At 38.6% G+C, this 72,089-nt stretch overlaps 1 protein-coding gene across 1 annotated transcript; it reads left to right on the plus strand.

Moving 5' to 3' along the window:
• Positions 1–14,938: 14,938 nt before the first annotated feature.
• MEI4 (meiotic double-stranded break formation protein 4) lies at positions 14,939–59,022 on the plus strand. Its single transcript, XM_074150949.1, has 5 exons — positions 14,939–14,981; positions 23,028–23,276; positions 31,018–31,577; positions 37,619–37,750; positions 57,967–59,022. Exons 1-5 carry the CDS (start codon positions 14,939–14,941, stop codon positions 58,216–58,218), a joined length of 1,236 nt encoding a protein of 411 aa, XP_074007050.1. The 3' UTR covers positions 58,219–59,022.
• The last annotated feature ends 13,067 nt before the right edge of the window (positions 59,023–72,089 follow it).

Consider the following 72,089-nt stretch of genomic DNA (forward strand, 5'->3'; position numbering starts at 1 on the left):
GGTTTAGTGATGGTTTTTGTCAGTGTTGGGTTGATGGTTGGACTCGATGATCTGAAAGGTCCCTTCCAACCTGGGCAACTCTGTGATTCTTTGACCTGGTCACTCTTGTCACATGAAATCTCTGAGTATGTGACCGGTGTGGTGTGACTTGTCCTGCTTGTTTAGAGAGGTAGGACAGGAACAGCATGTTCTGCCCGGGGCTGGTGCAAGCAGAGTTTGTCTCTTTTATATCATGATTCCCTTGCATCATCCACTGATTCAAAGAATGCAATTAGACTTGCCCTAAATGAGAAAATACTTTATATTATATCCGTGAGAAATATCATTGTAGTGTAAATTGCAGTCAGGGAACAGAGGATGGATAAACAGAGGCATTTTTCTGGTGTGCATTCCTCTTTTATTAATAATATCAATAAGCAAAATCACTTGTCTTCTCAGGCAGGCTGGGGAATACGAGCAACTGCGACTGTTCATTAGCTTGTTTACACAAGTACCTTTTGCTAAATAGGCACATATTCTCGTATCCTTTCCACACCAACAAGGCAGGATTGCTGGAGCACAAAAGAAACAAAGACAATCCCAGGGGAACTGCAGGGATTTATTTAATCACAGGAGCATTTACCTGACTTTCTTAAGCTATTTGCTCACTTGAATTCAAACCTATCTGTAAGAACGAATAAGCAATTCGCCAAACTTGGAGGTTTAGGCATCTAAACAAACCTGTTTAATCTGATTAAGTAAATTGAAAGGAAAACGTTGCAGTCTCTGGCACATTAAAAGATAATAATCCTCCCCTGCCTTGCCCTCCCCCATGTTACACCTCGTCTCCAGGAACACGTCGCATGAGAAAGAAACTTGTCAATTATCAAAACTTTTCTCACGAAGACTGGGATTAGACAGAACATAGAAACATGTTTTTAAATTAATGCAGTAAAGAAATATGGCAGTAATAAAGGCAGCCTTATGCTTCATTCTAATATTTCCTCATTTGGGTTATTGGTTTGCAGTATCGGCATCTCATTAGAGCCTAAGCTACAAAGAAGGCTTCAGGATAATGGATCTTGCTTTAGGCACCAGCGTTTGAAAGGAAAGGCAGAATTTAATGTTTTCAAGTCAGTGGAGCTGTGTGTGGGCAGTAAGGAAAAGGGACTTATCTGTAGATTTACTGTGAAACAATTACGCTCCTGCAAGCTCTAAATCCCTCTCCTCCTCACAATTAAAGGCATAGATAACTTCTTAATGTACAGCAGCTGACAGTTCAGATGATGGAAAGCCAATATCTATCAGTCTCTGTTTCCTTCTTATTCTGTATGGGGAAAATCAGCCATATGCAGAATTCATTTGGGACAAAAGAAGAGCTTGACTAGCAGCGTAGAGATCATTTCCAGTACGAAACAGTTTCATCCATCAACTCTCTCCAGCAAGACACGACTGGACGTTTGATTTGCAGGGCAGAGGAGGAGATACCGAAGGAGGAAGCAATCAGTTCAATGAGAAAGGGAAAACTCCTTCCAGGCAGAATTTCAAGCTCCGAAATGATTTCCTGAAAACCTCTGCACGGCTCGTTGATGGTTCTTGTGTTTGATCGTTTGTCCTCAGGAAGGTGATTGCCAGAAAACTTGAACTTGCAAGTTTTCGTTCATAGGGAGAGCAGTACAAAAGGAAAGGGTGTGAGATACTGATGGTACAATGAATCAAATCTTGAAGTCTTTCTCCAGTTTGTGTTTTAGAGTTTATACAAAACTCTAACTAAACCTGGCAGAAAATTTAGCACTTCAGGAATCCCAGAACTTGGCCCACTGCGTTTAGCTGTGAGGCTCTTATTTCCACCTATTAAACAGAGGTGCAGTATTTGTACCTCTAAATTCAGTTTATTTCACTAGTAAAATTTATCCAATCCACCAAGAAAGGTTGCTTCAGCACAGATTAATGCTCTCTTCCAGCAGGCAAAGCTATGAAACAGATCCTTCTGGATCCAAAGCATCCTGTGGCTCTGGCTGAGCTCTTTGGAGGCAGAGGGGATGCCCACACTGGAGGACTGGAGGAGGAGGGAGGATTGCAGAATCAGGGAGTTTCTGCCTGGGGGAGCTGACCTACTCGACAGCAGGATTGTCAGCTTAAGCATTCCCGTAACTCTGCGCTGTGTCCTTGTTTTCCCCTTTAATCTCTTACCTTAAAGGACGCCAAAGGAAGATCGACAAATTAAACTGTGCAATAGGAATCCAAATGAGAAGGTTGGGCTGTTTCCAAAATATCAGTAAAACCACCCCCATCTTCATATTACTTTTCAGAATTCTGTATCCTCCCTCCTCCCCTTCTCTGTCACTTCCACAGAAGATTCCCAGCTGATCTGATGAAGATTTTGCAAGTAATTTGTTTAAGGGGAGTTTAAGGAAGATGGCTAGCACCTGGGTCACAGCAATTCCAGGTACAAAATACAGGTTGGGCAGAAAACGGCTGGAGACCAGCCCTGAGGAGAAGGACTTGGGGGTGTTGGTGGATGAGAAACTCAACATGAGCCAGCAACGTGTACTGGCAGCCCAGAAAGCCAGCTGCATCTTGGGCTGCATCAAATAACTTGTGGCCAGCAGGGCGAGGGGGGGGAATTCTGCCCCTCTACTCTGCTCTGGTGAGACCCCAGCTGGAGCACGGTGTCCAGCTCTGAGGTTGTCAGCACAGGAAGGACATGGACCTGTTGGAGTGGGTCCAGAGCAGAGGAGGCCACAAAGATGATCCGAGGGCTGGAGCCCTTCTCCTATGAGGACAGGCTGAGAGAGTTGGGGCTGTTCAGCCTGGAGAAGAGAAGGCTCTGGGGAGACCTTAGAGCCCCTTCCAGTCCCTAAAGGGGCTACGGAAGAGATCGGGGGGTACTCTTTATCAAGGAGTGGAGCAATGGGACAAGGGGTAATGGTTTTAAATTGAAAGAGGGGAGATTTAGATGAGATCTCAGGAAGAAATTATTTTCCTGTGAGGTTGGTGAGACCCTGGCCCAGGTTGCCCAGAGAAGCTGTGGCTGCCCCATCCCTGGAGGGGTTCAAGGCCAGGTTGGATGGGGCTTGGAGCAACCTGGTCTGGTGGGAGGTGTCCCTGCCCAGGGCAGGGGGGTTGGGACTGGGTGGTCTTCAAGGTCCCTTCCAACTCTAACCATTCTATGATCTTGCTCATACTAACTACAGAGTAACTGACAAGACCTAAGACTTGTCCTCCATCAGCCAACTCTTGTGGGCCCACACCCAGACAGAAATGAAGTCAAAACCACTCTGTGTCACTTTTACTCCTTCAGGATTACATTTCAGTCCCAGTGAGACTGGCAGCAGACTGGGGCAAACCAGTAAAGATGGCAGGTACTCATTAAGAGTGAAATTACTTCCTATTTATTCATTGACCCATGATTGAAGTGACTGAAGATCACCCTCCTAGAAAATGGTATCAAAAAAGCAGGTTCAGCTGGTTTTCACCTCGTTGGTTATTTACGTATGTCTTTGCAGCCACATTTTCATTATCAGAAAGAAAGGACTCTTGCTTTCATCTTAAAAATTTGTATCATTTTTTTTTTAATCAGTTCAATCATACCGGAGTAGCATATTTTTGTGATTAAACATACTGCATAGAGATTTGCATCAAGACTACTAACAAAATGAATTGTAATAATTCTTGGTTCTTGTTTCCAGTTCCTATGCAGAAAGTTTCTACAGTTCCTCCTACTCAGTTTCTGAGTCTTGATGCTAGTTTTAGTTGTTATTATTATTAGTGACTATTTAAACAAGAAGACACTTCATTATGAGGCTTTGAGATGACCTGTTTGAAAGGAATTAAAAATATACTTTAGAATGAGCTGCTAACAAATGTTTTTAACATCTTTCAGAATCAAAGGTGTATTTACCTCTATAACTTTTGTAACATCTTTATAGCTTTCGTAGCTTTTGTGGTATTTACAACTGGGGTATTGGAGACTTGGCTACCAGGCAGAATACTGCTTTTTTTTTTTTTCTCTGACATTTTTAGGGGATTTTTCAATGTGCTCTCACCAAAAAGCAGCATCTAATCACCATGCAAGACCCTTTAGCTTCTAAGAAGCGATGCTAGAAATTAAAAATTGACACTACCCATTAGCCTTTATCATATGGGGAAAAATAATGGAGAAGGTAAAAAAAATTTCCAATGCACTGGTTTTCTCTGTGAGTTTTGTGGAGGCTCAAAATTATTTCAAGATCTTTAAATTTCATTGTTTTAAACTGAAAATACAAATCCACACTTTTATATTTTTTTTCTTTTTAACTTGAACCGTTTTAGTCACCCAACAATCTACTGTTCGCGTTTTTCTGATATTAATAACTTAACATTTGCTTTCAAGGATCTGCTTTGAAAACTCCCTGTCTAAGCCCTTGTAAAAGTCTGATTTAAGTCGCATTTATGATTTGATAGTAAAGGGCTTGTCAGATTTTCAATTATAAAGTTTTATTTTCAAGGACATTTACATCATCTTTGAATTCCTTCAGGGACATCTGAAGGATCGGGTTTCCAATATTTGACAGGATTTCGCAAGGTTTCTGTGAGCTACTTGGATATTTCCTTGGGACTCTCTTAGCCCTGTGGTGTAAGCTCACTGCATATAACTCATGAAACTATAATTTAAGCACACAAAATCAGTATGGGATGACATTTGACACAGTGCTTATAGCATTTTTTTTTTCAGTTACAAATGGGGTAGTATCTTTATTTGGGAGTTCTCTTAGAAAACTGTAAATACTCTGTCCTGCAAACGTGCAAAGAGCTTAGGATTGCGGAACAGCAGTTTGGACACATGTTAAAAGCTACTTAATTTATAATCAATTTACCTAAGCACCTGCTTTTTGAAAACTGAATGAACATCTTTGTTGCATCAGTGTCTTTGGAAAATGTAAATAGTGATGTTGTATATGGCCACAGCCTGATTTATAGCTGTAATATCACCAAAGAAGGAGAAAACAAAAATGACTGCGGAATTTCAACCCATTGAAAGAAGCCCTCCAGGAAAAGAGCTCAGCAAGGCCCTGTAAAATTTAGACTACAGCTAATAAGCTTTGATATAAATGTAAATATAAATGGAAGGCAGCCACTTTTGAGAGAGAAAGGCAAATTAGTGGAGATCAGCTTCCCCTTTATGCCTCCACATTCTTTGTTGCTACCAGTTCTCTATCAGCTGAGCTAAATTCCTCCCTTATTCTTTACTGAAGACACTTTCTTCACGGTACTATCTAAATATAAACAGCATTGTTATCTTTTTCTATTGACCTATTTCATCTGCTAATGGAGTGTCTAATGGCAAACAGGTGGCCAATTTCCTGTGGAAGATTAGCTGAAGTCATCCTGAATATGATCACAAGCACTTGAAACAGCTCTGGTTAAAAACTATTACCTGGAAGAGTAAACACTGTCTGTGTAATTTGCATTTTTGCTTTGAACATAACAAATAAGAAAATGGGTGATCTGGGAAACAAATAAATATGCACTGAAGAAGGTAAATGAAAGAACATCTACGAAAGCAGCTAAAACAGCTTAAATGGGGTTGGCAAGACTTCCGTCTAAGTTACTTGCTAATTAATATCTTTGTTAATCACATGGGTCAAATACGATAACTGACTTTAGGGCGCTAGTAAAGAAGCTGGAGATGAAAGTTTAATTTCTTACTCTGGGGTTGATTCCCAGTGTCTGCTCAATAAAGTTTAAGCAATGTCACTTTATTACCATGAAAAGATGCTGAGGAAAAGAGGAGGATGCTCAGTCTCCAAAAAAATATTCTAACACCTGTTCCACTGCTGCTGTAGGAGAGACAAAACTGGGTTAATGAACCCTTGGTCTCACCCACTGCGGCATTTCTTATGTTTTCAACTGATGTGTGTCCCATCCCTGGTGTGACTTGCTACTGGACGCAACAGATGTTGAGACCCAGGTGGAATGGTATTGACTAACAGTCAAAGGAATGATCTGGGGGACACTGGGATCATCTCTTTGGCTTGGTATTGACTTTTAACCCAACCAAGCTTCCAGAGCGCTCAGATAGACTATCTGATCTGCTTTCCACAAACAAAATAAAAATAGTGAGGACAAACTGGGCTTCATGAATATTGGCAGAAGAATTTGCAGCCCTGAAAACAAGTGTACAGGCAATTACCTCCGAGGAAGAGAGAGGTTCGTAGTGCATGAGAAAAAACAGTGGCCGCACAGGTTTTTTTGAACTTTGACAGGACTTCAAAACTCTAAGCAGTCTGGAGCATTTAAAGTATTATTCCTTGAAGACATTTAATAGCAATGAAGAGTGTTCTAAGGGCTATCTAAATAAACATTTCAAATGAGGAAACAAAGAGAAAAACATATTTTGCTTACTTTTTATAGCATCTCACTTGCAATGGCCGTAATTACGGTTGAGAAGGTACTTCTGTTACGACATTTAGAGGTTTAAGAAGATGATCTGATGTGCTAATATTGTTCACTACCCAAAAATGAATTATTATGAAAGTGTCGTAAAAACCCAGTCTGGATGGTTCTGAGTTTTGGAATATAAGCAGACAGACTTATGCATAATTTGAAAAATGTTTAGGTTGCCCTTTTACACTCTAATTCACATAACTTTTAGCTTGACATATATCTGCCTTTGGCATGTTTGAAGAAATCTGTTTTTGAAATAATCGAGTTATGCATCTTAGAACTGCCTGCCTCAATCACAACTCTGCCACATTGCATATTTATTAAAGGCCACGTTTTCCCTTGAGAGAAATACAGGCGGATGGGCATGACTCTCAATGAAGTTACGCACACATCTGTGTGTAGAGTGGGGCGATACAGCATAAAGAAATAAAACAGTTGACTTGAAGAAGGAATGAAAATTATAAAGGGTATTGGAAAATAACGCCTCCAAATGCAAGGTGCATGGGAATACAAGAGGATTATCTCCATAAATGCATTTCTTGGTCCAATTTCACCTTAGGTTCTCACAGATTAGTGCAGAGCAAAACTTCTGATTAAACTCCAGTTTAACTTTCTTACAGACTTTAAGGAAATTGTATATTGAGCACGTATATCAAGTACCATATGTAGTTCACAGAACTCAGATTTCTTTATTTTCAGATAGAAATTATCCAAATAATCTACGTAAGAATTTCACTATGCTAACTTGCTGCTTTTTCTTTCATTGTTCCTCAAATCCTCAAGACCTCAAGTTACACATTCAATCAAGCTTGTAGTAAAGAGCAACCAAGTGTTACTGTTGAAATTAAAAACTGAGCATTGATTCTACATTTATACGGTAGTTCTCATGGATTTAAATAAGTGTCCTCCCCTTCAATGGGGGTTTTAGTGATGTCGTAAGTCATGACAACCCAGCCTAGTTTCAAAATTACATATATCATAAAATTTAAGTTCACCTTCATTGCAGCCAATTCCTCCTAATCATTTTTTTTCCTTAATAACTACATGAGAAACACAGCTGGCAATCTTGTTAATTTTTTTTTTTTTTTTGGTATTTTCCTCTGGTGTTTTTTCCTCATTCAGCAGAAACGTGATTAAAGACAGCACACACGTTTTGGCAGATGGGTCATTACCTCTTAAATCCTCCTATGGAATGGATTTCTGTGGAGACTCGTGGGAGGTGCAATTTTCTTCCCTTAAAATATGCACAGCCCAGCCTTTGTGGTTCCAACCTGCAGCCGAAGGCCCACATGTGGACTTTTAGGTTTCTGGACAGCTGCATCAGGACATCTCTTGCACGGATTTTATTTAAATTTGAAATCACATCACTTGAGTCATGCCAGGCAAGTTTTAAAAGGCATCTTCGTTTGTGTATCACCACCGTTGTATTTCAGGCATGGGAACCATGGGAATGTGACCTTCTCCTGCTGTAAGAAGATGCTCTTCTTCTCTGCAGCAACAGCTCAGCTGCAGGAAGAAAGGATTTCTGTCAGGTCCACTGCCCTTCCCTGATGGGCTCCAGGAGCCCCAGGAAGCAGAGGATAAGAGTTTCAAAGCAGATACGGTATTGATTGCAGCTCCCTTGATCTCTTAAAATGATGTACAAACCTCAGTAACCACCGAACTAGGACATGGGATGGGATTTTTCTGAGGGAAGGAAAGTTGCACACAGAGGGGACAAAGTGTTTTTTTCTTTGGAGGCCAGTTGCTAGAGTTGAAACACGTTAGTCAGATAACAAAAATTACTCACTGTGCCTCTCTACCACAGCCTGTTCCACTTTGTCACTTGTATCTATCTATGTGTCTGTCTGTCTCTATCTATTCACCTGTCTAAATGTGTATCTATATATTTATGTGTGTGTACCTCTATATAAGACCTATTCTACTTATATCAAATCTTACACTAGAAATTAGTTTTACTAGCCTAAAATATTTAAGTTTTTCTGAGGACTGTTTCTTCTTTCTCCATTTTTTTTTTCCTATATTTGCTAGATACAAGGAATTCTGGACTCCAAGAATCTACATTTTAAATAATTTATCATGAAGCCTACATTTCACATCAGGAAAAATGAATGAATTAACGGTTGAAGCTTGTTAAACTCAGCGGGACACATTTGCAATTAGATAAAACTGACAAAACTTCCTTTTAAGTGAATGAAATGGTGCCAATTTCCATAGCTGAGTAGATGGCCCTCCCTCTCCTCACCTATTAGAGCAGTAGTCCTTTTGAGGGGAGAAGTTACCCTAATTTTGAAGACTAAACTAGACTGATTAGTTATAATAATAGGTCTGTTAATCACTAGTTATGGGTCCCCCTGTGTGCAAGCTTCCACAAAAGGAGCAAATGTCTACACTGAGGGGAGACCTTCTCGCTCTCTCCAATTCCCTGAAAGGAGGGTGTAGCCAGGGGGGGCTGGTCTCTTCTCCCAAGTCACAGGTGATGGCACAAGAGGAAATGGCCTCAAGTTGCACCAGGGGAGGTTCAGATTGGATATGAGGAAAAATTTCTTCACAGAAGGGGTTATTAAGCACTAGAACGGGCTGCCCAGGGAAGTGGTGGAGTCACCATCCCTGGACGTATTTAAAAGACGGGCAGATGTGGTGCTTAGAGATGGTTTAGTGATGGTTTTTGTCAGTGTTGGGTTTATGGTTGGACTCAATGATTTGAAAGGTCCCTTCCAACCTGGGCAATTCTATGATTCTAAGTTACACAGTATAGCCCAGATATGCTGCTAGGTCCAGAAAACAACCTCCGTGTTGCTGCACAGTGCAAAGACTGTGGATATTTTTTAGTAGGAGACTTCTCAGTAGTACTACCAAGGTTCCTGGTACAATTCACGGGAAGAATGGGATGGAAAGAAAGGCAGGTGCCGAGCAAGGAGCTTCCTGAGGGAGTCAGAATTCTTACTGACGTGTAAGATAACCAGACTGTATGCAATGTCCTCCAGTGTAGATCAGAGCAGGTATGTCCACATACAGGTCACAGCCTCCAAAACCTCTTCTGATTTTAGGTCTTGAATAGTGACATTTTTTACAAAATACAGATAGTAGCTACTTCAACCAGTGTCTGCTCAGAACTCGGTGTCCAGAGGGCTCACCTGCAATGTGGCACACACGTCCTCCACCCACTTCTGAGTTGGTGTCCAAGCCCACCTCTCTCACCTTGCAGCCCCATTCACCAGATTCTGGGCTATCTTCAGGTGGTCAGGGAGAAGGTAGGGGCAGAGCTCTCTGCTTTGATTTTGGTTTGGTTTGGATTGGCTTGGCTTGGGTTGAAGTGACTTCTGGAGGTTGTCTACTCAGTTCTATGTCCCACTTCACAACCAACATTGCTATTGCAGCTCTTCCATCAAAGGAACGAATCCTTGGCACGGACAGCATGTTACATGGTACCATATATGACCCATCACATAAAGGTAATTTAGTTTCCTACCTGAAAGTAGGGCAAGTTCCAGTTCTTGCTGCAGAAAAATACACATTACCTGGAGCAGGGATTGAAACTGGAGCCCTCACATCCCTGACAGGTAATTGCTTTTTCACCACATTAAAGCTCCCTGTAGCCTGAAGAGTATTTAATTGTCCCCAAAGCAGAGCATTTTTAGCAAAAGGAATTGAGACGAACCTCTTCCAGAAAACCACTGTGATTGCTGAGTGTGATGCTTCTGTGGGAAACAGGGTGCAAATTCCCCCCCACCGAAAAAAGAATTTACTCTGTATCCTTCAAGCTTTGAACGATAAACTACTGGTTAGAGAGGTGGAGTGCTCGGAGCTCTAGCACAACTGCTGTGTCTTAAAAAGGGAGGGCATCTGGCATTTTTTGTGTGTGAAGTGTGAAAAAGTGAGGATGTTCCAGGAGGTGAAACTCATTTCATGAAAACTTATGCCGGACCCGTTTGAGTCAATAGAAAGAAATGGGCACCGTAAGCCATGATTCAGCTGACACCCAAAGTTTGTACGGAGGAATACTAATCAAAATGTCTCAGGATCAAATCAGAATAATGTGGATATTTTAATGCACTCAATTTTCTGTATTATGAGGCACTTAGGGAGGACTGCTCTGATACTCTTTGATACTAAGCCCTGTGTATAGAAGTGTAATCTGAATTTTGTATATCCTCGGATAGCTATTTGATAGCAATTACCCCTTCCTCTCTCTGATTTTTAATAAACTTCATGAAGAAAACCTTGTGGAATTAAAATAAAAAGTACTAAATTAAATGAAAACTCTTTTTATATGTCCTTAATTTTTCTTTCTTCCCAGATGTCTGTTGTTCCTATACTGGAAAAATGAAAGAAAAAAGATCTCACGAAAGTGTTTTGTTAGTCTTAGATCAATGCAAATGCAGAAAATTATCTGCTGTATTGCCACATTCATTTTTAAACATCTCTACACTAAAGCATGGCCATATTCTGATTACTTCCTAACATGCTTTTACCCTTTTTCTTGCCTGGTGGTGTGGGAATCTTTTAGTACCGATTTCCAGATGGTGAAATTCTTTGAGGGAAAGGCTTCCTCTTTCTTTAGCATATACTGTATGGAAAAGAATGGGAACCATTCTCATTATCTCATATGTATATCTAATTTTACAGAGTTACATAAGGGATAACATTTAAATAAAGCACTGAAAAGCATCTATTCATAACAGAGCATACTGTCATAATTGATGGTATGTTGCCTCTTAACGGTAGCAGGTTTTGGTTTTTTTTCCCTGTTCTCCTCGTATTATGTCTAACTTTCTATTTTGCTTTTGTAGATGGAGGTTTTCATTGCATCAGATGCTGAAGTGTTATCTTTTTTTTTTTTCTTGATGGTAGCGCTTCTTTTCTGAACAGTAACAAAGAAGTCATTGCATAAGTCCCTGAACATCCTAAATCAGATGATTTGTTTAGAATTGCAGATTACGATCAGAAGGACTACTTGAACCGTATTTCTGTCATCAGAATTACATATAAATCAGAGCCATCACAAACACACTAAAATCTATTTTGAAAAGAGCTGAGTAATGAAAAACTGCGAGGCCAAATTTTTTATTTTTCATTAAATATAGCACTGTAACACGGGAGAATGAAAGCTCAGATGAGAAGACACTGGCGTTCCTGCTTGTGATTTTCACCGATTCTTCTCCAGCGGCTCTATGCCCTGCCCCACATCAGCTGAACAAAACTGGAAACTACAAAATTGAGACAGCATATTTCATATGTGTTTTCAGACGCTTCCAGCTCTTGGGTAAATTGAGCTGCGTTAAAATATAAAGATGTCTGATGAGTTAGGACAGACTGCAGTTCTCCAAGTGAAAAGTGAACAAACTCCAAATGAAGCCTGTGTTTTTGGAGTTCGTTCTGAGTTGACCATTGAGTCACAGAATCATAGAATTGCCCAGGTTGGAAGGGACCTTTCAGATCCTCTAGTCCCACCATCAACTTAACTCTGATAAAAAACCATCACTAAATCATGTCTCTAAGCTCTATGTCTGCCTGTCTTTTAAATATCTCCAGGGATGGTGACTCCACCACTTCCCTGGGCAGCCCATTCCAAGGCTTAATAACCCTTTCAGCCTAAAATTTTTTCCTAATATCCAATCTAAACCTCCCCTGGTGCAACTTGAGGCCATTTCGTCTTGTCCCATCGCCTGTTCCATGGGAGAAGAGCCTGACCCCCCCTGGCTACACCCTCCTTTCAGGGGGTTGTAGAGAGCAAGAAGGTCTCCCCTCAGCCTCCTTTTCTCCAGGCTGAACACCCTCAGCTCCCTCAGCCGCTCCTCGTAAGACTTATTCTCACCAGCTCCGTTGCCCTAAATCTGTAATTATTCAGCATACGGATTGTTTAAATACTGACAATTCATGGCCTCCAATGTGATTAAACACCTGCACTGCTTTTATGTTTAATTATTAATAAAAGCAGCTAATTATTTTGTATGACCTTTAGCCAAGAATATATCCTTTGACTGTTCTTGAGATCAAAAGGCATCTTCAGAAACAGAGATCAAAAGAATTTATCTGCAAGTAGTAGAACCAGCCTCCTTCATGATCTACAAAATGCTTATTTCAAATCAAAGCTTGATTTTACCCCTGGTTCACTTGAGATTACACACAGTGCTAATCATCCCACATTTGGATATCAAAATGGGAATTGTATCTTATATTTTATTTATTGGCTATAACATTAATTTGTACACGTGTATGAATGCATGTGTGCACACACACATTGCTCTTTTAGGAAAAAATAAGTTAGATCATGTAATCACTGGGAATATTCAATGCATAAAGTTAATACAAGGTCTATAAATTATTTTTGAAAAGTGTTCTTCAGTAGAACAGGTTGACACATCTCGGTGAATCTGCAGTTGATTATGCCCAGATTTTGCTGCTTTCAGATGAATAAAAACGTCCTTAAAGATGCTCCGTTAAGGAGGGGGAAATCAGGGGGTTTTCTCTACCTTGAAAATATCAGGATGCTTCGATTTATTTTAAAGGCAAACCTAAAAACTGTAAAAAGGTGTACCTTGATCGGTATTCTGAAAGTTGCATACAATAAGTTTATAAATTTAAGGCACATTCCTTTTAACTACTACCAGCGCCAAATAAGAAAAAAAAGGGGAGGGGGGGTGTGCATCTAAAATGAAATTTATGCAGCTCTTGAATGTTTAAGTGCAAAATAATCAAGCGAAAAACATCCCTCGAGGCAGCCGTTTAATGGCAGAAGGTCTCAGGATTGTTCGGTGTCTCTCAGTAAGCCCGGAATTGCGGGTAGGACCGGTCTTCCCACAAAAAGCAGAGCCACTTTCATTTTTAGAACAGTAATAATGCTGCCTCTGCCTAATTCTACTTTTAAATTAAGCTCAATGTATATAACTCCCAGGTTTGCAGTTGAAAGCACTGTTGTCTCCGTATCTTTTCTTTCGGTCACAGTCGAAGAGATTATGTGTTAAAACGTGGAGGTTCCGACCTACATAATGACTGTCCACTTTGCAAGGCATCTGCATCACTTACATGCACAAAAAGATGCACAGAAAGTGATAAACAAAGAGTAGCTGCTGATACGTCACCGCAACAAAAGGCTGGAGAATGTTTTGTCATTTTTTTCCCCTGGGTTTCACTGGGAAATAAGTAGTGCTGTCAGAATGAAAATAGTCTCTAAATTATTCAGTCCAATCTATTTTTACCATTTGAAGTCTAAAACAAAAGTTCCAATGTGTTAACAGTTTTCTGTAGTTGGGATGGTAAATTTATTTTTCAAATTAAAAAAAAAAACAATAAATACATTAGAAGTCTACCACCATGTATCTTGATTAAAAAGTTAGGTTTTTGAATAAATTAATTTACCATATTAAAAAATAAAGCTGTTTAATTACCCAAGAACAAAAAATGGGGATGAGAATTTTAAAAGTACATATTGTTTGTCACATCTAAATATTTCTGTGTTTAGAAGGGCGCTTTGAGCAACCTGGCCTAGTGGGAGACGTTGGCTCTGCTCCACCCGAAACCAGGACATAAGTAAAGCAAAGCCAACAGGACAAATGGCACCATATTATAATCCTAAGTAATTTATTCTAATTAAAACTTACAGAATCATAGAATGGTTTGGGTTGGAAGGGACCTTAAAGTCCATCCAGTTCCAACCCCCTGCCCTGGGCAGGGACACCTCCCACCAGACCAGGTTGCTCAAAGCCCCATCCAGCCTGGCCTTGAACCCCTCCAGGGATGGGGCAGCCACAGCTTCTCTGGGCAACATCTGATGCCTGAGACTCTGCTGTGGGAAACCGAGGGTCCAGCCTGAAGAAGGAAGAAGCGCACCCAGGAGTGAGTGTGTGTGCCACACCATGAAGGGCATGTGAATGCCAGGGAAGCAGCTTCTCCTTTCACAGCATGGAGCCTTCATCGTTCTCTCTCAGAATCACAGAATGATATGGGGTTGGAAGGGACCTCTGGAGATCATCCAGTCCAACCCCCTGCCACAGCAGGGTCACCCAGAGCAGGTTGCACAGGAACGTGTCCAGATGGGTTTGGAATGTCTCCAGAGATGGAGACTCCACCACCTCTCTGGGCAGCCTCTTCCAGGGCTCTGCCACCCTCACAGGAAAGAAGTTCCTCCTCATGTTTAGATGGAGCTTCCTCTGTTCCAGTTTGTGCCCGTTCCCTCTTGTCCTGTCACTGGGCACCACTGAGAAAAGACTGGCCCCATCCTCCTGACACCCTCCCTTTAAGTATTTATAGGCCTTGATCAGATCCCCCCTCAGTCTTCTCTTCTCCAGACTAAACAGACCCAAGTTCCTCAGCCTTTCCTCCCTCATCAGTGGCAAGGCCCACGGCCCGCCCAGCCGGCCCCGGTAACGCCCGTGTCCAGCCCAGATAAACACTGCTGGGACCAGGAAGGCCTGTACCGAGGGGCTTTCGCCGTTGAGGGCCCAGCCGGGGCGGCGAGTTCGCGTCCCGCCCGCCAGGGGGCAGCGCTGTGAGGGCAGCCGCCGCCGGGCCCGCCCTGCCGCTCGCCATGGAGCCGGGAAGCGGCAGCCCCGCTGGGGCTGTTGTCGCAGGTGGGTCAGGGCCCGAGGCCGTCAGGGCTTCCCGGGGGCGTCGGCCTGTCGTGGTGCCGGGGAGGCTCTGGGTGGGAGGCAGCGGCCTGAGGAGGTGACCCCAGCCAGGTGTCGGTGGGCTGCCTCCTCCAGCTGTGGCTGTAGCTGTGGCTGTAGCTGCGTTTGGGGACATCTTTCGTGTTTGTAAACCCCCTTCATCTTTGGGTGGAGGGCTGGGGGTCGCCTGGGACAGCAGAGGTGGATCCGGTGAGAGGAGTGGGCTCCTCAGCTGGGGTGGCTGGGTCAGGCCACAGGGGCTGGTTCTCCTTGCGGGCAGCGCGTGGGAGACCTTGTGTGGGCAGACTCGGGTGTTTCTTGAGGAACCCACTCCTGAACAGTTCAGTTTAATGAAACCTTTAGTCTTCAATGCCAGGCTGGATGGGGCTTTGAGCAACCTGGTCTGGTGGGAGGTGTCCCTGCCCAGGGCAGGGGGTGGGAACTAGATTTTCAAGGTCCTTTCCAACTCAAACCATTCTAGGATCAATTGGCTTATCTGAATGGAAATGGCAACCTTCCCATGAAAGGTGCACCTCTTACTTTTTGTTTTTAATGAAGCTGATCAGCTATGAGTGACTTCTGTCTACGTGCTTTCAGACTCTCAGTTTTCCTTTCTAATATGCTGCAAATGTGAAGGTTTTTTTCTTACCTGTTTTTCCCAAGTGACAATTAAGAATGCTCTCTTGTTGCTAAGTTTTATTGGATAGATGCTGGAATGCAATTGATGTCGTTAGTGCTCTGCTTGCTGCAACAAAGTTCCATTAAATAGGCAGGTACAATACAAAATAATCATCAAAGAATTATCGATATTTTTACCTGAAAGAGATTATTTCTAATGTCAGTGAATTGAAGTGATTGTTTCTGATCACCCCATCTTTAGGAATTTAGAAATTGTAGTGCTCAGTCTCCTACGCTTTTCTCAGTGACTGACAGGAGAAAGTAATGGTTAATTTCTCTTATTTTCCGTTTGTTTCCTTAATTTGAATAACCTGGTCATTGAGCTGAATTAAAGTTTAAAAAGTACTTTTCAGTGAACTTGGCTGCAAATGCTTGACAAATCACTTCCATAGTCCCCTGTCTTTTACAGCTTCCAGTGCTTCATAAACTAATATTCAGGCACTATGTATTTAATTGTGGTTATAGTTAAGTTAGTTTCTATAGTATGTATAAGACTTTGTTCTTCATTGCATACTGTATGCTTTTTCGAATATGGTTTTCCTAGTGTTCCGCCTATTCTCTCTTTTCCTTGTCTTGTATTACAAACATTTGCTCTCCTTTGAACAATCCTATCTTTCATTCTGCTAGTATAAAATTTGTGTAAGAAAGCCAAACCAAAGGGTTTTGAAATACAACAGATGCTTCCTGGTAACTTACCTGAAGGAAACTTACTCACTGAAAGAAGCTGATCTTGCAGCTTTAAAAACTTGTGGAAATTGAACTATTCAGGTGAAGGCTGAAAATGTGAAATTGAAAAGGAAAAGTATAGTCATATTTTAGTTCGTTTATTTTAACAAGGGAAGAGAAGAGATACAAAATAATCTGTGTATAATTCTCCAAACTGTTCATGATTTGCCTTTTTTTTTTTTTTTTTTTTTTGAACTCTGCTTTGAAATTCTACTTTCAGGACCTAATGCAATCGTTGCAGTAGGTAAAACTTAGAAGATAAGGCTGCTTTCTTGTTGTAACTTGGCAGTACATAAAGACTGGGATTATTTTCCACAGTCCAAAATGCCAACTGTAAGCTCATACTTTATGCAATTAAATGTTATTAGCACATGTGAAACTTTGTAAATGACTAAGGGTCTGACTTTCATGGTCTGTCTTATAAAGTTGTAGTGAAAAGTGTATCCTCAGTTTCCAAACCAAATGGATTTACACCCAGCTGGTTAAGTGATTACAGTTTTGTTTTGGTAGGGGAAGAAATCTGTGCCAACATAAGAATAGGTAAATTTACACCATTCAGTTATGCTTTAATTTTTGAACAGCAGGCTTTATAGAATAAATTCCCTTTTTGTGCAAATCTTTAGTAGTGAGATAGTAAAGAAAAACATGGTAGTAGTAACAGTTCTGTGTGTCAGATTCACTGGGTAACATTGTGCTACAGGAAAAAAAAAAGCCTGTTGGAGAAGAAAAAGGAGTGCAAGGGGAAGGACTTACAGCTTGTAGGGAGAACATATACATAATTTAAAACTATCAGAAATCTCAGGCTTCCATTAGGTTTTTTTATTCAGTGTATTCTAATGGGAATAGAGAAGATGTGAATCTTTATCTCTTTAAGGCTCTTGTGGTGCTTAAGCTGTCCTTGCTGTCAATACTTTGTAATGTTTCTTAAAGAAAATTGACAAAGTTGAACTCTTGAGTGACTTGGGATTCTTGTATGTTGAATCTGATATGGTGTTTGTCTTCCAGACATGTCACTGCAACAGCATGTTAGAAAAAAGACGGTTGAAAAACACACGTCAAATGATTCTGTTCAGAAAGCAAAATGCCAGAACGGTCCAAACCTGGAAAAACTTAATCTAAACATATATTTGTGGGAATATCAATATACTTCTAGTATCTTAAGTTGTGAATTTACACATTTTCAAAAGGGAGGAAGTAATTTCCTCACTGAAGAGTGATGCACAGTAACTTTATGAGGGGTTGAGCTGATTGTTTTATGCTCATTTAATTCTGGGCATACTTGCTGCTTCCCGTGTGTTTTACTTTGCACCTGTTTGCTATTTTCCTTGTGCGTGTGCGTTTAAATGTTCGCAAGGTTATTCTCACAACATTTTTCCATAATTTTGGGGTTTTCTTCTAGAAATAATGTCTTTTTTTTTTTTTTTCCAGAGATACTCAAAAGGTCTAGGATTACAGACTTCTTTTTAAAAGGTGCTGATTTTAGTCTTGCAAAATTTCACTTGTTGGTTAGGTACTTAAATACTTTCTGAAGGTCTCAGATTCAGCAGCCTATGTTACACCAGCTCATGTCTCTGAAGTTACCTGTCCGCAATACGTGTATGTGCATCTGATCCACTCATCTTACCTCTCCTTGTAGTCCGGGGAGGGAAACAAGTGTTTCTGGGTTGTGATTTATTTTACAAGGTGGGTGTACAAATCACTTAGCTTATTTTTGATGTTAGAAATGTCCCGTTGATGATAAGGGACAGTTGGCTCGGCTGTAGCCTTCTAACCTGCAGAATTCTGTAGTTAAGAGGAGATAAATCCTACCTCTAAAGCATTACTGAAATCCCGAGGGAATTACTCTTGTTTATGTTCTTGACTGCTATGAAATGGTTATAATAGGGGAGTGTTAAAAAGCTCTGTTTCTCAAATCATTCATGTTATTTGGTTTTGGAGAATTTGCATGATTAGATTTTAGAAGCTAAAATGATTTAAAACTTTGTTTGAAGAAATAATTCATGTTAGATTTTAATCAAGTTTCCTTGTGCTTTTGTCATAAGGTATTGTAAATATTTACTATTTTCAGTGTCATTTAAGCATTTTGAGCCCATTTTAAAAAAGAGAAAAAAAGAATATACTGGAGGTATTGTTTAGACTTGCGGTAGTAAAACGGAGTTTTTCCCTCAGTAAGTATGTCAACGTTACATATCTTTGTATGTTATGAGTATAGATTGTTTAAAAATGACACTTTGAAGTAGCCTTGGTTTAATATACATTTTTACAATAAAAGCTGCTTAATTGGAACACAAGGCATACTTTAGTTCATCTTGATTATGCAGCTGTCCCATTATCATTATTTATTATATACATGAAAGACAGTATTATATTAGGCATACCAATTAAATCAAGTTTATTTTATTGTTGCTTAATGTTATGGCCTAATGTGTCTGCAGCTCAGCCCAGTTCCGTTGAGCACTCGCATCATTTCATGGCCCTTTTTGTGTTCCATTAAAACGGGTCAATATCTTGCTTGCTGTTGTATAATGGTTATTGTATAATGCAGAATGAGGTTACAAAGATGGGGGTAATTTTTTCACCTTTATCTGCAGTGTGTAATTGGCAGATAATAGGAAAAACTGTTTTGTTGCCATGATTTTTACCTTAATGTTTGTGCCATTACAGACAGACCATACACTTAAATATAAAAGGAAAACCCTTTTTTTTTTTTTTAATATTTGTTCCATACTCATATTTAGGACTGTCTGAAGATTTTTAGCTGTAGTAGTGGTGAATGGGAATTTGTTTCTGTCCTCACAAATCCTTTTACATGTCCCATCTATTTCAAATGTGAAGGAAACTGAGCTGTTGAGTGGCCTGGAGGTTAAATGAGTTACAGTCTATTCTGTGTGTTCCTCTATTATTTTTGAAAATGTTCAATCTCAGATGATAATGATCTGAATAACAAATAAATGTCCTGTTGTAAGCAGTAGGGTTTTGTCTGTAACATTGGAAGAAGTTTCTTCCATTATTAGCCATGAATTTCAGGGAAAAACTTAGAGATCATGCCTAAGGTGTGCAATTCTGTGACATAAATGAGTATTACTCAAATCTTGAATTATTTCAGACAACTTAAAGTTTTGGGTTTATTTTGAGGTGCCTTATTTCAAATTGCCATAGAACTTAGTCCTCTTAACCCTCATCGCTCTGTGACTTGTTTTTCTGTATTTAACAGTGAAAAAAGAAACAATGAAGAGGCAAGAGGCAAAAGAGCATCTTCTGACAGCTAAGAGAGTGCTAGGGGAGGAAGGGATGCTTTCGTGACAGTAGTGGACTCAGGGAGTTCTCTTTGGTTCTTGAAGGTGTCACCAGTTTGACCTCAACTCCCAGATTTTGACAGCACGTTACCAGTATGAAAGTGGGGACCACAAACTAGCAAGTTGCATCAACAGCCCTTGTGGGGGGTTGTAAGTTTTTTTTTTTGTTTTTTTTTTTTTTGGAAAGAGGAGATTTTTTTATAGTTTGTTAAAATGACTTTAATGAATGGTTTAAGTTTTGATGAAAGTTTCATGGCTTTAATGAATGTTTTCAGGTTTTTAATAACAATCAATGATTCTAGTTTTTTTTTTAACCAATAATGTGAAACCTTTGGAATGGAGTTAAATATATGAAGTTTCTGACTGAGAAGAAAACAAACTTAAAAGGTGATAATCTGAAAATAGTGTTTTGGGTTTTTTTTTCTAATTAGTGTGAATTATTTCCTCTTCACATGTTGCAAACAGCGTCAAAAACAAGGTTAAACTTACCAGAAAGGTATCTTGCTGTAGTTAGTGGTGTAATACCAGCTGCTTCATGGAATGCAACTACAAACCAGCTGGACTGGCAGGTTGATAGGGTAGGGAAGTGTTTACAGAACAGATTTACTCTGGTTCTTTCTGTTACCCTGTTTATATCTATGGGAGTTCAATAGGAAACTTGGGCCCGAATGGTATCTGTCATAAGCCCTTTTAGCAGGGCTTCCAAGGGATTACTGGTTCCCTTAACACTGAGTAAACACACAAATGGAGCTTGGTAAGTTAGTAGTTATTCTTGCTGAGTAATTTGGGTACCAGATGTGTTTTGGTGGATAATTCTTGATACTTCTGGTTCCTGTCAGACATTATTTTGCCATTAGCAACTAGGGATAGACTGGTGACTTCTTTCTGCTCTTGTCCTGGTACTATTCCAAATCAAGGAAAATTTCTGGTTTAACTCTAGACTTTTTTTTCTACCAAACCATTGGTGTCATTTCTGTGCTGATACGAGCAAAAATATTATTGATAAAACTCTGTAGCTGCCAATATGCTTTTAGTGGAATGCATTCTCATTTGGTGGTCTTTGATGCAGCACTTCCTGAGAGCAACAGATTGCTGTGCAATTTTTGCTAATGCACAGTTGGCCAGCATCCCCATATTTCTAATAATGTCATCTGCTGTGTTATTTTCTAAGAGATTTTTTTTTTTTTTACAGTGGTTTCTGAGAGAGCAGTTGTCGCTTTAGGGAACTGTGGAAAAACTTGAATCAGCTCTTACAACTCTTGCTTTTTGTTCCACAAACTTCTCTTTTCGTGATCATAAAAGAAGAAAAGATAAGAGAGATGATGGTGACAATGATAGTAATATAAAGGAGGTGAAAGAACTGTATATTCTCTATAAAATCTTTATTAAATCCGTTGTTTCTGGAAATACGTGCAGGTATATCACTATTTGTCAATAATTACCTGGTTTTAAACAAGAGATTTTGAGATTCCAACAGAATTACTTCTCCAAAACATTCTTTGATTGTGTCTTGTTCCTAAGGAGAACGAACTGTGCTGCGTTTTTGTTTTGTTTTGTTTTTTAATAGCATCTCTACAAGTAATTATTCCAGAAAAGGAGTGATTCTTTTTCTCCAGAGTAAGAGTTACCTCATTAAACTCATTCAGTGTAAGACACTACAACTGTAGAAGTGAGTCTGTACAAGATGTTAAAGAGAACAAGGTCTCCGTCAGAATCCAAATTCCATGACTTAATTGTATGTCCTAAGTGTTAAGGTGGAATGCCATTTCAGATTTTGACGATTGTGATTTAAAGCAAAATTAGGAAAGATACCATGGTTTTTGTGACTTATTTGGGATACATCTCCTTTAGGTAATATCATTTTGGCATGTTGAGGATGAAAGAACCTTTTGCTTGACTGTGGTGTATTACTAGCATGTGCACTAAGGTTTTTGCTCTGCTTAAAATACAGTAGTCCCCTTTAAAACAAAGTAGAAAAATGACTCTCTTTAGTTTGGTAACAAGTGATAAAAAAATACTACTAAAGTAACAATCCACAGTTCTAAATTTCTTTCAGCTGTAGAAGCTTAGTCTCAACTATTCCCATTCCAGTTCCTTGTAATACTAGTCTATTTACTAGATTATTTTTATTGGAGATTTTTTTTACTCTAAAACATTTGATTTAGAGTTGTGAGCTGAGATTTGTGAAGAACATAGTGGTAAAATATCAGTCGTCAAACAGGTAACTTTGGTTTTTCTTTGTAATGGTATGTTGTGAGTAGAAATAAACAGAGCATAATAGAAAAGTAGGTATTGGTGGTGACTCTCGAATAATAAAAGGCACCTGACCATTCATGAAATGCTGAAATTAAATGCCATCTCCTGACCCATACAGGAATGTTGGTCCTTCTGCAACTTCCCTGAATGTAATTTAAGGGAAAACACCAGTACTGACAAAGCATGTTATAAAGCACAAAGCAAATCTTTATTTGTCATTTTTTAAAAGGAGGTGAAAGTTTTTGCAAAGTACTCTCTGGAGATACCATAACGATAAACCAGCAGTGAAAGCCGTTTGTAAGACATCTTTCTGCCTGCCTTAATTTGTGGCTCTGCCCTGCAAAGGAACTTTGAAAGGATGAAGTTCAACAGACGCTGTTTGAGCGATATCTGGGTGAAACTTCGATTAAGAAGATGAGAGAGTCTGGGGAGCACCTTTCAGGTTCAAAGCCGAAGATTTTGGATCCTTACTGTTACCACTTACTCTTCTTTCAGTGTGGCTCCGTGTATTTCATTTTATTTCCAGCTTTGAAGGCAGTTCAATTACTTGCATGGGTCTGTATTTGTAAAACATTTTCTTTGATGTAGAAGGCAAACAAGAGCCTTACGTGGGTTTGTTGTCCCACAGAGGTGCTGATCCTTTGAGGCTGAGAAAATTAACTTCTGCTTTTTCACTGGAATTCTTAGGTATGAATGGAAAAGCTGTGTGAGAGAGAATTCTACAAGTAAGAATTTTTGCAAAAAGTACCATTTAGTTAATGCGTAGCTGCTTTAAGCAGTGGGTATAGATCTTATAGTCCAGTTTCTAAGGACTTAACCTTTTATTAGCTTTTCTGCAGGCTTGAGTGCAGCTCATGTATGTTTTATTCTCGTGTTGTGCACAGATGCTTATATTTCTACTCTTTTTCTTGATGATTTAAGAATGCACTAGAAATAAAATAATTGGTCTCACTGTTGAACAGTTCTCAAAGCCAAGAAAATACTGCGCATAATTTGCTTCATAGAGTCATAGTGAAATTACTTTTTTGTTTTCTGTTTTTTTCTAATGTATTAGAAATCAAAAGCAGAAGAGAAAATCAAGTTTGGTATTTGAAAATATCAAAACTAGCCTTGGCTTTTGCAATTATCCACTCAAAACCACCAGGGAAGAGTTGCAAAGAATACACTGAGCACCTTGCCAAAACTCTGTCCGAACAAGATTTTGGATGGAAATCGAAAGCTGAAGCCCTGGAGGCTGAAGTTCTTCGATTACGTCAGGAACTTCTTTTGAACAAGATCTGTCCGAGATTCTACTTGCAAAATGGTAAGTTTCTGAAATAATTTCTCACTACATTGCAGTAGCAAGAGAACAAACAGCTTTCATGTTGCCTGCGCCATTTCTGGTACCTAGATAAGAGAGTCTTCAGCGTACAGCCTTCTGTTTTTGACAAAGCCCTGAAATAGTAGAAGACTTAATTTATTTGTAATGGGATTGAGCTTGAGAACTTCATGCTTACTCAGAACTTAAATTTTTAACTTTCAGAATCAATATGTATTACATGGAATAATTCCAGAAAAAAACTGTTAGTGCAAAGTGTTACTCTGTAGGAGTTAGTAAGGATATTAATGTACCCTACTTACATTTGGAACATGTCTTAAAGACATACTGCATATTTTTTTTTTTTACCATTTTAAAGGTGCTTAAAATGAGAATTTAAGCCTGATGTGTTTAGAGCATGAATCCCTAATATGGATAACGGGAAGATTGGGCAGGCAAAAAATAGCAGACATACAGTCCTTTTCTGTTAATGTATTTAGACTGCAGATACTGTGTTTATTAGGGCACGTGATAAAACATTGTGAGTCTATATTGTAGGATTCAGGAAAGCTGTTAGTTAAAGAATTGAAGAAAAAACCCGATGAGCTCAAACAGCACCATTTCTCTGACTTGTGCATGTGGAGTGAGTCATTCTCACTCTGAGAGATCAATGGCACAGGATGAGCTTGGAAATCAGGCAGTGGAGGATGTCTCCAGGCTCTGGGGAGGTATTTCCCCCAGGAGATGGAGGTCAAAATGCTCCGGGCTGAAGGAGAAAACGAGTTCACTGTTGAGGGTATCTCTAAAATCAAAATGTGTAGCCAGTTGCTTTATGACTTGAGTCTTTTAGGAGGTTCCCTGATAGAAAACTTGATGAGGCTTTCCTGAGATGTTTTTGTACTGAAACAGTAGCTTCCTTATTGCCTTGTGAAAAGATTTCTGGATTCTAACTTTGACTGAGAGGGGGAATGTATTAGACTTCAGCTAGAAGCTGTAATGATTTATTCATCTATTAAGTGGACCCTTCTCTCTAGAGTGATTTAACGATTATTCAAACTTTGTTATTTGTGTGTCTGTTCTCTGCAACCTGTTCCAACCATGAAGTTTGTTTAAGGGTAAAAGTAATATTCAAGCTGCTGTTGCAACGTGTGTCGTAATGTTGTGAAGAACTGATTGCATATGATCAAGAGAGATTTATTAACATCTAATGTCTGGAGAGGATATTTTAACTGTAGATTAAGAAGAACAATCAGGTTTGACAAGCACAATTTGGCCTTGGTGAACCCATACTGGCTTTTCCCAATCACGTGCTTCCTTTGACTTGTGATAGCCCCCAGGAGGTTTCATTCCAGGACTTTCCCAGGGACTGTGCCCAGTGCCTGTAATTTCCTGGATCCTCCTTTAAGCCCTTCATGTAGATGGGAGTGACATTAACCTTCTTCCAGTCTTCTGGGATAACCCCCAATCTCAACAGCTTCTCAAATATTGTAGAGAGCGGCCTCGCAAGGACATCAGGCAGCTCTTAACACCCTGCTGTGGATAACGTTGGCGCCCATCGATTTGCAGGGGTCAAGCTCCTGTAACAGTTCACATGCCAGCTCCTCCTTCACTGCTGGTGGGTCTATGTTTGCATCGAACACTAGAAACGCAGTCAATTCATCTGCATCTCGTGTGTTCCGAGTCTAAGATTCCTTACCCCAAGCTGTTGAACTGAGTGATATCTTGCTTGCCAAAGTAAGCTCTTTTAGTTGCCAGATAGGCAGAGAAAAGCAGATGCTGCATTTGTACCTGCTGCTGCCTATCAAGAGCTGAAGAGTTTGGAGTCCTTCAGCCAAAGTTCACTTTGCAGCTGTATCTTCCCTGCTCTGCATTCTAAGTGTCAGAGCTTTCCTCTCCCACCTGCTGTTTGTAATAATAATAATAGTAGGTCTTTCAGAGGCCTCAGGAATGATTAGAGACTGCCCATGGAGTTTTATTTCCCTAATGTGAGAAATTTGTGAGCTCTTTGAAGCTACAATGCCTGTTTTTCTTCTCCACATAAAGTTGCACGTGGTATGGATGCACAGGCATGTGAAGGAGAAAGAGCAAGGCATCCGTTTCTAAAGAGAAGTCTAGATTATTTTTGTCCCACCTGATTATTTATTTGTCCTCAGAGACCCTCAAAAAGTTTGTGTTTCCTCTCTGAGGGGGAGGAGTGTGCTTTGCTACAGGTAAAGTGTTTGGTAGTGTGGGTTGTTATAGTTTACTGTATTGTTAATAAAATTACTGTGGTATATATTCACTGACAGTTCCTTATTTGACTTAATCTGCAGCTGTCTCTCTGAACACAAGGACACTGATACTCCTTTTACATGCTGGTACTTTTGGCTGTATGTCAGCCATCCAAGGAGGAGGAGAAGCAAAGATTTTTGTAATTGTCTGTTCATTATTTTTCACCTTGCCAGTATTGTCCTAACAACTATGCCCACGGGTAGAAAAAAATCCCAAATTTCATATTAATCAAAGTTCCTTGCCTTTCTTTGATTCAGACTGAAATTTCACAGAGAGGAGGAGAGAAAGCTGTTGGTGTTACTCCAAGAATAAGAATAGAGAATATTTGAGCATTCTGTAGTGACGCTGCTTTGGAGCTACGTGAAAAGACAAAGGGTCTTACAAACCATCAATGAATTGATAGATTCATGGATTGAAGCACCGGTCCTCGGGGAGACAAATTCCTTAGCTGTTATCAGCTCATCAAATCAGCAATCATATTGTTTCTTGGCAGCCTCTGGTAAAGAGATCTGAAAAGCCTGCAGCTGTTACTCCAACCTCAGAAGGCATAAATGCAATACTCTACGCTTTTTTTTGCCAAGCATGTATTTTAGGAATGACAATTTAGAGGGTAGATGTTTATTGCCTTGCTTGCTTTAGGCTGATACTCTTGAAGGGTTCCAAATCATTATCGAGAGTATATTTTTAGCAAAAATTGTATCGAGTACGTATTCTCTCTTCCTTAGCTTCGCCTTCAGTCTTGGTTCGTATTATTCCCTTATGCAGTGGATAGGAATTTACTGAACTGCTTGCTCCTCTAATTAGAAAAAAAACCCAAAGTAATCAGATTCTCCCCCCCGCCATGTTTTTTTTTTTTTAGAATTAGTTTATTCTTCCTTTTATAGATCATTTCCAGTAGAACTTCATCTGCCATGCCCTGAAGACCTGTCCTGTGTTTTTAGCTTCCACCGTAGTATTCGGCTGCCAAACCTTCACCATAGAGTGTTGCGGTGTTTGGGGAAATGCTCAACTTGGAGACAGAATGTGATTAACGTGAATGTCTGATTTTTTTTTTTTAACTCTGTCCTGAGGCTGTGTTTGACTTTTCAGGATACTATCCCCTAAATTCTGCTTCCTGTGTCAAAACATTTGAAGCAACTTGAGCAACTTGTAGCTTTAGGGAATAAAAGCCAGAGACAGAAAGATTTTTATATCTCCTGCTTCACTCCGTAACTTAGTGTGTTTCTCGAGGCATTTAGTTGTACATGTGCAAAAAGGGAGCAATTTTCTTTGTATATTAGTATGAATGAAGACGATTCATTCTCCTTTCTTCTTGCTGGAAGCTCAGACTTGCTGCAGAAGCATAGAGAATGGGAACCGACCAGCTCATCAGCTGGAGCAAAACTAATTATACGTGATGCACAATTCCAGTGTACCAGCAGTCTTCTTTTGGGCCACGGAATTCTGCCACCTTTTCCTATTCCACTTACCTGTAAGTCATGGCTGGGGTGTTTCTTGCTCAGCGGGGACAGGCAGAAACTCTGGGTGCTCAGCTTAAAGCCCCAGCATTTCCTCGATCGGGTAAGTCCTGCTTTGGTGAGAGCAGAACAGTAATAGCCAGTCAAAATCTTTTCTGAATAATTTGATTTCAGACCCGCTGAAAGGGCAAACTCCACTGTGACTTAAATAACTTGTGACATTTTCTCTGCCCGCTTACATTAAAAGGAGCGGTGGGAGAACATAATTGATAATGGATTATTTTTTTTTTAGGCTTATTTTCAGAGGAACCAATCAGATGAATTCAGCAAGATCAGACCAAAACATACGCAGATTTCTCAGAGAATGTTATCTGCAACCTCATAAAAGAATCTTCCTCGTTAGTGGAGGGAGCAGCAGTCCAAATCAGACTGAATAATAACGATAAAAACATACCAGTCTATTAGGAGAAGTTACTTCCCTTCCTGGAAAGAAGATGAAACAGTGTGAAATGTTTACAGCTGCCCTGAATAGCACTTAGCAAAGATTTTCGTTCCAATGGCAGTAAGGTAGAGGAATATAGACCAGAATTTCCAAGCTATGACAGTATGTTTATGTAAAAGCCATTTCTTAGGTCAGTGTGTTTGAATGAGCTGCTGTTACAGATTGCTGTGTCCTGTCACCACTTTTTGTCCCCCCGGTATTTGGCAGGAAGCGAGGAATGCTGAAGAACGACAGTTGCAGAGGAATTGTTGGGCTCTGAGGGGTATATTTGGCTCCTTTCTTTTTCTAGCTTCCTTTTTCCAAGGTGAGAGGATTCCCTGTTGGGCAGCAGTCAACACTTAGTTTGATGTCACCATGGAAAACAGATCTGCTTATTTTTCTCTGGTGCTTAGGGATGTGATGTTTTTGCATGAAGAGATTCTTCCTCCCTCCCTCTGTGTTGTTCCCCACCCCAAAAAGGTGGCTTTCTCTCCATACAGATCCATAAGGACAGCTCAGTCTGTCATCTCAGCTTTTTCTCCAAGGCATGATGGTGTCAGACAGACAAAATTGAACTGTCATTTGACATCGTAAGTGTTCTAGCGTACTCCCATCCTTCTACCAGTGGTACTCATGTGAGTAGGCAGCATTGCAAGTAATGTCTCGCAACCTAAAAAGTATTTTATTTTATTTTTTTTTAGGAAGGGAGTGGGGAATTGAGAACAAATACGTGAGATGACAAAAATGGAGTTAAAATGTGTTTAGCACAGATTTATGGGAACACGGCTCCTGGAATATGATGATGAGATAAATCTGTTCCCCGTAATTGTAGTGACACAATGGGGAACTTTATGAAAGCTGAGGCCTTTTCAGGATAATTGAATAAGTTAATTTGCAATCTGGAAAAAGCACCAGCTGGAGTGTAATGATTCATTGAAATCTCAGAGTACTGCTCCTTCCATGGATAACAGACCTGTTTTGGTTGTGGAAACTTTCTCCCTTTGAAAGCAGATGCTCTCTGTCTTATCAGATGGCATTGCCACAGCTGTTCTAAGCACATTTTGGGGGCAAAGGGACCCAAGAAGCATCTTTTATTTCCAGGTTTCTGTATAAGGGACCCATTCAGAGGCAAAACCAACCCAGTTGTTCCTGCAAGAGAAAGGGTTTGTTGTTATTTTATAAATGCCCTGTATAGATCCAGTTCCTAATGAGATGCATAGCGGTTTTAAGGAAGAAGATTCATAATTTACTGTAGATTCATTTCCTTTCTTCTGAGTAACAGAATGATAGTTTTGGGGAAAACTGAATGTATATGGTAAAAACTAGTTAAGAGGTGTGGTCGTGGCAATTAGGATCTTCTTGCCTGTAAGCCTCTTGTCCCGTCTGGCTTAGAACTCAAATTTCAGTCATCTCATTGAGATGGTGAATATTGTAAAGCATGTGTTAAGTCTTTTGTCATGAAAGCTGCTTGATGAGCATTAACTGACCCAAATCTCTGACCTGATTATCGATCTTTCCATATCTCTGCTGCAAGTATTCTTTATTTGACTGGAAGCACAAAAGATTTGTGGTGTCGTCTGCAGAAATCCCTTAAAAATGAATGTTTATATCCTTAAAATCCTTCTTGGTTCTTACTGAGTTCTAAACGTTTAGATGCTTTATGTAAGCAAAATCCCTAAAAAATTGAAGTATATGCTTCTAAACCTTCTGAGAGATGTTTAAATCCTGGCATTGAACAATTAATTTGGGAATTTTGGATACTCAGCCCTATATTCATTTCGGTGATGTTCGTCCTAGATGGGACATTCCTGAATTTTCTCAGCCAGCCAGCTTAGTAATGAAAACAGCAGGGTAGAGACAGGCCTACACATGAGGAAAACGTGAAGAAAACAGTTAATATGTGAGGAGACTTTTTTTTTGGTTTAAGAAGAGAATAAACTTGATTCATCCTTGATGGAAAGTGCACTTGTAACAAACCAATCAATAAAGATTAAATGAAGAATAACAGAGAGTCCTGGAAAACGGAGGTGGAGAAGTGAACACAATAAGAAAAAAATATGCATAATTTCACATATGGTTTCATTTCCTTTTAGAAATTACTGACTGAACACCTACTTGGAAAGCAGAATGCAGGTTGATCAAAGAGGTTTCTAAGATTGCCTCATTTTTTTAATTGTCTTTTTTCTTTTAAGAAGTGGAACCAAGCCTGTTAATTGTAACTGAGGTTTATGTGTGGAGGGATGTCAGTTCTTCAGCCTTCACACCCCAAGGCTGTTTTTGTGACCATACCTTGTTTTGTTTGGGGAGCACACAATTCTGATTTTGAGCTCAGGATGTCAATGTAGTAAAGAGTTTAAGTCCTAAATAGGAATTAAGACTTTAAGTATTTCCTGACATATTTAAGGAGGCTGTAAAATTGCCCATGACTAGATATTTCATTACCTATATAAAGGCATTGTAAAATTTTGTGGTTAGTTTATCATCTGCACTAAATTTTTGTATTTCTTTTTCCAATATATTTGTGTCAAATGTTCTTGAAATTGCTGTTTAAAGATTATTGTTAGTGTGAGGAAGGCTTAATGCTGTTCCTTTTTTTTTTTTTGTACTTGATAACCACATGGTGTGAACATCAAAACTGCTTTCTTATTTAAATAGTAGGTAAGTACAAAGGGATTAGTTTACCTTCTTTCAAGAAGTAAATGATAAGCTGTTTCTAGGCATTTTGAGAGAAATAATGAGTATTTCCTGGTGAGCAATTTATTTTTTTAAAAGATAACTTTTACCTCCTCCCCAAATGACTAGAACATATAAATTACTGAACACTTTTAGAGCATTTTGTCTTTTTGTATTATTCATTGAACTGGAAATACGCTGCTATTGGGGACTTAACAAAAACAGGGTTTTCTGGAAGCTCATCATGGGACAAGAGTTTGATATCTCAGTGAGTAGGAACCTAAGCATAAAAGCAATATTGTCTCCTGCTGGTAGGAGTGTTTCATTGAGTATGCTGCCTCTAATGTTCTGTTCAACTTTGTTAGAATTCCTTACCTGACGTGGGGAAAAAGAGAACATGTAAAGGAGAAGATCTTACTTGATGCAGTTATAGTAGTATCAGACCTTCACTGTCTTTTAAAAGCGTCTGATTTCTTGAGGAGTAGTGAAAATGTTAGGAGGCCCAAAAATTTACATGCATTTCCTTCCCTCGGAATTAATGGGAGTGCAGACGTCGACTTAAATTGTTTGTGTGATGTCCACTTTTGTGAAAACTTAATACATCAGGAATTTTCAACTCAAAATTACTGTTCCTATTACTGTAAGCATAAAACATCTTGTTCACAAATAGACGCTACTGTCTGAAAGTTTTGACTTTAATTTAAAAATGTCACCTTCTTCCACATCTAAATTCTAGCTCTTGGGGAGCAAACGTAACATGTATTCCATTATTTTTGTGTGGAAGCAAAAGGAGAAAGGGTAGATGAGGCTTTCCATAAGCATGTATTTAAGTATTACACAAACATAACTTTCGTGTTTGTTTCAGGAAAACCAGATGCTCCTGCTGAAACTCTTCTGGATCAGGAACATATAAACCCTCCGAGTTACTCAAGCCAACTGGAAGACTCTGGATGTGATGTCTCTAATGACTGCACGTTCGATTCCTTAGGCACAGCTGCTGATTTTCCCCGACCTGAACATAATGTCGACACTTCTAACCGATGGTTGGAAAGAGTTCCCCCATTGGATCTTTGCTGTACCAGCAAGGAGGAATCTCTGGCTGCTCCCATACAGTTTTTGCAACATCTGCTTGAAATAAGAAAACTGTCTGAAGGAGGAATTCTTCAAGCAGACTTCACGGAGCTGGATAACGATTCTTTCACCATATGCAATTCAGTGTCTCGGTTGCTTGATGGACTGACTATTTTTTACAACAGCCCTAAAATTCCAGTTTCGAATCTTCTTAGTGAAGCTGTTTGTGTTTTGATCAGTTTAATAACTGATAGTAAATTATCTAATCATGTTTTGAAGAAGTGTTTCAAGAAGCTGGAAGAATTTAAGAAAAATCTGATTAAGGTTATTTTAAGAAGCAGCGGTGTCAATAGGGTAAGTGTAAAATATCTTCCATCTTTCCTATACCATTTCAGTACATTGTAATATTCTCCCGGGTTTATGCACTTTTTTAATCTTAGTTTGTCTTGCTATATTTTGAAGAGTACTTCTCAGAGATTTTTGTGACTGTTCTTTTTTGTGATATGGACAAGAAATGCTCTAAAGCATTTGAAAAAGTTCTTGCTCATGCATGCGAGTTCTAGTCTGTTCCTGAGTATAGAACTTTAAAAAACTCTTTAAAATTCAGAAGGAAATCTTCATCTACTGAAGTATTTCCAGGACTGCTCTAATCCCAGGCTGCTTTCTATTCCATTGTCGTCATGGTGCGATACTTAAGTTTTCAATTAGAGGTGTCCTTGGCCAGTGTTTTTGAAAGGATGTGAGAACTGGTACCATATGTGTGGTAACAAGTCATGCAGGTGTCACTCCTTGTATTTATTTTTTTGTGTGTGTGTCATTCCAGGATACAGAACAAAGAAAACTTGAGCAATCATTCATTAAAGACTTCTTCGTAGTTGATGATGTCCAGTGTTTCCACCTGTTCCACTTCTCTAGTTAATAAATAATTAAAATAATGTTAATTGTAGGAGAGCAACCAAGAAGTTATCCAGAGGGGGATTACTTGTTGATTGGAGGATTAAGTGAGAGGTGTCACACTTTAAATGAGAGAAAATATCCTGGTAGATCAGGGATGTTTCAAGTCTGGAAAGTGCTTTTATAAATCATTCAGGAAGGGTGAAGTATGTCCCCATAATTTGCAAGTGGCATCTTTTCTCTGAATAACTTCACTGAAACAGATGGCTTTTTATGAGATGTTTTATATCTTGCTTCCACCAAAATATTGACTTAACAGTCATTCCTATCAGCAGCCATTACTTCAATCAAACAGATTTAAAGAGTTTAAAAATTGTATAAACCAATTATTAAGGGATAATCGTGATAGTTTCTAGATTTCTAGGGAAAAAAGGGCAGATGTTGTGTGTGGTAATTGCAATGTTTATAAGACACATTGAAAAATCTAAAAAAGAGGTTTAGTTTCCTTTAAACTGAATTGAATATGGAAATAAATATGTAGAATTCAGAATTAGCAGTGGAAATTGTATAACTAATTCTTCATGTGCCGTGTACCAGATATCTCCCAGGGACACTTTGTGCTTCACTTTTAATCATCACTGTTTACTCAAGTGGTGATTGAAATATCATGATTATAGGTTTAAAATAAAATTACCATTAATTATAAGGCTGTCATCTGGAAAGAGTGGCAAACTGTATAAATTTTGGTTCCAGGAGGATGCTGAAATCCCTCCAGTATAAAAACATTAGGAATTTTGTTGTATCTAACCTTACTAACTGTCAAAAAGCATTTGTGGAGACAGACACCGATGCAGCCGTAGTATTTGACACAACTTTCCCTTTGCCATTCTCACCTATAAAGCTGTCAGAAGCTGTCAAGGAGGACAAAGTGCTGGGAGAAACACCTTAAAAAAGTGAACAAAGAGAGAAATGGCTGCGGATGCCTCGTCTTCAAAAGCAATCCCAGCCTTCTGCAGAGCAAATTAAATAACTGAAAAAACCTTTGAGAATTGGAAAAGAGATAATTATCTCTACATTAGGTGTAAAGGAAGAAAAACAGCAGCAGAATTACTTGCTGTAACTGTTGAGTCCTATTGTTTGAGATGTTTCTAATTATAAAGCACTGGAAGCTATAGGAACCAGCAAAGATGTGCTCAGAGCTCTTCTGCCTGGATTTTGTTGGCTAAAGCTGTGCACTTTGGAGAGAATTTTTGACTTGAAACTCCAAATTGACAGAAGTATCAAAAGGGACCAAAAAATCTATCATTCAAGGTTTGAGAGGTCAAATAAAAGGACATATTACTTAAAATATAAATCCGTTTAAATCAAAGAACTACAAATAAAAGTAGCTTCTTAAATTTCCCTTTCTAATTTTTTTCCTTTCCCTCCATGTTTGGAGAGCAGCTTGGAATTCTGCACGCAGCTCTCAGACACACAGTCTTTGGGACTAAGCCTTCTGGAAATACCTCAAAGGAGCCTGGAGTCACAGCTGCCACGGGTGAAGCATGAACGCTCTGAGGTTCCATCAGCTGCCCAAAGGCTTGTCCCTGCACCTTCTGCTGGCGTGGTGTTCCACCCCTCTGTGGCTGCCACAGAAAAGCTTGTGAGGATCCTCTGTCTAATTCTGGTACAGATGAGCTATTGCTCTGCTGTTGCAAAATCTATGATAGTCGCTGCTGATATATGGAGTGAGGACTTTGATTGTCACCAATTTTTGAGTCATGGAATCATGGAATGGTCAGGGTTAGAAGGGACCTCTGGAGATCATCTAGTCCAACCCCCTGCCAGAGCAGGGTCACCCAGAGCAGGTCCCACGGGAACGTGTCCAGGCGGGTTTGGAATGTCTCCAGAGAAGGAGACTCCACCACCTCTCTGGGCAGCCTCTTCCAGGGCTCTGCCACCCTCACAGGAAAGAAGTTCCTCCTCATGTTTAGGTGGAACTTCCCATGTTCAAGTTTGTGCCCATTCCCTCTTGTCCTGTCCCTGGGCACCACTGAAAAAAGACTGGCCCCATCCTCCTGACACCCACCCTTGAAGTATTTATAGGCCTTGATCCGATCCCCCCTCAGTCTTGAAGATCCTGGCCTTCACCTTGGGCTCTGTACAGAGATCTGTGTCCGTTTCTTGGACCTCTTGTTTTTAGGAGTTAATCAAAACACTAAAATAGAAGACAATCATACAGAATTCTTCAGGATTCTAAAGTCTAGCTGTGTAGGGTCCTCAGAAGAGCCTGCTTTCTTGCACCTTCTTCTTCAACAAATACCTCATCCATCTGCCCCCACCATACTCACAATCTCTTTCCAACAAGAGATGAACAGCAGGGACTTTACTGCCTGTTTTCATTTTTCTCTCTCTTATGTTCCATCTAAACGTCTTTACGTAGAATTTTGCAAATGCCCAAATATTACTGTTGAAATATTTAGCAGAAAAGCAAATGCAAGAATTCTGGGTAGTAGCTTAATGCCTTTGCCAGATGTTTATGTGAGAAAGGAGTCACAATTCCTCATGCTAATAACAAGCTGAAATGTAGTACAGCGAAAAGCAGAGAGAGAAATGTTTGACTCTCATTGGCAATTATATTATAAAATGTATGAAATGTGCTTGTGCAATTGCAAAAAGACGCATTAGTCAGAACCATGGGTTTGAATCTTTTCTTATCTGGGATACGATTTGTATGATTCATTAATTACTGAAAATGTCTGGAGGAGAGTAATCCATAAACTTACTCTGGTTTTAATACATGTACCAGTATGTATTTAAAACGTTCTCCAACGAGTTGTGGGTGACAATAAATTCCCCCGTTTATAGTCTGCAGTATCTTTTGTCAGGACAGTACATAACTCCTCAGTTTACAAGAGTCTTGTCTGCTCAAGGACAAATAAGATTTAAAAATAGTTATTCACGTCACCGGGGATTCCCAAGTATAAAACCAGTGGGCTTCAGTTTTCCTAAATTAATTGAGTCCCAAGGGGAATATCACAGCTCTTGAGACACGGTGCATTTTCACCTGCCAAAGAATTTTGCTTATATAGTGAAAGAGCAGTTTGTTGGTATGAGTATTAAAATGCGTCGCCAGGATTTTATGGTCTAGTAAGAGTCAATGTGTGAATCTCTTGACTGTTGAATTAAATTTTTGCCACAATCTGTTGTCTCTACATAGAGAGCTATTTAAGTCAAATGGTAATCAAAATCCATTGTCTTGTAAATCACTGCAGTCTAAAGCAATCACCAAACTGACTGATTCTCATTTACTTCGGGGAAGCGGATCATAGGAGGAACCAGGCAGGAATGAATGAAAGGCAATGTTTTATCTGCCTCTTAGACTTCTGTCCACCTTCCCTCCTCAGCTGATACGCATCATGCATTAAAGCTACAATTATTCAACAGTTACAGGATGAACTCAGTAGGATTTTATTTTTTTTTTTTACCATTAGAGCAAAAAAAGCTATATTCATAGTTTCCAACCTGCCTGTAATACTGTTTTGTCAGCGCCGTCCCTTTTCCTAATAACAAATACTGTCATTGCCTGTTTTTATCCAAGTAATTAGCTAGTATTCAGAGTATTACAGATTATTTCCACTAGGAAGAGGGGGGAAAAAAAAAATGGATAGGCCTTTGCTGTTCTCTTGATTTACAAATTAAATCAATGGGAGGGGCCTTAACACAAGAATACAGGAAGTTCTTGGTTTTGTTGAATATGGTAGGAAATATATATCAAAAGCTGTTTGTTTCTGTCTTTCTCTCCTCTGCCCCAGTCTCTCTCTTCAGCAAATGGCATCTCAGCTTTCTGTAGCATAAAATAATTTATAAGTAAAGACTTCTTATCTTGCTTTCCTGGGGAAACAAGGCTCATATGAGCGCGCTGTTTGTTTTGCTCGTCACTGTTTTCCTCTTGTAGGAACTTCTGAAACCAATAACCAGTTTGAAATCACTTGGAAAGAAGTGGAAGGTCAAAAATACTTTCCAATGGGCTTTAATTGGTGGTTGGGTGAAGGAGAGACCGAATTAGTATGTTTGAGGCAAGCAGAACATTGATGTTATATATTTACTTTGGCAAGAGCCGGGTGGACAATCCACATGGCATTGTTGGCTACCGCGCTGCATCCTGAGGAACACTGGGAGCGAGCAGAAATCGGGGAGGAGGAGGAGGGATAGGGACAGATAATGCAGCTCCTGAACAGGGAACCAGGCTCCGTTGCTTTCTTGTTTCTGTTCATATATTTTTTTACAATCTAATTTTGTGTTTACCCACAAATCCCTGAAGAGCATAGGTTTTATTTCATCTATACCATTAAGCAAGCCCAAGGGATTAAAAGGTTTCTGTTCCTTTTTTAACTTTTGATAGATTGGAGTGCTGAAGATAGGCTTTTATCTTTAATGAAACTCCATCCTGTTTGAAGTATTATCAGTGTGAATGTTTCCAGAGTTTAATTAGCAATACATGAGCCTTACTTTGAAACACAAAGTCTTACTTCCATTTGCTATTTACAGATTTATTGCTTATGTGCTATAAACTCGTTCTGTGTGTATTTAATGTTTTTTTATAGTTATATTTGTTTTGGGATTACATGCTGAAGTGAGGTGATTAGCAGCAAAGATTTATTAAAGTTTGATTGTTGTGACTGTGAATAGGAGATTGTCTCATAATAAATCCATCTATTCCCTTAATAAATCCATGCTGACTACTACCGGATCACCTTCCTGCCTTTCAGGTGTTTGGAAATGATTTCCAGGAGGATTCATCCTATGCAAACTTGCCAATGGTGGGCAAGTATTCTTATTTAAATATATGTGTGTATATATGCACACGTGAGCTGGCCAGAGCAATAAATTAGGTTGTTAATTGGATGTGGTGGTCTGCTTTGGACTGGTTAAGACATGGAAGGTCTTCTTAGACACGCAAATTTGTGCCAGAGTATCCTTTTGTTAGTCAAAAATACTCATTTACAAAGAGCTACTGAATATTAATGTTGTAGGAGTATACACTGATATGAAAATATAAATTATAGTCATTATATTTCATGTGTATTCCTTTTTTCTTTCCAAGAACTCGGTACATTTGTATATAGAAATGATAATTTCTTCTAGTAGTGTTTTACAAAATAACGTTGTGATATAATTCTCATGTAAGTTCACATCACTCCTCCTCTGGTTCAGGAGAAATGCCTTGGTTACAGCAAGTTGACAGTGAATTGTTTGAATTTGAAAATATAGTGTATCTTCTACCAGCATTTAATCAAGTTCATTCCAGAAAACTCCAGTATCACCTTAACTTGCTCATGTGTTTGAATTTCAAAGAGTTGGTTTGTTCATTTGTCTACCTGTGACAACCAGAGTTACTGGCTGTGCAGGGCGGTCGCCCCCTTTCTGGGACAGCAGCTGGGCATGAAGGTATTTTTAGGGGGGTGAAAAACAACAGAGACATGTTTTGAAAAATTAAATTGACTGTTATTTCTCTTTAGTTTCAGGCATTGCACACTGTGTCGCACACGCTGGGTCTGCTGGCAAGGAGCAACGTACTAAGAAATTCTTTGATATCTCTTCTACTCCCCGAAGTCCGTCAGTTTGCAGAGCAGCTGTTGGAAGCCCACCAGGTACTGTCATCTTTTCATCTTTTCTTTTGGAGAAGGGCCAAAAAGTGGTGCTGGGGAGTGTTTTGTCTGTACCTATTTGTTTCCTAAAATGTAATAACTGGATCATTCTATGTAATATGCAGGTTTAAGAACCCAGGAAATGCTGGCACCTCACTTCAACAGCAGATTCAAAAAAAGAGACGTAAAGTGAAAGAAAATTTTAGTTTTGCCCATAAGGAAGTTATCAGACTGTATAGTAAAAAGACTGCATAGGCTTTAAGATCATGGTATATAATTTGGAAAATACTTTAAATAATTAGTTAAAACAATTATGGGAGCATGTAAATTGTTGGCTCTGCAGGAAGTACAACTTCAGTATCCAGCTGGACCCACAAGGAATTGTGTTTATCTCTATTTAGATCTAGTAAAACTGGACAGAATGTTGAATTATTTTATTTCAGAATTAGATTTCATGTTTCATGTTACAATATTAGTTTTCATGATACAAAATTTATCCGACACTTAAACTTGTGTTTAGTTTGTTGCAATGAGTAGGACATGAAGAGCAGAATAGAGTGGGAATAATCTCATTCTGCTTTAGCCCATGCCCACCTGCCCGTCAAGAAGTGGAAACCTTCATTTATACCTCCTGGAGCAACTGAAGAAAGTTGTATCTAACACTGTAGGGAAGGTGCCTGTGGAGTGGGAGACAATTTCTGGGGGAACAGAGACTTGTATTCGTTTATTGAAAAGAAAAAATAAGTTTTTTGATTTTATAAATTTATTCCATTTCGTCATACTTAGCGTATGTGAACTAAAATTCAGGACAGTAAAATGCATTTGTTACTTGACCTTCTCAGCTTCAGGACCAAATCCTTTTTCAGGTTAAGTCTGTTACCTACAGCCCTCCATCTGCCTCATTTTAATTACTTTGCATTTGTTCTTGCTGCAATCTTAACCATTATCAGTCCACAGTACTAATTTTTCAGACTTTCTACTACCAAGAGCCTCAAAATGCCTCCCAACTTTACAGGTGAGGAAATGCGTGTTTATTATTATGCAACAGGAAACACAGAAAGATTTTCTGATAAAACACGTAGGAAGGTTCTCTTTAACCCTTTATTTTCCACAACCATTTCTGTTCACTCAGAGAAATAATTCAGTTCTCCCGTAATCAAGAATTTAGAGACATGTTTATGTAAGGAGAGTTCCCTGCTCTGCTTCTGCTTCCTCCCACTAAGTTGTCACTCTGCCTTCTGCTATTGAAATGTTGTAGACCCTCTCTTTTCTATTCTTTTTCTTTTAAAACTCATACAGTAATTAATTTTTTATATTTTCCTCATCCAGCATTAGAAGCGTTTCTTGGAAGATTAATGCGTCTTGATCAACCAACCACAAACCATGGTCTCAAATAGGACTTCGATATAATCCGACCAAAGCTTATGGGGCTTTCTTTTCTGACTTTGTGTGGCATTACTTTTGGGGTGGGCATTAATCTGAAAAGGATTAAAAATTTTTTTTTCTTGTTTTATAATCAAAACTAACAATACGGTATCAGTTTGAAATACACCAAATGACAGCTTTAAAAAATATTTCTTCATAAATACTTAAATTAGAATTTGCAGAAGGATAATACTTTTATATAAATTAAGCTTCATTAGCTGACAGGTCTCCTAATCCTGGTTTGTCACTTAAGCAAAACTACTAATTGCAAAGGTATTTCATGTCTACCATTAAGGACAATCAAATTGGGGACTCTGAATTTTAGTTGTGATTAGAGGTGTGCAAATACCTTTTCTTTTCTTTACATTTTGTTCTGTTGTTTGTTTCTTTGTTGTTGGCAGATAGGAGAAATAAAGAAATCACCTGAGGCACATATTCAGGTTAGCTTGCAATTAACTCTTAAAAATTTGGTGAAAAACAAAATTTGAATAAATAGCTTATTCATCCAAGCAAATTTCTATGTTTTATTTTTGTATAATTATAATTTTTTTTTAGAAGTTGAAAATGTTTTCCAACACTAGCTCGGATTGAAAACAAAATCCTGTTTAACTTTTCTAAATGAATCCTCTGGATATCTCAACATTTTTATTTTAAATTCCTCATTAAGACTTGAGCTAAGCTACAAATAATTTGTGAAGCGTTTGCATTCCAGAATATGCAACTTAAAAGTCAGTTATTTCTTCAATAGGAAGCATGCTCAGCTCAGGTTATGTAGGTTTGTGGATACATCCTTTGATAAATATTGAAAATTTTTTTACTTAAAAATTCTGACTGATTTTAGTGAGTTTGTCTGTGTACTCTTGGAACAAACTTATCTGTCTGTGACCCATAGTTTTAAAGAGCTATCTATGTCCCTGGCTTTACAGTCTCCCACAGTCTATTTTTTTAAATTGTATCTAATGAACTACACCAGAAAACTACAGAGATTACTGTGTGTATTTTTATGTTCCCTAATTGGCTAAATCCATTAATCTTAAAATATGACAAATTACTCTGAAATATATGAATAATAGAATTTTGTTTAATATTTTGCACCAGTATTCCCACGTGTTAATATAGAAAATAAAAGTAACTAAGGAGTAGGTAAAACAGTACAGTTATCCTGATTTTTTCCCCCCAGTTCAGATGAGTTTTATGGTAGTAAACTCTCCAGAAGTTAGTAGTTTGCTTTAATTCATCTAAGAACTTCAGCATGTACTTAAAGTGAAGCCCATACTTCAGCACTTTGCTCACACCAGGACACCGACTTCTAGGCAAAAGCATATTAATATAAACTCAATTGGATCCCTTAATTTTTACTGATGTCGGATATGTACTTTTCATTTTTATCTGCAATAGGAACCTTTCACGCTTCATAAATACGGTTTATAAGAATATAGTAACTGAACCTTATCTTCCTATGGAATAGAAATCTTCTGTTCCCCGATTGGATTCCTACTGCAAAGCAGATACAATTTTAAGATACTAAGATTTCCTAGTGATACTGTGGATGATGGATTATTTTTCAAATGTTGAGCTCCTCACCATGATGGCAGATCTTCCTTTATGATAACTGTTTCAAAGATAGAGGACTAGAAACGGAAAGCACATATTGGTTCGGTGCCCATTTCTGACCCTTCAGGTGTTAATTCCAAGAACTCTGAAAAAAAAATGAAATTAAAAACCAGAAAATAGTTTGGAAAATAGAAAAAGGAAGACATACTGCTTGGTATTTGAAAGGCAGTAATTGCTGATACATAGCTTGCCTAGCATTAGATTTTTATATCACCTTACTTTCTGTACACTGTTTTTCCATTTTTAAAACTTTAAAATATTTGTTACAAAAACTGCACACTGAATATCATGGGGTTTTTTTAAAAATCAAAACACTGAGTTATGTGTAATTCTTAATGCTTACACAGAACATTAAGTCCAAATCCAAATTATTTTTTTTTTGTGCTCAGATTGAACTCTGGGAAGCAACCATCTGGCTTAGCTCAGGCTGTTTGTTGGGAAGGATGGGAAGGATGTAGCAGGTTTAGGGTTAGAAGAGGATTTAGCTTTAGGATGGCAAAATAAGATCCTCACCACAGAGGGAAATGCTTGAAAGGCTGTGCTTAGACGTGTTTGTTGACACCTACCAGACCAATTCTGCTGTTTGCTGTTAATTGGGTTAGAGTTGGTGTTAGAACAAACTCCCTGGTTAAGTTTTTCACTTGAAACTGTCTTAGGCTGCAGTTGTGGTGGAGGTAGGGATTTGAGGGCATGGGCTTATGGGCTGCAGTGAATGCCACCACATCCAGAAGGAGCTGCTGTCCCAAGTTTGACTCCGAAACAAGCAGGGCTTGTGCTGCTAGGATTTGACTGGTGGGCAAGTGATTAACAGAGAAGGTTTATGTCTGAGATCATACAGCATTTTTTGTGTTTGATAAGGAATTTGCATGGGATTCTCTGTGTGCATGTTTAATGTATTTTAACATATCGTTGACAAAAATGTGTGTTTTCATAGAATATACTAGAAAAGAGGGGACAGAGGGAGAAGATCAGTTATAATAGTCTTCTAGAACGTGAAAAGTTGCTCTTTGACTTCTGGAGTGAAGAAGAAGAAACATACTTGGTGACTAAGGTTAGGTATCAAACTTCTTTTACTGAAGGTCTTCAGGTACGTTCATGATGAGCATCTTTTGGTGGTGACCTAAAGTCTCAGGGTGAGGATTGGGACTAGAGTATGTGAGGACTCTTTTGGCCGTAAATCTGAACTCTGTGCTCCTATTTATATCTTAACATTGATAATTATGGTCAAAATCGGAATCAGTTACAAGGGAGGGGGAAGGAGGCAAGACTCCACTGCAGATTTGCTCCACTCCTGAGTTTTGGAAGAAACTGAAGGACTATTGTAATTAAATGTGCCAGTTTGGGGGGGGATTGATACAATGAGGACTAAGTAATTAATGCTAGTAGGTCAGGAAAGAGGTTTTACAGAAAATTTACCAAATTTGAACTCACTTTAGAAAATTGCTAACATGTCCCACAATCAGGATTTCAAAATGCAAGAGGTTAAAACTCTCTCTTCTTCAGGCAGTAATAAAAATTCAGGATGTAGATGAGACGTGTCCTCTTCGGGGATGGCGGGGGATTGTAACCAGGTGATTTTTGCACAGAAGTGACTGGTTTGTGTCAGAGGAAGCCTCTTGGGGTTATCATCTTTGGAGTCCTGTGAATTCTGTGTTTCTCAGGCAGATTATTTTTGATGACCCCGCTTATATTCGGTAGTCACTGTAACACCTGTGTATAATATGTATCTATATATTATATATCTATATGTTTTATATATATGTATAAAGATGGAGAAAAAAGTGATTTTAAGAGAGGTCTTGGAAACTGGGAGGAAAATGCAGCTGAAGACTGGACGGCACCATTGATCTAGACCTTATTGAGTTGGGCTCATTTACAGTGGTGCTGTACATACCTATAAGGATCCAAATAATGAGTAGTTTAAAGCTGTGTTCACTTGAATAGAGTTCCAAATAATATGTACTGTCCTGGGTTGGTTTAGGCTGATGACAAAATTAATAATATTCAAGAGCCTTTTTACTCATTTTGAAATATTTCTGTTTATCATAAGAGCTGTTCTTCAAAATGCGTTTTAGCATATATTTCAATTTCAGAACATACATCATAAGTTCCTTGCAAACAATTTTAAATACATTTGAAAGTTAAATTGTATTATTGATTCATAGATTCTGAGGTCAGAGGGAGTCGTTTAGTCCCAACTCCTTTCTGTACAGGTGATCATTTTTTTTTCTAGAATCTCTGGAATATGTTACTGATTCTGTTCTTTTTTTTACAATTATTATTCTCCTCCTTTAATAATACTTATAATTTTTGGCTTTTGCTGTCTGAATTTTATTTTCTTGAATTATGTAATATTTTTAGGAGGAAAAAAAAAAAGCCCTGATCAAGATGGGTAGAATACGCTGAAATAGTAGAACAGCTGCATAAAGCTCTATAGTGCTATATGTAAAGTTATAAAGTGAGCTAGATACATTAGAATGAAGCATAAGCAATTGTCCAAGCAATTGTAATTAGTTTTATGTTGTATCAACTTGAATTAATAGTATTAACTAAATACTGATTTGGTATTTATTATGTATTTGTTAAAATATTTATTTGAGGAAGAAATCCAAGCCTGTTGGAATCGCTAGAAGACTCTGTTTTTCAGTCAAACTGCATTAAACCTTTGGATTTATAATATGATAATATTACACTGTTGCTAAGTTTGGGTACTTTTAAAATAATAGAATAAGTATTTAAAACAAAAATTTAGAATCTTTTTACATAAGTATAATTGAGTTTCTTTTTATCTAGGGATTTATAACTTTTTCTTCTACTTCACATAATCCTTACTTTGTATCAGTAATATTTATTATGACCCTACGTAAGGCCTGATTTCATCATTTTTTGTTGTTCAGGAAACAAACTCTTAATGCTTCCTGCACTTATCACCGATGTCTGCTTTGGTCATCTCTCCTACCTGATGCTCTGAAATAGGGCTCTCTTTATCTGTCTCCTTATTCACAGGGAGAACCACATCTAGATCTAGCAAACCTGAAATACTCTTATTCGCATTTTCAAACTTCTCCTTATCGGCCACTTCTATTATGATTCCCTTAAGAAAGCCGCAGTTACAGTAATATATATTCAGTAATAAATACAAATGTGGTTTAAAGAGAGAACAAACCTTAATAGTGTAAGTTGTCTGTATTATTTGTGATCGTTTTCATGTCGTGTATTTTCCCTCTCTTATTCCTCTTGTTTGAACACTTTTAAATCACAGCATAAGATACTCAGAGAAGAAATAGAGTAGAGATTTTTGAGGGGTTATAAGGATAAAAACAATAAGGTATTTGAGATTGCTCCAGCAATTAAGAAGGAATAAGACTGAACAGGGTTGGAATGGGGAAGAAATTTTATGTTTTTAATGCAAGCCCCCAAAAGATACAGATAAAATAAGCTGTGCTAAACATAGCAAAGATGAAAATTACATTGCATAGTTGCCATGGTAAAGCTTTTGTTCTTTCTGGTGACAGGTGAAGCAACAGGCAAAGCTTTTCTGTCTGACCTTGGTACCCCACCAGTCTCGGGTTCGGTGGGACACCCCCTGACCCACAGGCAGCAGAGCAAAAGGACCCTTTGCTGACTTGGTCCCTTGGCACATCTTTGGTCACCCTGAGGTGCTTCCTGATTGATTCTCCTGCTGGAAAAGCGAGGGCGTATGAACCAAAGCAGGGCATTTTAATTATCCTTGCTGGCAGTCTTAAAGGAACTTTACTGTCACTTTTGCAGATACAAGAAATTCTGCCAGAATAGCAGATAACGTTCCTTTTAACTCTACATTTAGCACTGCCTCCACCCTGAAGAGCTCAATTTTTCATTTGTTTTGTTGTCTTTAAAGATATATTCCTCATGCACGCTTCATTCTACTAAGCAGTGTAGTATTAGGAAAGAAAATAACTTTTTTTTTTCTTCTCAATCAGTATCAATATACAGCTCTGAATTCACTGTGAGGGACTGAGGATGGTTTATGTGTCAGAAGTGATGGCTCCCAATGAATTTCTACATGAGCAGGAAATGGTACAGCACAAACACAGCAAATTTTATTGTAATCTCTGCACAAGGCAGTGATATATTTAATTTTTTTATTGCATTTGACTCAGCTGGAGGCAGATTTCTAGGATTTCACTTATAAAGATGAGATGCCTGTAGTCATTTTATCGGTAATATCTTATTTGCAAAATATCAGCCTGTGCTAATTTCCAAATTGCAAAGACTTAAAACAAATAATAGTCTAAAGCCAAGAGTCTAAAAGACCGGCTTATTCCAAGGAACCTGTTTCCTTCAGCAGGAAGTTTGAGGAGAGTCAGGATTTGCAGTCAAATGCATCATGTGAAACAGCAAGATTTTCAGGAATTTTTATAATATTGGGTTGAGAGTGCAGTCTGTGGACTTTTTTTAATAATTATGTTGAAATTAAGGCATATTGATTTAGTTGCCCTTGTGGCATATTAAGGGTCTGCAGGAGCAGCAGTGAACAATTCTCTTATCAAATTATAACTGTTTCCATCTTTGGCAGATGAAAAATTACTCTTTTTTTTCTGAAAAACATACTCACATGTAGGCATCCAGTTGCAGTTGACGTATTTCTAACAAGACCTTCAGGGCTTCGTTACTGCAGGGAAATTCTAGCAATTAATGTGAATTCTAGTAAGCGCATGTCTGTCTGCCAAGTTAATAAATAAAAGACAGGTTTCATTACCTGCCAGTTGTATCCAGGAACACAGGCAGTGAACTGTGGGACTTAAAATAAATTGGCATCTTACTAATACTATTTGAGAAATAATTATAATACCTGAAATGATTAGCCATAGTAATGAATTTTACTTCTCCATGCTATTTTAAAATTAATTAACTGTGTAAAAATAAATTATGATTTTGTGATATAAACAAATATCTGTTAGTGCAAAGATCTTTCTAGGGTCAAAGAAAGGTCTGATTCCTTTGATACTCCTTATTTACAGTCCAAACCCTGAAATATTATGCTTGTATTGAACATAACACTTTTTGCACAGGAAACTTTGTGTTTTTATTTGATTTTTTAGTGTGGGTCTTGACATATATTCGTTGTGAGAAATATTCCAAGGGTGCTCTGGAAAGCACTTGAGAGCATCTCTTCATAAAGTGTTAGCCTGTTGCAGAGGATGTTTCACATCCCCAGTTTTCAGTTCTGTCCACAATATCACATGGAATAGAAATACCCCTTTCTTCTCCCACTTCAGAACTGGAGAAGAAACCACTCTTGACTATTTCTGATTTTTCGCATAAGTACTTTTCCTGCTTACATTTAGTAGGGTAACTTTGGTTTTATCTGTGGTTTTACTTTTATTCCTAACATGCTTTAGAGTTCTTGCTTTTGGTTTTTGCGTTTTGATTTTTTTTTTTAAACTCTACTACATATTGATATTCTGTGATCCCTTAGCTTCTCTCATCAGTAACTTGCATTATTAATTTCACCTTACCTTCAGTGCCATTAATTGCCTCCTCTTCTATTCCCAACCTATAGATTATTTAATGTTTCATCAGTGCTTTCACATTTTCTTTTAATGGGTTCATTTTTACATCAGCATACTTTGTAAAGTTGATAATTGGAAAATTCAGCTGACACCCTGGAAGCTTACAAGGGAAAACAGTGACTTCCAGAGTTTATCATCTTTAAGACAAAGTGAAGTATCTTTCTGAAAGATGGTTAAATTCATTTTCTGGGAAAAAAGATGTGATTTTTTTTTTTTTTTTTTTTTCTTCCCTTGAACTTTCAGATCAAGCAGTGTGGTCTTTGTGGTCCCTTCTAGATTTCAAATTGAAGGCTATGTAAGATGATCATACTACATTATTTAATATTCTCAGATACATAAGCACCAAGAACTTGGAATTATTTTTTTAAAAAGGCAGAATTACTGCTCTGCTTTTGTCTGTTTCTTTGTTGTAAAAACTCTAACTCAAAATATTTGCTATGAAAAATATGTAGTTGTTTATTTAGTTTGTTTTTACATGCTCTTCTCTTCCCTTCAAGGGCAGTTGTGCTGTAGAAATGCCTCTGCATGGATATGAATTTGGAATTAGGGAAGGTAAAGTAACTGTGTCATGAGATGTGAGAACGTAAATGTGAAACAGGAAGAAGAGAAACCTTTGGGAGTTGATTTCTAAGGAAGCAAAGCAGCAAAGAAGGATGTTTTTGTTTTGTTTTTATCAACTGTGTAGAATTTCAGCCTTTTGCAGTCTGATCCACACACAAAATAGAAATAATAATGCCTGTCCCAAACTTCTGGAAATGCTACACATAATATACAAACAAGGACTGTCTAGTTACAAATTCTAAAATAACTGATTTCTTATCATCTTGCTGTTGCTTCTGGTTCTTAATTTGTGTGCCTGCTTGTAGCTAATATTTGAGACTGAGCAATAACTGTGATTTTTCTAGTGAGAGTGTGCTCCTCAGAGTGGGCTCTTGAGTCACAATCACTGACCATTTGGCTTTTTGCTGGCAGCCAGGTTTTGCTGCCTTTTTCACTATTAATCTTATTTTTATAAAATCTTTATATTTTTGTCTTGTACGTTTCTTGATTTTAAAAAAAAACAGAAATTCTTTGTACTGTAAGACTAAGTGCTGTATCACAGAGGGACGTGACTCAAAAAATGCTGGTGTTTCCACTTTTATGTGGCTAGTTCCCGGTGTGAAGTCTTTTAGTGAGCTCCTGGTGCAGCGCTGGGAAAGAGGGGAATATTTCAGAACAGGCTTTTGACAGCAGTAGGTACAATGAGTGGGAAACATCTGTTCTAGGAAGTAGCAAAAGTTAGAGACATTGGTGTTTCTTAAATTTTGGTTTTCTGTGCAACTCACCTGTAGGATTGCAGTTTATAAACCCAAAGTGGTTTCCTTAATTGAAGGACCGGAATTTTTTATTTCAGGTTGGAAATGGGAAGAAGGAGACTTGCATATGTCTTTTTTCAGTGAAGTCAGTATGTACTAGTGCTTCTGATGTCCCATTTTCATACAGAGAATTGCTTTCTTAGGGAATGATAGATACGTGCAGCCTGATCAGTGATTTAGACTAACAGATTGCGCTGTTCTGCACAGCTTACTAAATTCTGTACCGTACTACTTAAATGTGAATATTATATAAGTGGTATTTCTATTAACAAGCCCAGCAAAACCAGTCTGGGGCTAAACAGGGAATGGAATTCATAGAAAACGCTTGTTTCTTGCATCACTTTCCCCAATGCTTGGACAGCCTACAAGGGCCAGCAGCGCAGGATGACACTTGTCTGACAATCACGGTTTTCCAGTCTAACTCAGTTTCACATCAAAACTACACTTAAGCCTTACTCTTAGGCTAATCTTCTTATAGGTCATTCATATTTGTATTGCATTTACTCCTCTGTCATTTTATTTACTTACACACACCATTAACATCCAGAGTTCCTTCTCTGGATGGTCTGAAATAGGTCTGGAGAGTCTGAAAATAGACTTATCAAATTTGCATTAGTCTTTTAAGCGTCTGTGTGAGTAAGTTCTAATGGTGTCACTGTCGTCCTGCGTCCTCCTAAACCAATTCAGAAGGCGATGGTGTGTCTCGGTGGTGAGTACTGAGGCTATTGGCATAATCACTCTACTCGAATTAGTTACCTTTTTCAAAAACAAAGCCAAAAGAAATACTTCAGACTTGTGCAAAGTCAAAATAAACCTAAAAAAATGTACCTACTTTCTCGCAAAATTGTTCCCACCAGTCAGTGACTCCCTTCTCAAGGGCTTGTAATATAAATGCAGGTGGAGCGTTCCAAAAGAACAAGTAATTGACTGCTATTCAAAACTGCTTACAAACATGAATATTATAAAAAGCAGTAGAATGGCAATTACAGACTGTGCAGAATATTAATGTGCTGCTTTGCATGGAGGAGGCCTTTGTTGTTAGTTCATTTTTTGGTGAGCCAGTGTAGATTGTTTTCAGTATGAAATATGACGTGCGGTAGTATTAATAAAATCTTGTTGCACATATTGCCGTCTCTTAATATGCAATTAAGCACAGTTTTAAATCCTAAAATAAATCATTCCACATGCAGGAGCAGCAAATGAAAAACCTCTCTGAGTTTTTTGTCGTTATTCTTTCATCAGTGAGTGGAACAAGGTGGTGCTGGCTATCATAGATCATTTTTATTCATAACTGTAATGAATGATTATTTTGTTTAACCCTTAAGGGTGAGTTCTTTAAATTCAATTTCATATCATTTACCAAGTACAGAAAATAGGTTCTTAGCTATTATTTCCATGCAGAGCAACTGCTCTAAAATATTATTAGGATTATGAGATAAACTGGTAAAGATATAGATGATGAGTTGTAGCAGACTGGGTCGTGTGATAATGTCTTCTCAGAAACAGAATAGAAAGGGTTTGGATAAAATCAAGAGACTTAGAGTCTTGTCGTCTATTCGGAGAGAAAGCTGGTGATTTAAAGAGGAAACAAATGAGGATTCCAGCAGAAGTCTATAAACCAGTGTATGATGTAAAGGAGATAAACCGAGTGTTTTTCTGCCCTTCATCATTATGGAAGACCTTGATGTCATTGAAATTTGAAGGTAAAAAAACCTTCCCTCTGAGAAGGAGACACCTTTGTTCCAAGGTAATATCTAGTATATTTTCTTTCCTGATCTTCTGATCCTGCTCAAGAACTTTCTGGCTGCTTTCCCTGCGTGGATATTCGATGAAAATTCTTGTCATATGAGCTAATTCTCTGTAACCTTTTTTTTTTTTTCTCTGCTTTACCTTTTATCTTTGGCCTATCGATATCACTACAGATGTGTTTCTGTCTAGGGCAGTAAGTTTCAGCCAATACTTTGTGCTTCTCTGAGGATCCACATCTACTGGATCCTAAAGGGTGAGTAAAGAAGAGTAGGTTCAGGAAGTTCTGTGCTTCTAACCTTTATCTTCCTCTTGAAAAATGCTGTTAGAACATGCTGCAATTTATACAACAGGTCCTAAATGCGCTAAAGAATTCTAAAATTGAAATGGTTCCTTTGAAAACCCTCCCTTAGGGTTTCTGAAGTGTTTCCAAAGCTGTTTCAACTTTTCAGAAGGAAAATGGGGTACCTGGTGGCAAGGATGGGAAGACTAGCAATGAGTGGAGCAGCTATTTCCTTATCACAGTAGTCTCCCACCTTCAAATGGTGGTCGTTTATAGGAACAATGCGTGTGGATTCCTTCCATAAAAATATATTCAGTGCTACCCACCCTTAAAATCTCTTCAGCTTCCCTCCCCAGTGTTTTTGTACAGGCTTCAAGAAGAATTTTCCTTCTGAGGCCATGCTCCTTGGCTGTCCCACGAGTACAGCCGGAGTTGGATCCACTGAAATAACGACATTAGCTTCCCCCAGGGAAGGGCGTAGTTTGGCCCTCATACATACATACCCGAGGCCTGATACATTCCTCTATTTATTTCTTACTTTTTCCATTTAGGCTATAATCCCTTCTTTAAGAAGTGCATTTGCTCTAGGTCTACGTGCATAGATTTGTATCACCGCAGCCAGAACCGCTTCCATTTAGTTTTCCTTACTCTTGAACCAAGGATGGTACCCAGGAAGATCTTTCACAACAGGCTAAGTTTTCTCTTGATCCTGAAAACGGGAGCAGTTTCCTGTAAAAGGAAAGAAGGCTCTGCAGCTCATAGCTTCTTGCCTTTTTATTTGAAAAGGAGTAGAATTAAAGTCAGTTTAGAGCCCAGCAGCTAAGTTCTATAATTAAGCATTTGAGTTGATAACCCTGACGTCATCTCAGACATTCAGGAGTTGAGGGGGAAAAAATAAACTGATTTCTTGCTTGTTGATAAATCCCTGCGTCACCTGGAGACCAAGGGGTTTGGAACAAATCATGAGCCATATTTTATTCTGGAAAGAGATTATAGCTCTCAAGAAAGTTTCGTGGGAAGGTGAAGCAACAGAGTGGTAATGGCCGAAGGCTGACCTTGTGCAGTTCTGAGCAGCAGACTGAGATCCCACCGAGGGAGCAGCAGGTGGAAGAGATCAAACTAACCCTTTAGGATTAAGGAAGTCAAAGCATTTCAGTTCTTATTGGCCAGAGGACTGAGAACTGGAAAGAACATTAAATGAACCGTAGTTCTACATGATGATAATCCCATCTCCAGTAGGGAATATAAAATATACAGTATTAAGGAAGAGAGATCGACCAACATCTACATGCCAGTATAGTATAGGAGAACCTGAATTTGATTTAAATGAGTTAAGTGTGGTAGCAGAAACGGTCACAGCATGAGTTCCTTATTGGCTGACTTGCTGTCATCAGGGAAACTGGAAGGACTGTATTGCTTAATGGCTGTAAGGCAGCCATGTGCCTTAATTCTGATCGGATTTGATTTTGTTTCTTCTCCCTCTCTCTCTTAATGAGTCAATCCGTAATGATTTCCTGTCATATTTTTGTTAATTTATTTCCTGCAGTCATCTGAAATCCTTTTGAAGAGCTAGGTTGCCTGTGTATTTAGTATGATTTGTTAATATGATCTTTTAATGTCTTTCACAGTGGTTTTAATCCTGCCTAATAAATTAAGTAATTATGTTAAATTGCATTAAATGTACAGGATTATATCTGTTTAAAATAGCAAAATTCAAAATCTGAGAGAAGAGGAACGCTATTGTGTTACTACAGACACTTCAAGAAGCATTGCTGTGTTCTTGTATGTCTTGCCTACTGATAATTATGAAACCAAATTATCTGATTGAAAATGACTTTATGCATAAAATGATGTAGCAGGTATTTTGAATTGTCACATCTGGTCCACAGTTAGGAAGATGCTTGATTTCTTGCTCCAGACCATTTAATTTTAAAAACCCACCTGTCTCAAACTGAAGCTTAGCTATTCTTCTGAAAGCCTAGTCATTCACTGAAATGTTAGAATTTTTCTAATCTTTTCAGGATATATTTTTAATAAATACAATGCTATATCTAACACTGCATTCTGATTTATTTTAAAACTCTACTTCCTATAGAAGCGGCATGCAGTGTTTTAAATAATGCTCCTTATTCTGCTATTCCAGTCCCCTTCAAAACATCCATAGTTTTGAAGTGAATGTAGAGAGACTTGTATCTTTTACTTCAGTTTGCAGATTTGATTGTTTTCTACTCTTTGGTTTTCTTTTTACTTAATAATTTTTTCCCAGAACTATGTTCTTGTGGGAAGTCCAAATCAAATAAAAAAAAAAAATAGGTATTTTGTTCAGCTTCAGAATTCAGAGCTGATGAATGATTGATGAAGTACAATCATTTCTTGCGTATTTCAGATTCTTGTGATTCCACTCATGGCCCAGAACATGGGACACTTTATCTTACCTTCTGTTTTCCTGAGATGAGGGAGGAGAAAAAATGGAGAAATGGAGAAAAGACAAAAGGATGGAGATGGGGGTAGAGCAGGGAAAGGAATGGCAGGGCAGGCAGACCAAAGAGATGTTTTCAGGTGTAATTCACCTAATACTGTGGTTGGTTCAGGCCATTAGAGGACGTCATGACCATAGTTTAAAGGTGGATTTGAACTCTTTTTTCCTACAGATTTCAATTCTACCAAGTACAGGGATGTTTTTGACTTCCAGTGGTGTCACAGACTGACTTGCTCTTATATTGCTGTAGTTGTTTGTTATCCTTTGGGTGGTTTGTTTTCTTGATACCGTGACATTCCTTTTATGCCTCTATCGTACCACATTAATGTGAATGACAAACTGTTTCTGGAAATTTTAGCTTACCTCAGTCATTTGCCTAAGACACTATTTTTTCAGTTCCTGAATGTAGATGATATTTCATTGGACTTTGTTCAGATCTTTTTTGACTTTGAACGTTCTTTGAACACTCTTGATTGGGTTGTTACTTCTAATTACTTCTTGAATTGATGCTTCTGCTTCAAACTTCATTCATAGAATCATAGAATTGCCGATGTCGGAAGGGTCCTTTCAGATCGTTGAGTCCAACCATCCACCTAACACTGACAAAAACTTAAACTGCTTTAAACTTCTATGATATCTCTGTGGTTCGTGTGCAATAGCCTCCTTTTGGGGGACCCAGTGCTATAGAGTGCACTTCTGGTCATTTTTAGCTTTATTGTTCTTAGGTCTTTGGCTTCACACATCCATTTGATAAAATCATGTGTACTTTTGCTAAGGGTACTCAGCTCTTAGATACTCAACTTAGCTACAGAAGATTATCCTTCAAACAGATTCTATGAGGGTTTAATGAGCCCGTACCTCTCCACCACTAATTGTCCATTCTAGATAACCTTACTGAGCTGTGGTGAAGCTTTGACATGAGAAATGGTACCAAAGAGTGAAAAACCACATGCTTCTCTTGCCATATGTAAATCTTCCTAATTTTTCTTCAGCTTTCTTCTTGCTTGTTTCCAGTCCTGGCGTTCCCAGATTAATTTCTTGATGGCATCCTGCCAGCACAAGGAATGAGGTCTCCTGTAAGCGATGGTGATACACATCCAAATTTTGCCTTCACTTTGCACTTTCTAGAATCTTTATCCTTAGTTAAGGCCAGTTGTGCCATTGCGGACTGACACATCTGAGATTTTCACAGCAATTGAGGCGACGTGTCTGGCCATGCACAAACTGTGACTTGCAGAGCAGAGAACTTTCCCCAAACTGCCTTGAATGGGAGTCAAAACTATTCCAGATTTAGGTGTAGGAAGCCCTTGGACTTGGGTTGGCTTGGTATGACCTAGGATATTTCACTAAATAATAATAATAACAATAATAATAGTCATTATTATTAATCATAGAATGGTTAGAGTTGGAAGGGACCTTAAAGATCATAGAGTTCCAACCCCCTGCCCTGGGCAGGGACACCTCCCACCAGACCAGGTTGCTCCAAGCCCCATCCAGCCTGGCCTTGAACCCCTCCAGGGATGGGGCAGCCACAGCTTCTCTGGGCAACCTGGGCCAGGGTCTCACCACCCTCACAGCAAAGAATTTCTTCCTGAGATCTCATCTCAGTCTCCCCTCTTTCAGTTTAAAATGGTTCCCCCTTGTCCTATCATCGTTAAAAATAGTGATGTTCAGACCACAGACCAATCTTCAGTAATTCTTCCATTATTTGTTTCAGATGTTTTCATAACTCTTAGAACTGTAAGCATTTTTCTCTACGTAATTCTTTCTGTATGTTTTTACAGTATTTTCTCCTTCAAAAATGGAAAGAAAAAACAGTTGACTTTCCTGCGGTCAATTTACAATTTAATCCCTTTCATGTGTACTTTTGCTTTTTTTGTGTTCTGTCAGGATACTGCAATTTTCACACAAGCCGTAGGAGATTTTCGGTTCCAAAAGGATCTTTCTAAATGTAACTGTCTTTGGAGTTCTCCTGGAACACTGAATTTCAGAGGGCCAGTCCTGAGCTGCGTATCACCACTTTCCAGCACCTGTTTCACTGTAACACTCATGAGTTCTAAACAGCTGCTCTGAAGCTCTTAAAATCCTGTCTTTTCACACTACTTTGCCACTGTAGCATTTGAGGAAAAACAAACAAACAAATTAAAAATCTGAAAATGTCTAGAAAATGACTGGTTTGGGGGTTCCAGAAGACTATATTGGAAAATTAATGGAAAAGTAAAACTTGAAAGAGAAACTATATTTGCTTACAGTCATACCCATTTAGTTTCTGTAAAGTCTAAAAAGATTGTAGGAAACAATCTGTTCCATTTTGTGTTTTGTCATGTTTTAGTCAAGGGGCTAATTGCTTCTAAAATTAAGGTTCAGAGCATGTATATACTTTTAGATACACTGTGATGTACTCATATTTTATATTTGGTATGATTTTCAATTAAATACTTTGCTTCTGTAATTTCTCACATATTTAATTGGAATAAGCAACATAATTTTCATATTTTTAAATTCTGTTAATTCATTCAAGATTTATTCTACGTACATATTCCACATAGTTTTAAATACTTTAAATGAGAGAGTAGCACTGCTTATCTATCCTGTCCAATTTTTGTGAAATTATGGTATCCCACCATACCCCTTGAGTCTTCCCACCATGCCTCTTGAGTCTTCCAGTTAAAATTTGGAAGACTGTGATGGTATTCTTTGAAAGTTGAGAGGAGGTTATGGGATTTGGAGACATAATTGTAATGGAAAACTGGTGTTTTAGGCAGATGCTAGAATCATTGAAACACCATATCTTATTTTTTTTATCTTGTTTCATAGTTGCATCTAAGGGAAATATCAATTTTAAGCAACTAGTTTGTAAAAGTGTTATATTTATATGAAATATAAATATTTTCCTAAAGATGTTCTTCTATATAATAAAATGTAAGGGTTTTTTCCAAAACAAGAGGAAGGAGAAGTAGATAAATAAACCACTTCTTCCTAAACCAAAGATTAAATGTATATTGCAACAAATAATTATACCCAACATAATGTTATATGAAATACTGACATACTGATACAAATTTGAATCAAACTGGAAGGATGAGCATTTATACACCTCCACTGTTTAGAAAACGATAACATCGATACTTCTGGAAGGTGGCTGTTTTAGCAGGAAAGCATTCTGCCCAAATCTCCTCAATCCATCATAGTCTAAGAGTTTTGCTTCTTGTAAATTTTGTGGTGCAACCTTTGTCACTTCCATTTCAGTTGTTGGTACCTTCGTAGGACTTCAGAGGCCTAAACAGGTGTTAACTAAATTATAAGGATAGAAAAGGGGGAAAGCTTTTTTGTCGTTAATCAAACATAATGGTGCTTCTAGATTAATTTTCATTGCTTTAATTTGGTCAGAAATTTCAGCATTTGATTCTAAACCCAAAAAAAGGTACCCCGAGTTAGAGATGGTTCTGGTTTATTCCAGAAGACACACGGGTGAGCCGGTGTTTTGTCCATCACCTACATAAATCTCTGAGCTGCAGGGAAGCAAATACCTAGTTGCCAGAAACATAATCTCTTTCTTTTCATCTAATTTGTATTTGCATTGTTAAAGTATCCTCTCCGTTCTGTAGATCCTCTGAAATATAAAAGTAATAAGTTTTATTTGCCTATAGTCAGAAGGTAGCATCGTGGGAAAATCCCAGCCTCAGGAGAAAGCAGCACAAGAAACATGAGCTGCAGCTGGTAAATGGCTTAAGAATTGTAGAGAATTTCTCCAAAGCTAATATTTATTCCCCTGTTCTTGTTTTATATTGCTGTTATTGAGAACATTTGAGTAAGCGATAGAAATGTGCGTGAACCACTAAGACATAAAAACAAAAATATTCGAAGCGCAAAAATTGCATGTAGATTATCACTTGGTTTTTTTCCCGAATCTGGTTGAATCACCTTCAGAAATTACATCCACCATCCTGTGAAGGTCACTTCAAATAACTCTCTGCTTTCAGATCCCTAATTTTTGCCAGAAATTATGCTGAAGACCCCAACTCCAAATCTGTCCGATAAGAGCCATGGCTTGGAATTTGGAATTGTATAATGAAGGCTCAGGGACCTGGACCATAAACGGCTTTTTAACGTTCTGACTGTCAGTGCTGCCTACATTTTTTAGCAGTTTCCTTTAACATATTAATTTTTAACATACTGGTTTTTATGATAGCATTGTAGAGAAGGCAGGTTAGAGAACTTCTTCCCTGCTTTCAGATTAAGTAGGAAATACGTGTGTTATTCCAGGTGGTTGCCGTGTAACGTAGGAGAATTTTGGAGAATTAATTTCAGCCAAAAGTTTTGACACTTCCTGCACTCTCAACTTGGTGATGGAAATACATGAATTCTGATTAGCAGATCATCAAATCCAGGCAGAAGATCCTTGCGCCCCTTGTTTCCATCTTATGTAAAGCTCAATCTTATACAATTAATAATCTTTAAAAAATTATTTAACTTTTTAAAGTTTGTTTGGGTTGAGAAACCATAATAAGAAAATAATTTCAAGAGTTAAATTCAAAACTGAGGTGCGTGCAAAGTGCATCTCGCTGCTAAGAAGCCCATTTCCAAGCATTTGGTGAGGAAAAATCTGCAATAACTGATCTCACAAAAAAAAAATCCAGAGTCCAAAACCTGTATTGCACACCCATCCGATCTGTAAAAAGAATGATTATCCTAAAATCCTTTCTGAGAAACAGAATTAGTGTTACTTAAAGTTGGTATTAATATATTCTGGAATTGTAGTCTATATGTAAGGTTTGCTTTTGAGACATACCTTAAACTTGCATTGGTAGTAATTGCATCAATTAGTGTTACAAAAGGCATCCGGCAAACCAAATGGAGCCATGTTTTGTTCAGGTTATTAAATGGGTTGGAAAGGTCAATAAGCCTTGAGCCAGAAAATGTTCTAGACTGATTTCCCCCTCCCCTCCCCGGTTTTATAAAACAATATTTCAAGGTGCATTTGTCCCCCGAAAAGCAATTACCTCCAAAAAAAAATCCTTCCTCCTTGCATCAAACTTTGCCTTTCTGTTCAAAGCCGGTTCTGTGTGGCTAAAATAATTTTCCTTTGGTGCGATAGTATTTGCAGAGGAAAGGGAATTAGTTGGCTTGTGGTTTCTATTATCCATAATCAACTAGATAGTTTACTAAGTTACAATTAGTCACACTTTTCAAGACCCGCTGGAAGTAACACAATTGCTCAACTGCTTGGAAGAGTTAATGGGGACAAGTGAAGTGACATAATTTGCCTTTCTAAAACATTTTCTATTGATTCCTCATGCGAAAGGAGGGTCTGAGCGAATTTACGAGACCAACATTTCAGAATCAAAAAAAGGTTTTGCTTTTTTTACTCATTACTTTACTTCTCAGTGAACACAAATCCACTGATTTTAATTCCATGCCTAAAACAAAGGAAGCTTTTGTTGTTGTTTATCTGTAGATCGTTATTGTAGGTCACAGCCTGTGGATAATTAGGTCAAGAAAACCCTCTGCCTCATGAACATGAGCTTACCTTGACTTTGCGTTTGGTAGTTTGATGGAGAGCCAGTTGTTTGGCTGTTATCACAAAAAGGAAAACATTTCTTAGAAATAATCAATCTGAGCCTATTGCCGTTCTGATCATTTAAATACTACTGCAAATCTTCAAATTATTCCTTACACTGTCACCCAAGATGATGGGCTGCCAAAGCATTTTCACCCTGTGCTTACATACTGATTTTTTTTTTTTTTTTCTATATTCCCAGGCCCAGGCCATGTATGACATCACCCAGTACGAGAATATTTTCACTTTGTGCATGATTCTGGAACAGCTTCTTCAAAAAGACACAGAAGACTGTAATGTTTCAAGCTCAGACTATGAGGGAGAGGAAAAAAACAGATTTCTGAAGAACCTTGATCAAATTATTCTTCACCTCTCAGATGAATTCCCGTTGTTTTCTTTATATTTATGGAGAGTGAGTGTTCTTTTGAACTCTGCTCAAATACAAATGGATTAAAACAAGGAGCCTGCTTTTTAACAGTGCCTTTGGGGTGGGATTGCATTGGAAAATTTTCGAGCCGGACAGGAAAATTGTCATTATTGGAAAACATTTACTTTAGGCGACTGTGCTATACAGCAGTTTCAGGGATAATGTGATTTATTTCCAATATTAAATACAGAAGAAATGTAATAATCCAGGTGCCGGTTTAGATAAATACTGTTACTCTTCATGAAAACAACATGTTGGTGCTTGAATACACAGTGAAAGTGGTAACAAGGAAAGTTCTTTCGGGAGATGTTTAAAATGAGCGCTATGAATTTTACAGTCAAGACGTAACGTGTGTGTAAAGCTTCCAAGTTGGGAAACCAATGCCTGTCTTTTGAGAGTTGTAGAGCTTCTGTGTGGTTGGCAGAAATAAAAATGTTTATTTTTTTCCTTAGTAATAATCAAATATAACAGAAATTATCTTGAAAATAAAAGGCCTTTAAAAATAGCGGTTCAGCAATACCTTAACTGATCCAGTCTGATAAATTTCAAGGGTAGCTATTATGATGAATGGCTTTTTTTTTTTTCCTAATAAACAGCATTTTAGTTTTGCTCTGTCCCCTAATGGTGCATAGTCACCATAAATACAAAACATGTTTAATAGTAGTCCTTATGCTTCCCCTTGTTTCTTCAGATCCTTTTTTATGTCAGAAAAATTCTCTGAAACACCGCTTTTGTAACACTGTAAATAATTTAAGTAATTTATCTTGTTAATTTGAATGTCTTTCTTTGAACCTTTGTTTTCTATATATGTAAAAATAAATTAATATTTACAAAACAAGTTCCTTTGACGTTGAATTGGCTCCCCAAGGAGATTCTTATATTTATTTAGACACTGGGCACTCTTCTGTTTCTTAAGCTTCATGTTTGGTATGTCCTACAGTAATATTTTTTTAATGCTTTCCTTTTTATCTAAATTAAAGAAAATGAAGTTAAATGGGTATGTAAGTTTGGTGGTCACTCGGGTGCTTCTGCCCCCTTTTTGTTACTGCTTTACTGTTTGTTTGTTTATTTGTTTCATTAAGGGAGAGGTTTAGTTCTTCCCCCTCCTTCCACAGCGCTGAAAGCGGGATTGGGGAAAGAGCAAGGAAAAGAATAAACAAAAGGACCTGGTACCTCATTGATAGAGTAATTTTCATTTTCATTTTTTAACAAAGCTTTATTCAAAAGTACTTTATAAAGAAAAGGCACAAAACACAGGATGACACTGGAATCTGTATAATAGCAAAACGTGTATTGTTTTGAAACTCCTGCTCTAAAGAACAGTTTTAACTCTATATTTGCTGATTTGTTGGCAAAAATTATTTTTGTTATTAGCAAAGCAACTCGGGCACAAAGGGACACCTCTTTTGTTCTTTGCAGATTGTAGCATTTTCTCCCCAGCGAGCTCTCAAGGCCACTGGAAGAGTGATGGATATTTTGGGAAACACGAGCATCCTTGATAAGGTTTAAAATAATTGCTGACCGACATCAATTCCGAAATCTTTTTCACAGCAGACGGAGAAACGGGGGTTTTGCGTCCAGAGAGGGAATAACTCCGTGGCACTTATGCTCGGACAAGGATTTGAAACAGTTTGTTACCCAGCTTTGAAAGTGTTGGGGTGAAGTGCGAGTTCCCCTTGTAATGGCATCGTAGCACGTTGTAGCACCTCTCTGCAGAAGAGAGGTATATATATATATATGTATGTATACACCCGCATCTGGTTGCATTCTATCTCTATACGCTTGAATTAGCAGTGCTTATCAATTAATAGCCTGATAGCGATTTCTGATTTTGCAATTTGTTACTTTGCCGCATTCTTGGCTTCCCAGGTGACTGTGCTTTGTACCTGTCTCCATCTGTTTATTATAAAGAATTTTATGGAAGAGTGTCTTTTTTTTTTATGAGAGTGGAAAAATTATGAGACAAGGAAAATAAATTTTTATTCCAGTGCTGCTCCATCAACTGGTCTATTTGCTAAAGAATTTTACGTGCCTTCTAATGACTGCAGTGGGTGGGATTTTGAAGTGAACTGTCTCAGGATATTTTTGTAAACTTAATTTGGAATCTTTTCATAATCTGTGATTTACTGATTTATTATTTTTTTTAGGTAGTTATTGCTTGTATATATTGGTAATAGTGGAAATGAAATATTACCTTATTTTATTTTACTGTAATAATCTTAATTTTTTGCTTTCAGTAATCTATGCATTACTAGATAGAAAGTAACACTCTGTAGTTTACTGTGGTGCAGAATTCAGCCGACGTTGTGATGATCATGGGAGGATTCAGGTTGGAAGGGACCTCCAGAGGTGTCCAGTCCAACCTCCTGCTCCAGGCAAGGTTCTCTGCGGCCTCAAACCAAATCGTCTGTTGCTGGTTCAATGTTCAATCAGGTATTGAAAACCTTCTCTGGACCTGCTCTTCTGCTTGACTGTCTTCGTGGTGGGAAATTTTTTTCCCTTATATAGTCTGAACCGCTTTTGTTTCATTTTCTGCTCAGTCTTCCCACCACCCAGGGCCTGGCTCTATCCCCTTGATACCTTCCCCACGGGCACTGGATACACGATACAAGGGGAAAAAAAAATGTCAGAAAAACAACAAAACAAAAAGACAACCCCTGAGGAGACCTCCCAGAGAGTGCAAACTCCACTGAATTTTTTTTAAAGCCTTCATCCCTTTAAGAGTCCATCTTTTAAGACCAAATCAACAAATGAGGCCTTGCAGGGTCCTTGCCATTAGGCTGGGACTGGCACAGGAGGTGGGAGAAACGTTCCCACAGCCCACCGCAGTGTCCTCAGCACCAGGCAGCTCTGGGATCTGCACCTCTGACCAGTTGGGATCACCAGGGCTGGCACCTTGGATCACTACAGATCTCCCACAGGGTGTTAATTTTTCCTGTTAATTATTCCTTACTTTTAGGCATGCAGACAAACCCTTCGTTTCAAAGGAGACCTTGTTTTTCCCTTCTGGTGTTTGTATAAAGGCTCCTTTGAGTACAGAGCACTGATAAGAAATTATGCAACATTTTAAATGTTAGCCTGCCAGCATTGGAATATCATGGAGTAGGTTCTTTTGGAGATTTTGGGTGCAGCATTTTGTTCTACTATTCAGGAAACAGATTGTATATTTGATCCTTTACAAGTCTACTCATACATTAGAAGCTAATGGAAGCCCAAAGGAAGCCTGTTCCGCAGGGAGACCACTCGACTCCGGATTCCTCATTGCACTGAGGTATCGTGCAAGCATTTCTGTGTACTGTTAGTGCATGCTCTTGAGCAGCACGCTCCGCTTTGCTTTTTTTTCTCCTAATGATTATATAAACCAAAATTGACATCCACAACCGTAAAAAGTAAACTGAGTATGAACTTTAGGATTCTGTTTGGCATTTCTAGTTTTTTTGCTCCAAATGAGAAAGAAAATCTGCTTAAACTAATTTATGCTGTAGTATGAAAATCACTTAAGGCAATAATTGAAACAAATAAATTAAAGAAATACATGCCAGTCATGTATATCACTGGAATTATTTTTGACACTTCATGTTTTTTCACTCATTAGTTTCTAGTGAAGTCAAAAAAGGTACTGGAGGCAGGTTACGCTCAAGTCATTTCACCGCGAAGTTAATGATCCTATTCCACACAAAGTGCCCTCACAGTTATTTTGAAATAACCCAAGGGTTTTCATTTTTAGCAGGTGCAAATGTTGATGGCCGAAAGGCTTCGTTGTGTTCCGTGACCAGACTGCTCACGGATATCACGTCTACCCTCACGGTTAACACCTTCCCTCGCATCTCCACCTTTGGTTAGACCATACAGTGAGAGTTTATCTGCACCCGTTTGGCAATTAACAAGAAGGGTGAAGCACTGCAATTGTGTGATCACGTTTGAAATGAAACATTCCCTAGGTCTTCTTACCTATTTTATTTTTTGCAAGGTGTTTCACCTTGATTTTGGTTGTTGCAAGCACACAGACATAGCTAAAGGTTTGATTTTACATTCCTTTCTCAGGGTAACTTAGGGCGGGGATTTTTGTTCCTGTTTCTGGTTTATTGACTTATTTTAACTTCAGGATGCACACATGATGCAGGAATTAACAGAAAAGCAGAGGCATGAGTCCTAAGCTCCTATAGGAATCCTGCCCCAGAGAGCAGAGAAGACAAAAACCTTATAGATGCCACTGATGAAGAAGCCTGTGTAGTTTTCCTTTTTTTTTTTTTAGTCCTATATTTGTTCTGGATGGATTATTTTCAAAGACATTTTGAAGAAAAGTGCTTATCATAACCAAACCATCAAATCCACTTTTAGGCTCAGTGACAGAATTCATGTCAGCAGCACTTTAAAGGAAGATTAGAAATTATAAGTGAGCAAATACCTTACTAATTTCTCGACTGACGAGTAGCAGGTCGTTTTACATGTTGTCTCGGCAATGTGCTACCAAGTGTTGAGAAACAGGAATGCACCCATTTAATATTCCGAGTCCCTGGTTGGGTCTTATATTCTCCATTTGCTTTCTTTTCATTCTCTTGACTGTCCCCAACGATTGAGTCTTTCCAGGCAGCGTTATTTGTGTTGATACCCTATGAGCTGATTTGATAATAACTTTCCCATGACATTATTATGCTGGAGAGCAGTAATTCTAGCTGTGACCAGCCTTCCTTGTGCATGTTGCAGCTGCCTGTACAAAACCAGCATCCGTTGCGCTGGATGGATTAGGCAATTAATTCCACTAACGCTACTGGAGGTTTTTGTGCGTTAAGATTTAGATGTGAATCCTGTTGGTTTTTTTTTTTTCAATGAAAGAAGTGGCTGAGCTCTTCCAACCGATCTCTGATCACACCAAAATAGCTGTTTCAGCTGAAAAGGGTCCTTCCAGCATAAATGTCCTCTTGATGGGAGCTCTGTCATGGTTTGGGCCAGATGATTGGCCACCAAGACGAAGGACAGATGCTCTCTTGGACTTCTCTCCCCTTCAGAGGAGAGAGAGCACCCCCTTTCAGAAGGATGAGAGAGAAAAGAGGGATCCTTGATCAGGGAGGGGAGCCATAGGATGAGGGGGAAGGGTTTCAAACTGAAAGAGGGGAGATTGAGATGAGATCTCGGGAAGAAATTTTTTACTGTGAGGGTGGTGAGAGCCTGGCCCAGGTTGCCCAGAGAAGCTGTGGCTGCCCCATCCCTGGAGGGGTCCAAGGCCAGGCTGGATGGGGCTTGGAGCAACCTGGTCTGGTGGGAGGTGTCCCTGCCCAGGGCAGGGGGTGGAACTGGATGGTCTTTAAGGTCCCTTCCAACCCAAACCATCCTATGATTCTATGATTACCACCCATTACCCATCTCTGCAGAAATTAAATAAATAGATAATACCTCTGCTCTGTGTGTACATTGGTGTCTGCACAGCAGGTAAATGACCCCGCTTTGGGACAACAGCAGCAGGAACATTCTGGCCTTTCAGTAATAGGTGATTTACCTTCTCTGCCCTGACACTCTCTGGAGTTCGCTGGTGCAGGCAAAGCCCTCGGGTTTCCAAGGTCAGGCAAAGACCAGAATAGGTTTTTTGCACCGATGTGCCTGTTGCCAGAAATTTGTGTATATAAGCACATATTTCTAGAGCTTAGGCTTTGCCTAACATCTAGTTAGGTATGTGCTTAAGAATTCCACCCTGAGGTTTGTGCCCTTTGCTTCAAATGCCCTTTGCTGGCGGTTGGACTAGATGATCTGCAGAGGCCCTTTCCAACCCATATCATTCTGTCAAACATTCCAATGTCATCCTGGCCCAAGTAAAATGACAGCAGAGGTTCTCAGAAGGTCTGGAGATGGTGTCAGGGAAGGTCCTAGAAGAAGCAGGGGAGCAGAGCTTTGGATGGGTGACAAGCCACGAGGCCTGACCTCCCAGGAAGGAGAATGAAGGGAACTCAGAGTAAAAGGATTCCTGGAAAGTCAAGGTGGTGCCCGTGCTTCTGAAGTACCCGGCATGAGAGAGAGATCACAAATCAGCAGCTGGAGGCAGAAGATCATCCCTGGATGAAACCTCAAGTATATTCGGGATTATTTTCTTCCTGGAGGCATTCATTTTATTTTTTCTGTTAACTGAAAAATTCTGTGGTTTATTTATTTCTCTGATCTATCTTCCCTGTTGATTTCTTCACCTTGTTTATGATTCATATGTGCTCTCATTATGCCCTGCACATGTTTGAGAGCGTCACTAATATAATCTTTACTCCAATCACGACAGCATCAAACATTGTCAGTATTAACACCATCTTCTGCAACACACACCAGGATAACTGCATGCAGTCAGTTCACCAACGTTTATCGTTACTTTCATCAGTTTTTAATTTACTCAGGTTGTAGCAGGTATGAGCCCAGAGGAAATTTCCAAGGAGAAATTTAAATGACGGTGAGCATAAGATCCCCAAGGAAGAGAAGAACAAGCTGGGCTTGGAGAAGAGATCATCAAGGCTGGGGTCCTGATAGATATTCAGATTCCATCATCTCCAGCACCTGTTTAAGTCTTTGATGGCACCACTCATCTTCACATCACCTTTGGTGTTTACCGTCCTGAAGGAAATAGTGAGTAGGAGCAGCTGACAGTAAAGGAATTAAGGCTCAGGGGAGGGGAAACCACTCAGAAAAAAAAGAGAATCTTGGTTTGACCTTTAAAAGGACAACTTTGTGGGGAATAGGGCCTCAAAGTATGCTAAGGGAGAAAGAAACTTTTATAAAAATCTGTGATAATTTAAAAAGTTAGACTAGAAAATACCTGTTTTTCAATAAAGGCTGTCTCCTGAAATAGCTGCAGCTGAAATACTGAAGGAAGGAGAAGCTGAAAGTGAGGATGGATTCACTCAGGAGTGTGCAAGAAACCCAGAAGGTAAATAAATGTAATACAAAAAAAAAAGTGGTACAAATAATATTGACTTCTTCAGCCCTACTAAGTTGATTAACAAGTATGTTAAAGCTGTGATTATTGTGAATTTTAGGTTATTGGAGATTTCTGTTCACAGCACTTTGAAGATTTACAGTGCTGGTATCTCAGTGTGAAATCAGGAGAGGGAAATCCTCATTTGCAGGTGTTGGGAGTAAGGCTGATACATTAGAGTTAGTAGTTTATGTTTCTTGTAAGGAACCCATTGTATTTGGTGCTTTTATCAGTCATTTCATTTCTATTTTTATCTGGTCTTTTATAAGTTTTGTGGTTTCTTTGTCAAAACCCACTAACTTAGTAAGATTCTTAATACTCAGAATACTTAGAAGCAAGCAGATTTTTAAACCTGTATTTTAATTTCTAAAAATTGAGGCCAGTTGTACCCAGCACCAGTTTTTAGACAATGAAGGCTTGGGATTGCCCAAAAGTTTAGGGACAATCCTTCTTTAGCACAGAAACTATTTATAAAGACAAAAAGTATGAACACACTACCTTGTGAGTAATTTCAAAGAAATTACATAAAGCAGAAGATGAATATGGAGTGAACTGAAAGTGCTGATATAACAAAGTTGGCTTTAATTCAGAGTTGTAATGAGATTCTCATAATACTTATTTTGCATGAAATATGATCTGTGCAACTTTGCAGTTTCTCTTTTTTTACCTATTGGAATCTTACCTCAGAATTTCACTTTTATATTTGTTTTACTTCTGGTTTCAAATATATATTGATGTATACTTTATGTTTTTATTTATATTTTACTTGTCTATTTACTTTTATTTTAGACTTATTTCTTCTACATGCCATAATTTGGTACATCAATTATGCAAACATACACTGATATTGATATGCCACGGCAACTGAAACTTCTGTTATTTGAATTGTTACTTTATCTTTGTTTTAAATCTTTTAAATCTAAGCAGCTGTTGTTTGGTTCTGCTTGAAATATGTTGTCGTTTTGTCTTTGGTACCTTCAGTGTAAACATTGAGGGGTTTCTAAAGTCACCGCCTCCTGAGTGAGGTCTGGGGCACAGCAAAAAAGTCTCTAGTCTCTAAGTTTGATTTTTGAGTACTGTTTACTACTGATGTCCATTAGTCTTTATACTCACATATAGTTTATACTCACAGAGTTTGCCTAGCTTACTGCAATTACTTCACTTCCCATTAATTATTATCTCTCAAGTCTTAGGGCTACAAAGATGGTGAGGGGGTTAGAACATCTCTCTGATGAGGAAAGGCTGAGGGATTTGGGTCCTTTTAGTCTGGAGAAGAGAAGGCTGAGGGGGGATCTGATCAAGGCCTATAAATACTTAAAGGGTGGGGGTCAGGAGGATGGGGCCAGGCTTTTCTCAGTGGTGCCCAGTGACAGGACAAGAGGGAACGGGCACAAACTGGAACACAGGAAGCTCCATCTAAACATGAGGAGGAACTTCTTTCCTGTGAGGGTGGCAGAGCCCTGGAAGAGGCTGCCCAGAGAGGTGGTGGAGTCTCCTTCTCTGGAGACATTTCAAACCCTCCTGGACACGTTCCTGTGGGACCTGCTCTGGGTGACCCTGCTCTGGCAGGGGGTTGGACTGGATGATCTCCAGAGGGTCCCTTCCAACCCCATAGCATTCTGTCATTCTGTGAAGTCTCTTTGGTTTTTGCATTTGTGTATGTTTCCAGCTTAAACTCCGTAGGGTGTGTTTTACATCCCAATCAACTTTTCTTATTCAGAAAACGATTATATCCAATTTAAATATGGAGCGAGATTGTTTCAGTGCTTTGTATTCAAAAAAAGCTTTAGACTACAAGTGGCTCAATAAAGTACTAATAATTAAGGATTTCATTCAGCAGATCAGATTCCATTAAGTACAGCTCAAAGTTGTTTAGACACGTCAACAATTAGTTCCATAGAAACAAATGTTATTCATTAATGAGTTGGAACCCGTTAATATCCAACTCTTTGAATAAATAAGCTGTAATTATATCAGAATATAATCCTCTGATGGAACAGCTACAAAGTTTGTCTCTTTCTAAAAGCTTTTCCTAATGCCTCGCTGATTTTTGTTTCCCACTCGATAAATTATGGCCTAATTAGTGTAGAGCTCTGTCGTAGAGAAACAGCTTTCACTTTCCAAAATGTTAATCTTTTCATATTTCTCCTTTCAGCAGTTGTCTGTCTGAAAATGCTGCTGCTCTGCCTCAGAGTTACCACTTCATTTACTGTTATAAAATACTGAGGTGATGAGGGGCGTGGAAATTGCTGTAATTATGCAAGTATATGTGTTTACTTATTGTCTCACAGCTGCCTAAATATTATTTAAAACAGGGCTCATCAGCAAACAAAAATTTCATTCACGGAACTTTTTTAAGAAATCTTTTATGTCAAATTCCTTCCAGTACAGTAGAAAAGATAAAGTTGCAACCAAGATCGATCTCTCACCTGGGCCCAAGTATAAGATTTTTGTTCTTCTGCAGTCTGGGTGAGGCAAGATCTTGGACTTATTTCTGTCCGTTGTCTGCCTTCGCTTACAAATTGACTGTCTCTCTGTTTCTCACAACTCAGGCATTCTTGCAGTGATTAACATCTAATTAACCTGGTGTTTTAAATTTGATTAAAACACCTACGCAAATTTAAAAAAACCTTTCCCAGCAAAAATTTATTTAATTAATCAATTAATTAATTAATTAAAACTTCCCTGGAAAAAGGGCTTGTCCTGAAAGGTGAATATTCTTCTACCAGAAAAATGTTTTCTTGAAAGTTCCCAGTCAGCTTTATTTAGCTGCTGGAGGGGGGAAAGGTTTGCTACTATAAATCATGCACAGCACTTAAGGATAATTTGTGGAGCAATTAAAATAGCTACTAAGATTTTATGGTGTGCAATTATGTTTCTTCCATCAGAACATCATTAGGAGGAAACTTGTTTGCCCTTGCAAGTAGAGCTTGTTAAACGTAAAGAAAAATGCAACTGGCAAGCAATAAAGGGCAGATTAAGGGACAAATAAGGTGTCCAAGGAGTTCTTTATGAGCGGGGCTTTTTTCTGTGCTCAGCTTTTGGTTTTCTAGTCTTCCCTGGAATAAGGACTCAAAAAAAACTATCGAAGCCCATGTAGCTGAGGGGTAACGGTTTTAAACTGACAGAGGGGAGATTGAGATGAGATCTCAGGAAGAACTTCTTTGCTGTGAGGGTGGTGAGACCCTGGCCCAGGTTGCCCAGAGAAGCTGTGGCTGCCCCATCCCTGGAGGGGTTCAAGGCCAGGTTGGAGGGGGCTTGGAGCAACCTGGTCTGGTGGGAGGTGTCCCTGCCTATGGCAGGGGGTGGCACTGGATGGTCTCTAAGGTCCCTTCCAACCCAAACCATTCCATGATTCTATGATTCATGCTTAAGTAGTAAATATAGTGGGTTACAGTTAAGTAAAAAAGTAATATGTGCTGAACTTGTGTATTCAATACTATGTTGTGACATTCCCCTGTTTATTCAGTGTTTCAATCAATCTCCAAAAGGTGTCTGTATGTTTTTTAGAACTGTAGGAAAATTCAGGATGGAAAGGACCTCAAAAGGTCTAGTCTAACCTCCTGCTCCAAGCAGCATTATCTAGAAGGACAAACGAGTTTGCTCAGTGATTTATCTAGTTGAGTTTTGAAAACTTCTGTGGATGGAGACTGTCTGACCTCTCTGAGCAGCATGTTCTGCTCTTTGGTTGGCCTCATGGTGAAAGTGTTTTCCTTATCCACCCTTAATCTCTTTTGTTCCCATTTATTCTTGTCCTCTCTCTTCTACAAGGGATGCTCCTTCCCAGGTGCGGCATGTTGTCTTTGCCCTTGCTGAACTTCATGAAGTCTCTATTAGCCTGTTCTTCCAAGTCTTTAAGGAAGGAACAATTTTGATAGATCGATAGAACATGATCTGAATGAGGTTATATTTTGCCATGCCAACCCCTGAGCAGTAATCACAGTTAATCTCCCAGGAAATTTACTACCCGCATCTATGAAGCTGATGCTATTTTAGACAGCGTATCCCTGGGTCCTGTTCCTGCAGAGATGTCTATCTTTTGGCATAGCCTTTTTCCTGGTAACATGTAGACTGGTAGAAAGTTGGCCAATCTTTATCTCGGCCTCTGAATCTTCTCTTGTCTTGGTCCTTAGGCTGGTGCTGTCTTTTCTTACTCTCTTGGCGTTGGCTTCTACTTGACCATGTGGTTCCTGCCTTGTTCTCTGCCTCTTCTGGCTCCACTCCTGGCTTGGCCTTAAACTTTTCCAACAACTCCTGTCGGGAACACTGTTCAAGCAGGGTCTCAGACCTTAAACATCTACTTGTTCTGAATACTACCCCCACCCCCTTTTTAATTTTTTTTTAATTTAGACCATTATCTAAATAAATTAAGATGAAAGAAATGTTGATGGATTTGTTAATTTTTCAATAGACACCTCTATTTTTACGTCATCTGTTAATTTCCATGAGAGAAGCACGAGGGAAAAATTATTTTAGCCACAGTGAGATTTTAGGATTTGAACAAAGGCAAACTGCTTTAATCTCATTACTTCTCTGCAATTAGCCAAGTTTATCTCACTGCCCTTTTTGGGTGAATTCCCTGAATCAAAGAGCTACATTAAGAATAGACATTCAGATTTTTCAGCTGTTAAATCAAGGTCATAGTGTCAGACAGGGCATTAGTTATTGGGTAAGAAGGAGATGGATGGATGGGTTTTTGGTGTTTGTGTTTTCTGAAGTACTGGATGTAATACGTCTTCTGGCAGTATTTTTAAAAAATCCACTTTATTTTTTTTCATGTCAGTCTCATGATTTATTCTCTATGCTAATTGAGTGACTTGATAATTTCAAAATTCAGGAGCAAATTATTATTGATTCATTGCTTGATTCACTCAGTCTTTGATTTGATATATTCATTGTTTATTTTTAATTAGTTGAAGAGTTCAGAGTAATTTCACCCCAGTCATTGTTATTGTTATTCACTTCTTCCTTTAATCTTAATCCCTACACAGAGGAGAGAATTGATCTTTCAAATTACTTCATTAACTCCAAGATTGTCAATAACTTTGCAAATAACTTCAGTTATTTATGCCATTCTTCTAAATTACTGCTTTCATCCCCCCCAAATGAAGTCAGTAATGGAAAGCAAATAAGAAAAGGTCGCATGATTTGAGGGGAAGACAGACCATGGTTAAATATAGAGAGAGCACGGCTTGGTGTCAGTCAGGGTCTTCCGGTGCCCTCTGAGTGGCCTGGGGTAATGTGTGGGGTCTCTTGAGGAAGCTGTGGAGGATACTCAACGTTTGGACTGTCCTCCGTATTTAGCGTGAAAGCCATCGCCTCTGAATGTCCTGGGCTCAGCCTGTCTAAACATCATCCTGAGCCTCTGAGCAGCCCCGAGGAGCTCCTGGCTTGGGCAGCAAGGAGCTCTCTCTGTGCCAGAAACAGGACTTTCTCAGAGGTCAATTCAAGATCAATTCACTCAGCAGAGCAGTGACCAGCCAGAAAAGTCACTACCCTTTGATCCAAGTGCATAATGTGCCTTTTTTTTTTTTCTTTTTTTTTTTTTTTGGTTTTGATACCTTAAAATAAGCCAAGGACAAACATTGAGCTCTTGCAGGAAAGCTCTCTTCTCTCCTGTCACTCTAACAGCCTTTATTCTTACTCGTGTAGCTGCACGTCTGTCATGAACATACATGGTCTGATATGTATCTGATACAACAAAATGTGGTTTTGCCAGGTTCTTCTTGAAAATTTATACTGCTGTACTCTTTTAGCAATACTTTCCCTGATACACATTTGCTTTTTCACAACAGCATCCCGTTGGTGGTTCATTTATCCTATAGTGGATTCAAACCCCTTTAACGTACCCCTCCCCTGTGATGTTTCTGCTGGTTAGCTGCGTTTTTCAACATTATTCCCAAGTGTGTAGCCTCCTCTGTTCTACTCGTTTTGATTGACAGAACGAGAGGGAATGGCTTCAAGCTCCAGCAGGGTAGGTTTAGACTGAACATTAGGAAAGAATTTTTCACAGAAAGAGTGGTCGAGCATTGGAATAGGCTGCCCAGGGAGGTGGTTGAGTCACCATCCCTGGATGTGTTTAAGAGACGTTTAGATGTGGTGTTGGGGGATATGGTGTAGGGGAGAACTTTGTAGAGTAGGGTAGATGGTTGGACTCGATGATCCCAAGGGTCTTTTCCAACCTGGACGATTCTATGATTCTATGATGCATTCTTCTCTTTGGACAACGCTTCCCAACTTTGTGTCCCTTGTCCACTGATTTCATTATCATCTTCCATTATCTGTGGAAAACTACTTATATTCTTAAATAAGATTGGTCCAGAAAGCAAGCTGCATTGGAAATCCTCCTCTGTCCTTTTAGTCCAGCCTGCTATCAGTTTATTCTACCCAACTGTTGATGGCTTGTTTGGATTGCACGTAACTGTGCTGCTTTTAAATATGTAGTCCAAAAAAGATAACTCTGTTCCTAATTACCATTTTGCAACACGGCTAATTTGGAAAGGGCAACTGTCAATAGATGCGGTTTTACTTTAAAGAAATGTCATGGGAGCCCAAATTAATTAATACACTAACTACTTTTATTCTTATGCAAGAAAATTTGCTCGTTTATGCTTTTTTGAGAAACCCTGAATTATTTATATTTTTTCCTGATGCAGTATTGAGCATTGAAACAATTCTGTGTCATTCTCCAGGCATATTATTCTGGACTTTATATGACAAGTTTATTGGAAACATTCAGGTAAAATGTTCTGATTTATTGCCTTTCCATTGTAGGTTTACTGAATGCATAAAAATGCAGTGAGATTAAATAGGATTTTCATGAAATTATGCACGCAATAGCATTTTTATATGAGTGAGAGATCACAATTTTAATTTTATTTTAATGTGTGCTTTGATCCTTTACTCTTGTATCAATTGTATAGTCTTTTTCAGCCCTGGTGTTTTCTCC

This window comes from Numenius arquata, chromosome 7 (assembly GCF_964106895.1).
Source record: "Numenius arquata chromosome 7, bNumArq3.hap1.1, whole genome shotgun sequence".
In the NCBI taxonomy this organism is placed as follows: domain Eukaryota; kingdom Metazoa; phylum Chordata; class Aves; order Charadriiformes; family Scolopacidae; genus Numenius; species Numenius arquata.

Excerpts from the sequence above, each read along its gene's own strand:
- MEI4 (XM_074150949.1), top strand. The coding sequence starts at position 14,939 with ATGGAGCCGGGAAGCGGCAGCCCCGCTGGGGCTGTTGTCGCAG. Across the intron at positions 23,277-31,017 it reads GAGATTCTACTTGCAAAATG|GAAAACCAGATGCTCCTGCT; the intron begins GTAAGTTTCTGA and ends TGTTTGTTTCAG. Across the intron at positions 37,751-57,966 it reads AGCTGTTGGAAGCCCACCAG|GCCCAGGCCATGTATGACAT; the intron begins GTACTGTCATCT and ends CTATATTCCCAG.